Source organism: Nelumbo lutea, chromosome 1 (genome assembly GCF_056320005.1).
Source record: "Nelumbo lutea isolate HS-2025 chromosome 1, American lotus-T2T, whole genome shotgun sequence".
In the NCBI taxonomy this organism is placed as follows: Eukaryota; Viridiplantae; Streptophyta; class Magnoliopsida; order Proteales; family Nelumbonaceae; genus Nelumbo; species Nelumbo lutea.
In genome coordinates, this window is record NC_142684.1 from 76,699,808 (window position 1) to 76,771,896 (window position 72,089).

General features: G+C 36.0%; 2 protein-coding genes and 2 non-coding genes across 5 annotated transcripts; 2 read left to right on the forward strand and 2 right to left on the reverse strand.

Annotated features, from left to right (window-relative positions):
* Window positions 1-11,802: 11,802 nt before the first annotated feature.
* Window positions 11,803-39,467, reverse strand: LOC148875481 (tyrosyl-DNA phosphodiesterase 1-like). 2 transcript variants are annotated; one of them, XR_016105038.1, is made up of 6 exons: window positions 38,699-39,467; window positions 38,124-38,400; window positions 14,952-15,042; window positions 12,594-13,315; window positions 12,166-12,286; window positions 11,803-12,087 (listed from the first exon to the last, which is right to left on the reverse strand). XR_016105038.1 is itself a non-coding variant. In XM_088964789.1 (5 exons), exons 2-5 carry the CDS (start codon window positions 38,147-38,149, stop codon window positions 12,056-12,058), a joined length of 270 nt encoding a protein of 89 aa, XP_088820915.1. In that variant the 5' UTR covers window positions 38,150-38,400; window positions 38,699-39,466; the 3' UTR covers window positions 11,803-12,055. The 2 variants fall into 2 exon arrangements, 1 of the variants encoding a protein (XP_088820915.1); XM_088964789.1 differs by lacking the exon at window positions 12,594-13,315 and having other exon boundaries at window positions 38,699-39,466.
* A 1,544-nt stretch (window positions 39,468-41,011) lies between these two features.
* LOC148875482 (Chaperone DnaJ-domain superfamily protein) lies at window positions 41,012-47,319 on the reverse strand. Its single transcript, XM_088964627.1, has 9 exons — window positions 47,105-47,319; window positions 46,941-47,007; window positions 46,537-46,596; window positions 44,126-44,176; window positions 43,932-44,012; window positions 42,412-42,524; window positions 41,887-42,004; window positions 41,530-41,665; window positions 41,012-41,387 (listed from the first exon to the last, which is right to left on the reverse strand). The coding sequence occupies exons 1-9, from the start codon at window positions 47,317-47,319 to the stop codon at window positions 41,284-41,286; spliced, it is 945 nt and encodes a 314-aa protein (XP_088820753.1). The 3' UTR covers window positions 41,012-41,283.
* Window positions 47,320-53,868: 6,549 nt separating this feature from the next.
* On the forward strand, window positions 53,869-53,975 carry LOC148875483 (small nucleolar RNA R71). Its single transcript, XR_016106381.1, has one exon. It is a non-coding gene; the product is annotated as a small nucleolar RNA R71 (small nucleolar RNA).
* Window positions 53,976-70,116: 16,141 nt separating this feature from the next.
* LOC148875484 (small nucleolar RNA R71) lies at window positions 70,117-70,223 on the forward strand. Its single transcript, XR_016106351.1, has one exon. It is a non-coding gene; the product is annotated as a small nucleolar RNA R71 (small nucleolar RNA).
* The last annotated feature ends 1,866 nt before the right edge of the window (window positions 70,224-72,089 follow it).

The window sequence follows — 72,089 nt, forward strand, 5'->3', positions numbered from 1 at the left end:
GAGGACCTTGAAAATTCTACTTTTGCTATTAGCTCTTCAAGACCTTAGGATTGTCAGGTGGAATTGGTGCATGACTAGCTTGATGCTATCTCTAAACCAAAGCGCTAGAACTTAGAGATGTTGCAATAGTTGTTTTCTAATTAAGTACGTAGTTCGCCTAATCTCCATTCCTCTACAAATTTGTAATCAAGAAGATAAGCTAATATGCATGGGCTTATTCTAAATTGAGGGAGTATATAGTGAAGTGAGCCTATCACCTTGGTCGTCAAGACTCTATAATGAGTCAAAATAACATGAAGACTCAACTGGTGTGGAAGAAAAATTGGCACTTCGAAGTGTTGAGTAAAATAAGATCTTTCATTTGGAGAGTCTACTCCAAGGCATTGGCTATAAAACTAGTGGTTGGTTGAGAAAGAAAATTAGCATGAAAAAGTATTGTCCAAGATGTTTGGACCTAAGTTGAGAGCACCACTCATCTTTTTCTGACTTATAGTTTATTTGGTTCATTAGCCCAGTTGCCTTTAAATCAGCAATACGATCATTTCTCATATTTAATTGACTTGATTGAACCTTGGTTTGTTGAACGAGGAAAATAAGTGGCAAGCACTGATGATTATCATTTATTGCAAAATCTAGCAAACATGAAATGAACTTATTTTCATTGGCATGCACACATAGGAGCCCTCAAGCCCTCCTTGAGAAAAGTTTTTTGGTATGGAATGAAGTCTGTGATTTAATTAAGCAAACTTTCCTTAAGCTTGGGTGTGGTAGGAATCGCTTATCGCTCATTTGGTCAAAGACTAAGATGCGGATCTGTCTTGGATGTTAAGCTTTAGGCTATTTACTAAGATGCGGATCTGTCTTGGATGTTAAGCTTTAGGCTATTAGGTTGAGTTGTTTATATGCAAAGAAGCTAAGCGTTTTAGAGGGTGGAGATTGATTCTAACTCAAAGCAAGCAGTGGACCTGGTGAACTCGATCGAAGTTTCTACTTCATTTCCCCTATTTCCTTGCAAACCAACAGAGTGTTCAGTTCAAAACACACACTTTATGCGACAAATGAACAAACTCACAGGCTGGCTATAGTGGCAAAAGATACCAGGAGCTCTTTTATGTCTCATGCATCTAGACTTTTGCTCTTGGGCCCCATTAGCTTTTTGGGAAGTTATTTATGGTAAGTGTCTCTTGTGAAATATTACCCAAATAAATGTATTTACCTATGTTCTTTTATTTCCAGAGCAAATAAGACAGACTGTTATAGTCATAAAAAAAACCATTATTAAAAGGAGCAATTTTGTCCCATCTAAGTGTTGGAAACTTCCCCCTAAGCCCCTGGTGGAAAAGTTACTTAAATATTTAGGAGATGTGTATTCCTAGAGAAAATGGATTTTCTATAGACCCACATAAATCTGAAAAAAGAACATAAGTATCTTGGTGAATGAGAACCAAAATCACATTGACCAACTTCCCCCCCCCCCCTCCCCCATCCTCAAAATCCGAAAAATGAACAGGCCCTTGGTTTAATCCTTTCTAGCAATTGGTGTATGAGGATATTCTTTCTTTGTGATTGTCTTGCTTTTTTGTCTTTTTTAATAAAATATCTTTAGGCTTAGGTTGAAAAGAGTACAAATACAAATATGCACAGTGTAAATACATGCAGAATAATACAAAATGAAAGGTTTTGCACTGTACATATTTGTATTTGTATTCCTTACAAACTAAGCCTTACCAAAAACATAAAGAAATAAGACAACACCCAATAAGAAAAAAAAAAAAAAGCAAACTGTTACAAATTGAAGGAGCCTGAAGGATTAGGGGCAAAAAGAAAAAGACATGGATCAAAATAGTAAGAAATGCTTTAAGTGCTCGGAACTTAAAATAGATATGACATTAAATAAAACAGAATGACAAATCATGATGATGATGATGACAATGATGATTATGATCATTAGCATACAAAATGACAATACACATGAGAATAGCTACAATAATTATTGATATGTCTCATAAACCAAAATAGACATCGGTTGAAGTAGTAAGAAATGTTTTAAGCACTCATAACTTAAAATGAATATAGCATTAAATAATATGTAATAGTGAAACAGGATTCATGTATCTGACCTGATAAAGCTCACATGATAATATGATTATGATCCTTAGCATAATGCATATGAGAATATAGAAATAATAATTATTGATATTATCATGAACGATAACATGCAAATATAGGAAACTAACAGGGATCCATGCTTGCACGGGATTTGTCAAAAAAAAGTAAAGCAACAAAAATTAATAATTATTATAAAAAATGAAATGCATTGTTATTTAAAATAATTAATTTTTATCTTAATAATTTAAAAAAATAGTAATAAATGATAACATGCAAATAACTATTATAAAAAAGAAATGCATTTTCCATTTTAGTAATTTAAAAAACAATAGTAATGAATAATAATTATTGATATTGTCATAAATGATAACATACAAATATGAATGCCCCGTGTGGCTGTAGTAATATGTGGGAAGTAGATTTTAACACTCTTTAACTCTCACATTGGGGTGATATAATGGAATTTGAAAGTTTGATACCATATTTGATTTTTTTCGGATTATAACGTTGTGGTTAATGAATTCATTATTTTTTATATTTATATAAATATTTTATTCGATGTGTATGAATCAAAGATCAATTAATTAATTTATAATTCTATTTTTTTCTATTTATTTCAAAAGCAACGAGACCTTGATTAAATTTGAAAATTTCATAGGATTATACTCCGATCCAAAACCACTAGATCTAATTAGATTCAAGTTCGGTTTTCAAACCCAGATGTAACTTGATTCGACCTAAATCTGACCCAATAACAGTCTTAACAGTGATTTACATGTAATAAGCAATTAAGCATATGTGTCCTCTTCCCTCTACTAGTTACATCACCTATATTTCTAATTTCTCTTCTGAGTAGAGGTGTAAAATGAACCATGTCGTGTCAGCCTACGGGCCATCTTAGGTCATGCCGTCCTTTCCTATGATAATTTTGGCAATCGGCCTAGCACGGCCCATGATCCATAGGTCTGTGTATGGACCAGACTGGCCCGTGGGACAAACCATAGGCCAGGCCGGGCCGTGGACTGGGCCAAAGCTACTTATTTATAAAAATTGAAAAAAAACTTAAAATTTTAATTTTATATTAATTTTGATGTATAAAATTATTTATATATATAATAGTTAAATAAATTAGTATAATAAAATTGAAAGTAATTGTTTATTTTATTAATATGTTATTATATAAATATAATTTATATAATATATAATATATAATACATATAAATAATATATATGGGTCATGCCAACACGTGAACTGCGAGCAGCACGGCCCGCTCAATCGTGTCGTACCGGCTTGGCCCATGGACCTGAAACCCTAGGCCCAACACGACCCACACGATCATGCTGGGCCTGACATGGCCTATGTGCCGTCGTGTTGGATCGGTCCAAAGTCGGACCAGTCCATGTCGGGCCGTAGGCAGCACGACCTGATTTACACCTCTATTCCTGAGTCCTAACCTCTTAAGGTTATGTTTGGTTTTGTAGAAAATAATAAAAAAATAGAAAGTTGAGGAAAGCAACAAGACTTTTTTCCCCTATAAAACCCAAGGTTTAAAGTATCGGAATTCGGAAACGCAATGTGTATCGAAGAGACAACTTTAAGAGATGTATCAAGCTACGCTTAAGATACGCATGGATACAGACAAAAAATTAAGATGCACATGGATACTCTAAGAAACTCATATAAATCCTAAAAACCTATGTTAATTACAATAAATATGAGTTTTATATCAATATAAATAAGTTATTTAAACATAAAAATACATAATTTAGTGATTTATACAGTGTAAAATATTGAAACATAATTAGAAACCATTGAAAAATGATGAAAGAATTAAAATGTTTGTGTATGCATACATACCATAGTATGCATACATACCATAATGTTTTGCTCAGATGTCCTATTGCGGTGTTTGTTTTTATTTTGGGTAACATTTTGATATAGGTGCTTTATAAAAATTTGAAATTAAAATAAAAAAATATATATTATAAAAGAATACAACTATATAAATTGAATATATTAGAATCCAAAATAAAATTTATAATATTGTATATATGTATAATAATATATAATATAATATATATGTATAATATATAATATATTATGTCATCACAATTTGACCTCGGTTGAACCTCTAACCAATAAACCTTTCCCTTTTCTGGGTTGATGTCTAGGCCAGTTCTCTAAACATTGATATTTTAATAATGAATTTTACCTTTTATTGATAGTCATCCACTAATAAATGAATTTAATTAAGAAATAAAATACAAATTTATATGACAAATACTTGTGGTATGGCATAGTGGCAGACTTGTAATTGTTACAAGCAAATGATTGGAGTTCAAATCCCTTACTTTTGGATTTTTGACTTTTAATAGTTAAGGTAGTGGCATCTCACATGTCAAATTCGAATTTGAACATTGCCTTTAAATGTTATATTTAATTTGTCATCGCAACATTAAATGATAAGAGCGTTACAGTTGTAGAATTGATCCGCTGCAATGCCCTAAAGGCCATGAAAGTTGTAGCCAATCAAATTCTGGGATCATATCAATTGTGACCAACTGACCAGTTAGCAAATACATGTCCCGTATGCACAGAAACAAAACCTTTCTCCCTTGGTTGCCTATATATAAGAGTTGCCCAGACCTCACTAAGCCATCAACTTGAAGGGTGGAGCCGTGTAATACTTCTCTACTCAGATCACCCTTACTAGACAAGTCATTTAGTTGTTGCTGCTGATGGCTTGCTGCAACTCGTGAAATTGCTTATTGCTATAAAGAGATCCTGTTCATGGCATTTCACTAGTGTTGTTTTGAATGGTAAAATGACATAGGTGAAATGCTATGAACAGTGACCTGTTTATAGTATTGATTTCTTTCTGCTCGACTCTTTGCTGCAACTCGTGGATTGCTACAAACATATCATGTTCATGGCAGCTCACCAATCTTTATAAAAAGGCAAGGATGGAATGCCATGAATAGTAATATGTTTGTAACCATGCATTTGGTATAATTGCTCATTCTTTGTTTTTCCATTTATCTTTGTGTTAATTTTAGATTCTACTTTATATATTTAAAAGCACATGTATATGGGTATGGGTGTATATAAATGTGCATATACAATTTTGATGTTGCCAATACCTTACTTTTCAAAGTCCTTCAATTCTTGCTAGTAGGGAGTTCACATCTATATGCTTTAGTGTTTCTTATTGCTTAGGAAAACTTGGAATTGTAGAGTTGTTTCGGAAATCTTTCCAATTCTCTCTTTTTGTCTCTCTCTACATTCTAGAAAATGTAATATATTAATACCAAATTAATACTATATTAATATAGTATATAATATAGTATATTAATACTATATTAATACAATATTAATACTATATTAATACTATATTGATACCATATTAATACCATATTAATATAAGTATTTTAATACCATATTAATACTATATTAATATACTACATGCTTTAGTGTTTTTTATTGCTTAGGACTTTGGAATTGTAGAGTTGTTTTGGACATTTTTCCAGTTTCTCTCTCTCTCTCTCTACATTCCAAAAAATATAAAATCACTGGCTTAAGATGTAACAGTTATTTGTGTTTTCAAAAGCAAAACCACGCTCTAATTAACTCAATTTAGCACATTGTCAATGGGGATCCCTATGTAGAATTATAAGACTTAATTTCCTCTAAGTTCGTCGTTTAAAATGAATTTGTTAAGTTGGTTCAAGGCCTGATGAAGCTACACAATGGTTGTAGCGCATTCCCAATACCCAACCACAGGATTTGATCCTAAGTCACTGCTATACAACCTACCACAGAATCCACCAACTGAACCACATGGGATCATTGTTAGTAAATTTACAAAATTTCTTCTATTAAAAAGTATATTGAGTTTTGTGTTAATGGTTACAATAGAATCCCATGCGTAGTGATGCAAAAATACTGCTAGGTCCACCCCTCAGTCATGCCACATTACAATTAGTTCTATTAATTGTAGAGTTGTTTTGGACATTTTTCCAGTTTCTCTCTCTCTCTCTCTCTACATTCCAAAAAATGTAAAATCACTGGCTTAAGATGTAACAGTTATTTGTGTTTTCAAAAGCAAAACCACGCTCTAATTAACTCAATTTAGCATATTGTCAATGGGGATCCCTATGTAGAATTATAAGACTTAATTTCCTCTAAGTTCGTCGTTTAAAATGAATTTGTTAAGTTGGTTCAAGGCCTGATGAGGCTATACAATGGTTGTAGCGCATTCCCAATACCCAACCCCAGGATTTGATCCTAAGTCACTGCTATACAACCTACCACAGAATCCACCAACTGAACCACATGGGATCATTGTTAGTAAATTTACAAAATTTCTTCTATTAAAAAGTATATTAAGTTTTGTGTTAATGGTTACAATAGAATCCCATGCGTAGTGATGCAAAAATACTGCTAGGTCCACCTCTCAGTCATGCCACATTACAATTAGTTCTATTAATTGTAGGGTGCAAAACCTTGTATTTTGTATTATTTTATATGTATTTGTATTGTATATATTTACATTTATACTTCTTTCAAACTGAGCATTAGGGAAACACTCGGGATTTCCTACTCACATTTTTCTATCCTCTCTACCAACCGTAAATTGGAGCCACACATCTCTATATATTGAACATCTAATTAACTATTGAAGGAGATGAACAGAAGATAGTCTGTGCCCTATTAAATCCCCAGTCAGAGGTTCCTTGATGACTTCTCCCATTTATCATTGATTGCAGGGGTCTTCTGCTTGATTTCTCAAATGTCTTAGTCTCCTTTACCCTAAGGACAGGGAACGAAGTGGCTCATCTCTTAGCCAATCATGGTTGTATTGTTTCAAAATCAGTCACTTGGTCTATCCCTCCAAGTTTTATTCTGCCTATACTAAGATCAGATTTGATTCAATGAATTGCTTTTGGACTTCTTCAAAATAAATAAATAATTTCTTTTGAGCACACGAGTGGGTCATATGATGTATATGGAACATTCTAAGTATTGATAGGGAGAGTAATGGGAAGGAACTTTTAACCTATGTATCAAGACACACTTTAGACATGCTTATATATAGTCTATATGGAGTACACCTCACCAATATTAATATATAGTTAGTAAAGATTAGAAAATTGTTTTAGAATTAATATGCATGTATCTATCTATTTTACTTGAACACGTGCCCTTACACTAGTATTACACTAGTATCTTATGAAACCAATATAAACCTACATAAAAATCCCAATTTTATTTTAAATTGTTAATCTCTTATTTAATTTTCTGGGTGATATAAATATATAGGTCTAATAGAAGATAGAGAAATGAGTAGATTTAGAGAGGAAAGCAAATGGGTAGGCAGGATTCGACCCCAAATGTTCACTACAATCGACAGAAGACCTTACCTTACCAATTAGCCAGTTATTTATAGTATTAATAGGAGTTAATTTGAGAATTAATTGCAGATATTTGAATTTAAATAGGACTACCAAGAGCGTCAATAGGAGTTAACTGGGGGAATTAATTAGGTTTCTTAATAGGAGATAATAGAGCCTAGGAGAGCGGGGAAATTAATTAGAGAGGTTGCCATGTGTGGCTAATACAACCGCAATTTTTCGGTACAGGTGTAATGGCACCAAAGCTGGGCATTTCCAACCATACAATGTGCATACCTTATAGTTAGTCAATGGATGACTTTTGGGTTGGACCCCGCCCAAACCAAAATCATTTTGGATGAATTAAACGGGTTAACAATATAAATTGAATTGGATCAGTTCAGACTTTATGGTCCAAAGTATTTATTGGATGGGATTGCACCTGGTCCATCTATAATGAATTTATATTAGATTGGGTTGGACTGAAGCAATACCAAGTCCACTGATAGAAGATAGGAATATAGGTGTTTATGAATCAGGTTTGAGTTGGAACCAATCTAAATTAAAATGAATCTAAACAGATTGGATGGTCCATACATTAAATTGGACTGGTCCAAAATATTCATTAGATTGGATTGGACCTTGTCCATTTATATTTAAATCACATTGGATTGGATTGGATTGGACCAGATCCAGTCCAATTAACACCCCTAAATATGGGAAACATATGTATAATTTAGAGTAAATGGCAAAAAAAAAAAAATTCAATTAAATGAGCATAACACAGTAAAACCCATTAATCCTTCTCGAATGACGAAGGGGGATATAGCTGCTAGGGTTGAAATGCCATAAATAGTAAAATCCATCACTCTTTTTTCTTTGTTCTCTTTTCAAATGACCCACTGTAGAATGTTCAACCAACCAATTTGAAACTTTATATAGGTTTCCATACCTTTCCTTTCCCTACCATTTCCTTCAAGCCAAACATAGCCTAATTGTCATTTAATGATAATTAGAGAAATGGATACATCTAACCCACCTTTGCACATGAATTCTTATAGTAGGATTAATGATGTAAAAACATGGATTCCATATTTCCTTTGATAGATTGGGAGATTAAAAAAAAAAAAAAAAAACCTTGGATGCTTTTCGTTGATAATATTGGAAAACATTCTCAATGAACATCTAGTGCGAGATATTTTGCAATCCCAACAATGTTTTTTTTTTCCTAGAATAATCTTAAGAAAAGTCTACCAGCCAAGGTTCAAAGTATTGAAAACGCCAAGTATATCGGAAAGGCAATTTTCAGATATGTATTGGGATACGTCTTGGATACGGCGATACACATGTGCATCGGAGAAAAACTAAGATATGCATAGATACGCTTTGAAACACTATAAATACTTTAATAAATCATAAAAATACATCAACAACATTAAATATAAGACCTCAATGAAGTGTATATACATTAAATTAATATATTTTAATTGTTTTATGAAGAAATATATTATATCTAATTATAATTTCATTCAAAATCTTATGCTTAACTATAATTTATAAATTATAATTCTTAAGTTTTAATGTTTTATGGGATGAGAAAAACCCATCTCTCCTATACAACCATAATACATGCATTGGCACAACTTCCATGTGAAAATATAATTAATAATTATTTATTGTTTAAATAATAATTATTTATTATTCATTTCCAAAAACTATACAAATAAATAAACATTATATAATATATTAAAAAAATAGTTATTAAAGAAGAAATTTCCATTATGGATATGATAGATCATCTATAGAATTATAATATATTCAATCATTGTGATCAAATCATAAAATATAATTATTTATTTACTTATTTATTTATTTTTTAATTAAAAAATGATTATTAAAGAAAAATTTTCAATTGGTCTATGGATATGATAGATCATCCATAGAATTATAATATATTCAATCATTGTGATCAAATGATAAAATATAATTAATTAATTATTTATTTTTTAATTCTAAAAAATTAAAAATATTATTAAAGAAAAAATTTCAATTGGTCTATGGATATGATAGATCATCCATAGAATTATAATATATTCAATTGTTATGATCAAATGATAAAATTAATTAATTATTAATTTTTTTTAATTCTAAAAATAATATATATATATATATATATATATATATATATATATATATATATATATATATATATATATATATATATATATATATATATATATATTATGTATATTAAAGAAGAAATTTCAATTGCTCTATGGATATGATAGATAAATCTATAGATCAAAAACATATTTAGTCTTTATACACAAAGAAAAATTTGTGATTTTGAATGTAAGAAATGTAAATCAACAAAAATTTAAACATTCAAGAAAAACAAAAGAAATCACGAGATATTATAAAAGATTGAAAAAATTTACCTATTTTTGCCATATTTTTTCAAAATTTAAAAAATATTTAAAAAAATTAATGATTCACACGTATTTTTGCAAAATTTTGCAAATCTAGCACTATAGGAATGAAGTTTGGAGTTTTAGAGTCATTTAGGGGTGAAAGAATGCTTATTTCGGGGAAAAGAAGCTTGCTTTTCCCCTTTAATTTTTCTTTAGTTTTTGGCCATATCTTTTTCATCGATACGCTACCGATACGCCCTGATACCCTCCAGATACGCCCGATATGCCCTCGATACACATGAAAAGAGACAAAATTTCCGATTTCCATGCATATTCTATATCGGTTTTTAAAAGATAGGATATGATACGCCCCGTATCAGGTGTATCATATCGAAAATTTAAACCTTGCTACTAGTAAAGAAAATTCACTGGCTAATTATTCATGCACACAAATAGCATTTTCCTTTCCACATAGTAGACTGTTAACCCAAGAAAGGGGAGAAAATCCCAACCTCGTGTGTCCTATGTCAAAGACATTAAAACTTGCAAATTGTAAGTTCACCCAAAATCCATAGTTCATAAAGTTGGAATTTGACATCCTGGAAGAATCATCCTAAGCTCACCCCTAGGAATTTGAACCTGCATAAAATTGAACATGTCATGGCTATACTTCAACATAGACATCTTTCTTGTAATCTTCTAATATATTAAAATGCAATGCACCAAGTTGGCACTTTCTTGCAATATGGTTTATTTTGAAAACCACTTATCTCTTTTTTTGGTTTCTTCTCGAAAGTATTTATCTTTTTTTTTAGTTTTTTTGAATTTATTAATTTTAAACTAAACAAAATAACTTAAGTGAGCAATCACCCTCTCTTATTAACTCTATCTATCTATCTATCTCTCTCTCTCTCTCTAGAGAGAGAGAGAGAGATTTGCATTAAACTATAATTATTAGTAAATATTAACTATATTGAAATTGAGATATTCAAGGATATATTATTGCATAAATAAGCTACTTCCATTTAAAATTATAATCCATTTATATTCCATTTGAAAATAATAAAATTAATTAACCATAATAAAAATAATTTAATAAGTTATTTAAATAACCATAATAAAAATATTTTTATTAATATAATAAAAAGAATTTAATTAATAATAGGAATAAGATAAATAAAAAGTGAATATCAATTTAAAATCAATATAAAACTAATATAAAATTATCTAACAATTATTAGTTTTATAATTAAATTTTATTAATTTAAAACCAACTTAAGTTCCACTAAAAACTAAAAATTTATATAAATAATTAAATTTCATATGGAATTTAAATTTAATAAAAACTTAATATACTTAAATAAATTTAATTTTTACTAAATTAAAAAATTAATAAAAGTATTAGTTTTAAATATAATTTAATTATTTTAAAATCAATTTAAATTTCATTTAAAAATAAGGAAATTATAAAATCCTCCTTATGTTTTCTAACAATCCTATGAACCTCTAGTGTTTTACCTTAACAAAAACCCCCCTATTGTTTTGAAAAAACATTAATTTTACTTCACTTCGGCCTTTTTACATTTATCCAAGGAGAGTAAGGAGAATTATTCTTTGAAAGTTGTCTAACAAAATAGATGAGTGGGGGGTAAAGTTGAAACTTTAAATTATGTATTATAATGCATTAACAATGATAAGGGTATTTTGGTAACTTTAGTCTTTGTTACCAAAAAGCCAAGGGAAAGGAGATATTTGCACTTTTTTTCTCAAAACTATAAGGGAGGCCTTTGTTAGGGGCAAAACACAAGTGGTTTATAGAATTGTTATAAAAGGATTTTTTTTATACTTTTACCTAAAAATAATAAAAATAATAATAATAAACCAATAAAAATTAATAAAAAAAATATTTTCCAAAAAAATTAATAAAAATTAGGATTAAGATACAAAAAATTAATACAAATTTATCTAGAGAATAGGACATTAGCCCTCACTAAAGTGAACCTTAGATTGTGATCGGATAAACTAGAGATAACCCTAAGAAATACTTAATTGAACTAAGATTGACACTATTTAATTGGAAATGTCATAGAGCTCCATCTTCAATTTTGCTGATAAATAAAGCCCGTGTATCGCATGGGTCCTGACTAGTATTGCTTGTCCCACGACCAAGGCACATCTGAAAAGTGAAGGGGACAGGAAGGGGTTAGTACACTATCAAAACAAATCAAAGAAGATAAACACAATATGTCTGTACCTTCAGATGAGTATGGCTGTGGAGGGAGTTCATAAGGGACAGGCAACAGAATTATTTCAGATGATGAATTTTTGCTCTGATTTCCTTGCCAACATAGAGTCAGCAATGATTCCCTTATACCCTGAACTCACAAAAGAAATAGAATACGAAGTAAAACATAAAATCTTGTGAACATTTTTAGACCATCTAGAAATTATAATGATGTATAATTCTAGACATAACCTCATTTAAAATGAGGTTGTCATAGCATTTTTCAGAAAGTGATCTATTTATACTTCCTATTATCAAGATGAAAGGATTCTGTTTCGGTTACATATGTTGATTTAAATGCCACGAAGAAGGAAACAAAATGACTATATTCCAATGTAGCAGGCCTCTACATAATCAGCACATAATTAGCACCACAAGGTGAAGGCTATAGCCATTACCTGTGCAGAATCACTATCATCTGTACAAGAAAATCCATAGTGATGAGGGATAATTTGGCACATCAAATTATGTGATGACACGTGGAGTGACAGAACGATATGGTGACACCTCAGTGACCTTGATGACTTCAATGACTCCAGCCACCTCGCGCACCTTGGGTCACCCAGCTAGACCGAGGCTTGAATAGCTCAACTATGTGCACTGATCTGCCGAAGTGCCACATAACCTCTATCCAGAAGCAAAACAGCTGTCTCCGATCTCCTCGGGATCACGGCACCACGTCAACAGAGTTCATCTTATCCCTGTCCAATTCAGACGGACCTGGATAAGCCTTATCAGCTTATGCAGAGTCCGTCTTCAGGTGCGAAACCAACTCCAAACCAGATAGGCCGAGTATCCTGGACACGCATCATAAGGTCCACGGCAACTCACCTATATAAAGGCCTTGCCTCCAGCCTTACAAGGTACGCGCGACTTAGCTCTATCAATACTCTAACAAATAGCTTTCAGCTCTCTCAAAAACCTCCAACTCGCTAACTTAAGCATCAGAGTGCCCACACTGGGTAAAGCACCCCAGACACTCAGACATCCTTTTCTTGCAGCTCAATTAGGCGACCTCACTATCCCGATGTCCGAGTTGTCCTCCAGTAGGGAGCACTAGATCGCACATCATCACATAGCAATGATCTTTACTCAAAGATGGCAAAAATAACACCCCCAGCTGAATTAGTTGACAAAAACATTATTAATACATAGATTTTTATTCAAGATTAAGTGAAATGAGAAAAAGAAAAATAAAATTAGAAGTAAAGAATGGATAGATTGAGCACTTTTTTGGAATACAGTACAGCTTGTACAAGATCCCAAAAGGCTACTTTCAGTCGATGATCTACAAGGTTCCATAGATTTTCCATTGGAATACATGATGCCATTCAGCATCCTTTAATGAAATATGAAATGTAAATATCCTATAAATTTTCAAGATGTTTAGATTAGTGAAAGACATGCTTGGCAGAAAAAGGCTATAGAACATCAAGGGAGAGACTAATGTTTAATCCAAAACTTACAGCAACTGAATTTCATGGCCAAACTGCGAAGGCAATTGGATTTTCCACAAAAAATTGCAGTTAGTGAATATAATTTGTGTTCTAGTGGCACACAAAATTGGCATAGTGGCATTGCCTTCTCAGGTGCATGTAGATATCCTTCAGGCTTCACAAACAGGACACAACGACTTAATTACAAGCTATGAGTTAAAAAACTATTAATGGCACTTGTTTCTTGAATAACTAAATCAGGTATTGAAAGCCTTTTTTTCTCATGTATAATTGATAGCTTTCTTAATCCTTGACAGTACCCATACATTGTCTTCTATTGCTAGGATATGAATGGCAGGATCCAAGACAGGTAACAAGTATCACTTTTGGCAGACCCTTTACAGAAATAAAAAGCTTTGGCAGACACTTACATGCTTGAAGTCACTAACATTTTATAATGTAGAAGAAAAAGCTTATTTCATATCAAGTTTTATCAGATGCCATCATGCCAAAACCAATAGTGTCAAATGAAGTAGTATGTTATATTTCCCAACAAAGTTCTCCTAAATTTTAACTAACAACCAATGGTTTATGTCACTTCTATTGATTTTTTTGTTTTCTTTTTCCATTTATTATATACAATTGGAACAGAAACCTGGCAAAGTATCATGAGAACAAATCGTGTTAATAGAGAGGCTGCTTCTTGGGGAACAAGATGGTTTACATGCAGCAAGCTTTGTGAGGAAGGTGACTCCCGGTGATTGAATGGGGACAATAGGTGCCGGTGGCATTTCAACAGGCATGCCAGGTCCCTATCACAATGATCAACTAGAACCAAGATGGGTCTATTCTCTTGCTAATTTTTATCATCTTGCCAGGCATGTAGCATCTAGATTTGGACTGATCTACTTTTATCAGCTGGTGTAATTGCTGGAATTGTGTTTTATCTTCTCCATTGATACTTTTTCTAGCTCTCTTTTGCATAGTTTTTTGGTTTATCAGAAGGTTGTGCTTTCTACTCATTATTTTCACTTTCCTTTTACCACATTCTTCAATTCAAAGAAGAAAAAAAAAAGCCTTGGTAATACAAGATGCACTCCTATGGTCTCACAACTGAAATTGCTAAATATAGCAGGCACTTTTACATCAATAAATTGATCTACATAGTCATCTGTTTATATAATGATCACCTATAAATTAAACCCAATTGGCACCAACTTTATTCTGGTATGTTGAAACAAAATCAAGGTATCATATAGAAGTAGCACAAAAGCAGATGTTGAAGTTATACTTGGAAATGTATAATTCCAAGAAGCAGACCTCATAAGAATGGATCATCAGTTGGGAATTATTCTTCTGGAGTGCACCCCAAGCAGCTTTTCTGAGATTTGCTGAAGTCAGAAGAAGCCAACTGTTGCAGGACAAGAAGTTAACTTAAAGTTAGGTAGCCAAAATCAGGATGACTTGGATTGACAAATATATAAAGAAGATGATCAACTGCTTAAGGATTAGTGCTCATGCAAGGTTTTGCCCATTATATCGAGTGAATGTCTTTATATGAGGCTTTGCCCGACTGGAACAATATAAACATAAGAATAGGAATTATCCAAAAGGACCAAAAAGGTTTATGAGGAATTGAGAATAAATTCTTAAGTAATTATAACCAAAAGAGATTCAATCAAGATAATGGAAAATCTTGAAATTTAAGTGTTTGCTAACAATTATTTTATCAATAACCATGCATTTGTATTAATTGAGTAGAAGAAAATTTCTCTGGTATCCTAAAATAGATATAAATAAGACAGTACAAAACTGCATCAGCTGACTTAAACATTATTACAGAGCAGAAAAGAACTGTAGCATTGTGCTAATAATGCTTGATAGAAGAAGGATAAGTTGAAAGAAAAAAAGCATCCCCTTGATGGTAGCTTTCTTTGTATGGTCTGCCTATTTGAATAAGATCCTCACTAAGGACAACCTGTCAATTAGAGGAATGGCGACTGATTCAGAAGAATGTGTCTTATGTAACAGGGTGGAAGAATCTATCAATCATTTACTATTGCATTGCAATTTCACACATAACATCTGGCTAAGAGTTCTCAAGATTTTTTTTTCATCAAAGGATGTTGTCCAGCATCTGAGAATACTTTGTGAAAGGCTGGCAGATCAAGGGTTTGAGTACAAAAGGTAAATCCATTTGGCAAATGATTCCAGGAGCAGTGTTCTGGGTTGTATGGCAGGAAAGGAGTTGTCAAGTTGAGGCAGTGTGGCAGAAAGTAGTGGGCAAACTGACCTCATGGTCAGTCAGCTCAGTTCTAATTGGATAGATCAAGTTATAGCTCTCTTTTTGAGTTTGAAAATCTTTTGTAAACACAAAAGGGATAATGGTCTATTTTTTCTCAGTGAATCTCTCTGTTGTACTCCTCTGGTTGTAAAGAGGTTTTTTCTTTTCTAATGAAAATCATACTTCACCTCTTAAAAAAAAATAAGGTTGAAAGAGAAAAACATCCATTTCTTTCCAGCACATTCTGTAATGGCCCAAGACATTTACATCAACTACTTTTTCTCCCAACCAGTGATATTTAAAGCTTCTCAAATGTATACTACTACTTTAGTGTCCACTCTTGGTCTTAAAAGTTTACAAGATGTAAGGTAATGAAGAAAATGAATGTTTTTAGATATAAAATGATGTTTTATCTAATTGATACAAACGATTATCTAAGTTATCAAATCAGGTATTAACCACTAGGAGACTATGTCAAATACCAACTCAGAGTAAAATCTTTTTCCCTGTGAAAACTCGGAATAACAGTTGGTGGAGGTGCAAAGACACTTCAGGAATGGAACCATATAACAATACCATGAGTAAATTTTCATCCAAAGAACTAAAATCAAATCATAAACAGTCCATCAATGCATGCTTTTAGTTCTATGCTAAAATATGCAGGACTGTTCAGACAGATTTAGGCTCAGTTTGGAAGGAGTACAAATACAAATCTGTAGAGTGCAAAACCTTGTATTTTATATTATCTTGTATGTATTTGTACAGTACATATTTGTATTTGTACTCCTTCCAAACTGAGCCTTAATAAAAATCTTAGCCTCCACTAAATTACCAGTGAGAAAACCTGGGAAAATAATGCATGTGGACCTCTAAGACTAAAGGTTCACACCCATAGGCCCAATGTTAAAAAGCCATAAAGTGGGGCCTAAGACCTGTAAGTTTATGCCCATTTTAATATGCCCAACTTGAAAATTATGGCTAGATAACCAACTCATAAAAGGCTCCAAATTTCCAATATATTACTTGTAAGATGTAGGGTCCGTTTGGTTTTCAGGAATAGGGGTCCGGAATCAGAATCGGAATGGTCCATTCTGATTCCAACTGTTTGGTTGGGCAGAATCATCCCATTCCCATTCCTGATGGAATGGCATTTACCCATACGAGGGAATGCCCATTCCCTCACCATCCCTTGGGAATGAGAATCCATTCCAGCCAATTCTGATTCCGATTCCGACTATGAACCAAACGGACCCTTAATTCTACAAAATATTTATGTTATACTTGTTCACGCTAGATTTACAAAGATTAGCCTTCCTACAAAAGTTCTAATGGAGAAAATATTTAGCAATTCTCAGGTGTGTGTGTGTGTATGTGTGTGTGTATATATATATATATGCAGGGGCATAAATGATCTTCTGGGTTTCGAGCAATTGAAATAAACTATTACTTTTTCATGCATATCAGAATCGAAATGCCTACATAATCAGTGCACCACAAACATCAAACCAAATGCAACAACAAAAGCTTCCCAAGGACCTACCAATTTGAATAAGCTACAAGTCAACAAAGCTTTATCATTGAATAAGAAACTACAAGTTGCACTTAGTGTTAGAGTCGGCTGTAAAGGAGTAGTTTGGTCATTTTGTTTTATATTAAGAGTGTGGTGTAATGTCTTTTATATTCTGGTTTAAGTGTTGTGTCCCATAATTAGGGGCATAAATGTCTTTGTGATTTTAATTAGAAACATATAAATAATATCTGGCTGACTAGAGAGAACTTTTCTCTCTAGTTCGAACTGGTCTTTCTCTCCTATTTCTTCTTCTCTTCTCTTTCTTCTCTGCTCTTTTTCTTCGTTATTCTAGGGCTGAAACCAGTACAGATCTGAACTGTAACATGGTATCAGAGCAATTATAATCAGTTCAGATCTTCCTAGAATTTTTGCATCACCCTTTATCCTAGTTTTCTATAGATATCTCATCGATCACTTGGAGATTTGCATAAGGGATGAAAAGGAGTGATCATTTTTTTTTTTGGAGGTTGAAAGCTCAGTTGGTAGTGTGGAGCGGTTAGTAAGGTGTGTAACTGCACTGCTAAGTATTTACCAGATGGTAGTGTCAAGCAGTTTAAAGCTTAGTTGGTTGCCATAGGTTATTCGTAGATGTATGGTATCGACTATACAAAAACCTTCTCTCCAGTTGCCAAGATTGGCTTAGTTTGTGTTTTGATTTCCCTCGCTGCTATGTATCATTGGCCTTTGTTTTAGTTTGACATTGAGAATGCATTTTTACATGGTGATCTTCTTGAGGAAGTATATATGGAGCAACCACCAAGGTTTGTTGCTCATGGGGAGGATGGTAAAGTGTGTTGACTGAAGAAGGCTATTTATGGGCTTAAATAGTTTCCTCGTGCATGGTTTGGTAGATTCGGTGAAGTGAAAAAATTTGGCATGAAACAGTGTTAGGTTGACCATTCAATATTCAACTATGATTCAGGTGTTGGGAAGATCTTATTGGTGGTATATGTAGATGATATAGTTATTATCGACAATGACAGGTTTGGGATTGATAGGTTGAAGATCTTTTTGCACTATCACTTCCAGACAAAAGAACCTTGGTAAATTAAAATATTTTTTGGGGATAAAGGTAGCAAGGTCCAAGTATGGTATTAACCTGTGTTAAAGGAAATATGTTCTTGATCTATTAGAGGAGATAGGATTGTTGGGTGCTAAAACCAGCTAAAACACCCATGGAACCGAATATCAAGCTAAGTAGTGATACAAGTGAAGAGTTTGAAGACCCTAGAAGGTACAAGAGGTTGGTAGGTAAGTTGAACTACCTAACCATTACTCGGCCAGATATTTGCAGTTAGTGTGGTGAGTCAGTTTATGCAGAATCCCCAGATTCCACAATGGGATGTAGTTTTAAGGATTGTACGATACTTGAAGGAAGCTCTAGGTCATGGGTTGTTATATAAAAGTAGAGGAAGTCTTGAGATAGAGGGATAAAGTGATGCTAATTGGGCTCATTCCATATTTGGCAGGAGGTCCACTATAGGGTATTGTACCTTTCTTGGGGGCAATTTGGTGACATGGAAGAGCAACAAACAAACAATGGTTGCAAGAAGCAATGCAAAAGCTAAATATAGAGCAATGGCACACACAGCATGTGAACTAGTGTGGTTGTAGAATCTCTTAGAGGAGATGGGATACTTGATTGAGACTCCTATGGATCTATATAATGACAACCAAGCTGCAGTCCACATTTCTTCCGGTCCAATTTTTCATGAGAGAACAAGCATAGAAATTAATTGTCACTTTGTGAGAGAGAAGGTGCTCAGTGGAGTGATAAGTACTGCATATGTAAACACAGGAAGTCAATGGGCAAACTTGTTTACCAAAGGGTTGAGTCGGGGAAGAGTGGATTACATATGTGACAAGTTGGGACTATATGACATATACTACCAACTTGAGGGGGAGTGCTAGAGTCGGTTGTAAAGGAGCAGTGTGGTCATTTTATTTATGTTAAAGGTGTGATGTAAAATATGCTATGTCCTGGGTTAAGTAATGTGTCCCAAACATAAATAAGGGCACAATAGTCTTTATGCTTGAGATTAGAAAACTATAAATAAGAACCTGGCTGACTAGACAGTGAGAGTTCTCTAGTTCGAACCAGTCTTTCTTTCTATTCCTTCTCTTTTCTTCCTTCTAATCTTTCACTCTTATTTATTTTTCTTCATTATTCTGAAACTAAAAGCTACACAGATCTGAACTTTATCACTATCAACCCTTGGTCCATGGTATTGCACATTGAAAAACATTAAATAGAAAATTTAGGAGGCGTTCTCTAACATGAATGTTTTTGTTTTCAATTGTTTTTGGAATCGCCACATCAGCAAAAAAACAAAAACATGTTCTTGAACTCTGTTTTTTATTTTGATCAATAACTCAGATTTTTATTTTGATCAATAACTCTGTTTTTGTTTTTAAAAGAAAAAAACAAGTTGGTTTTGTTTCAAAAAACAGTACATGTTTTTGGAACAAAAAAAAATTGGTTCGTAAAACAAAAACAAGTTTTTAGTATAGAAATTATATGATTTATGGAACATGAAGTCGAATAATCAGATGAAAACATGTTTTTGAAATCAGATTCAATAACATGTTTTTTGTTTTAGTTTTGGAAACAGAAAACAAACACACAACCAAGAATGTGTTTTTTGTGTTTTTGTTTTAGGAAACAATCTGTTTTCAAACCATATGGTTTTGATTTGTTTTTGGAACTGGCAACAAGAACAACAATTCACATTGTAGAACTTCCCCTTAATTGGGTGGCTATAAGATCCAGACTCTGCTAGACCTACAAGGAAACTTTGAAGAAAGTTCATATGGCTAACCTCTAATATGTTTGTAAGAATTCAGTGGCAAAGAATGTCAGCTAACGAGTTAGCAGATTTTTAGCTAAGAAAGGGGTTTTTAGGGAATCTATTTTTTGGGCTCAAATGTCTCAAAGAACCATTCAACCTAAAAGCTTAAGCTGTTAGGTGAGGTCCTTGAATAAGTTGATATCCTCTAACACGCCCCCTCACATGAAAGCCTATTGGGCTTGAAGTGTGAACGAGCATAGGCCCACCCATACCTTGTGCTGAAACTTATTTAATTATAATGGGGGTAACGAGGATTGAACACTAGACCACTTGGTCAAAATGGCGCTAATCCATCTCAAAGAACCATTCAACCTAAAAGCTTAAGCTGTTAGGTGAGGTCCTTGAATAGGTTTGTTAGAGTTAGCCGAATAAGGGTAGATTAGTCATCTCACCTTGGTTAAGTTATGAGCTTATGTGGCAGTCTTATTAGAGGTTCTCTGTCCCATACTTAAGTAGGGGCAGCTTAGTCCTTGTACATTTAATTAGAAACCTAATCACTATTAAGAGGTCGACTGATAGGGTTTAACTATCAAGTTCGACAGTTCTTTCATCTTCTTCTTCTTCTCTTCTCTTTCTTCTTCTCCTTACTAGTTCGGACTACTGTAGCTACAGTAGCTACAGTAAAAACATGGTATCAGAGCGTGACAACTTCAGTTCGTGACAACTTCAGTTTGTGCTTCAGTTCTCTCCTTTTCTTCTCTGGGCTGTCAATGGAGAAAAGTGGTTCGTCCCAGGCCTGAAACATCACAGCTCTTTTATTCTAGTGCACAGAACCTTCTTTCCTAAGAAAACAACTTCAGCAGTGAATGGTTGACTGAAGCTCTCAAACGAAGGTTGGTTATCTCTCCTCTGTGTGCTGTTGGTATTTTTGGGTTGAAAATCTTCAAGAACTTGAGAGGACTGATCAGAACCTAGAGAACTAGGTTGGTTGTTGCCCTGGTTCTTGGAAAAATTCCAAGAACAGGCTGTATTTACAGTGACGAAATGGTGTAAGGGCTGCTACTATAGGTGGCCGAATGGTGCAAGGTGTAATGCAATGGTACTAGTTGAGTTTTTTGTTGGTCTTGTGGTGCCCTCTTAAAAGCATTAAAGCAGGTCTGTATTGTGTGTGACAGCTATGGCTGTGTGGTGGTGCTTGTAATGCACAAACTCTTGACAGCAGTAGTGGTGTGACAGCTAGTTGAGTTTTTGTTGAGTAGTTGTAAGAGAACTTGCATGTGGTTAGTAAGTGCTGAATTAATGTCGGTGTAGTCTGTGTTTTTTTTTGTGAAATCAGTAGTGGTGTGGATAAGAACAAAGGCGCGTGTATCTATCATTGTGTTTAGGGACTGCTGTAGGTTCTGGAACATCAAACTCTTGACAGCAGCACTTAGTTGGTGATCGGGAATTCAGATTAGAGGCAGCATTGAAAGAGTATCATGGCAGCAATGGGAGATGGATGTAGTGATCAGAAACCTAGTGTGGTGGTTTCCTCTGCTTATCTAGGTGTACAGATGACCTCAATTAAACTGAATGGTGAGAACTATGTTCCATGGGCCAAGTCGGTGGAAGTTTTTCTCAAGGCAAAGAGAAAAGTGAAGCATGTGAAAAAAGATAAACCACCGGCTGACTCTCAAATTGTTACCCTTGCCAATGGTTCCTCCTCTCCCATCTATGGTGTTGGCAATGTTGACATGGCTTCTCTTTCTTTATCATCTGTTCTATATGTCCCTAAGTTTCCATTCAATCTTACGTCTGTTAGTAAATTAACCAAGACTCTTAACTGCTCTGTTACTTTTTTCCCTTCCTCTTGTGTTTTTCAGGATCTCAAGACGGGGAAGAAGATTGGTGGGGGGCATGAAACTGGTGGATTGTATTACCTTGACGGTGGTGGATCATCAGTTGCACTTCAGACTTCACTCACTCCTCTACAGTGGCATTGTCGACTGGGACATCCTTCTCTCAAGGCACTCAAGATACTAGTTCTGTCTTTGAGTCATTTGTCAGTGTTACAGTGTGAGTCATGTCAGTTTGGGAAACATCGCCGTGTTTCCTTCAGTCCTAGAGTTGAAAGTCGTATGTTGAGTCCTTTTGCTTTGGTTCATTCAGATGTTTGGGGCCCGATCAAAATAGAGTCTTATAATGGTTACAAGTATTTTGTCACTTTTATTGATGATTGTTCAAGAATGACATGGATTTATTTAATGAAAGAAAGGAGTGAATTATTTTCTATTTTTCAAAAATTCCATGCTGAAATACGTACACAATTTGGTGTTCCAATCAAAGTTCTTCGTTCAGATAATGGTTGTGAATATTTTCTAACTTCCTTTCAACAGTATTTAGAACAACATGGCATCATTTATCAAACTTCTTGTGCATCCACTCCTCAACAAAATGGGGTGGCTGAACGGAAGAACCGTCATCTCCTTGAAACAGCTCGGTCTATTCTTCATCATATGAGTGTTCCTAAACGGTTTTGGAGTGATGCTGTACTTACTGCGTGTTTCCTCATTAATCGGATGCCCTCCTTTATTCTTCATGGTCGGTCTCCCTTCTCTATCTTGTTTCCCACCTTGTCTCCCTTTCCATTAACACCTCGTATCTTTGGCTGTGTGTGCTTTGTTCACAATCTGAGTCCTAGAATAGACAAGTTGGATGCACACTCCATTAAGTGTGTCTTTCTTGGCTACTCTCGGACTCAAAAAGGGTACAAGTGTTACAATCCCATTACTCGGAAGTGCTATGTCTGTCCTGATGTCACCTTTTTTGAGTTTGTTCCCTTCTTCTCAGGAACTGAAGCATCTTCGTCTCCACCTTTACTTCCTCTTCCTCTTCCGGTCAGTGATCCCGTTCCGGGTGTTCCTGTTGGAGTTGACTCGTCATCTCATCCAGTGCAGATCCCTACTGAACGACCACCAATTCGGCAAGTGTATACACGTCGAACGACATCGGCCCCTCCTCCAGCTTCTACCTTGTCCGCGGATCCTGTCGATGCTCCTATTGCTGAACCTTCAAGACTTGACCTACCCATTGCCTTACGGAAAGGTAAACGTAGTTCTACTCTCCATCCCATTTCCAATTTTGTTTTAGTATCTCGCCTTTCCGCCTCACATCGCCAGTTTGTTTCACTATTGTCATCTATTTCCATACCTAACAATGTCCAAGAGGCTCTTAGTTCACCTGGGTGGAGGCAGGCAATGGAGGAGGAACTCTCTGCTCTTCAGCATACTCACACGTGGGAGCTCACTACTCTTCCCCCTGGTAAGCATGTTGTGGGTTGTAAATGGGTGTATACTGTTAAATACTTTCCAGATGGTAGTGTGGAGCGTCTGAAAGCCAGACTTGTTGCTAAAGGGTATTCACAGTTGTATGGAGTGGACCATATGGAGACCTTCTCTCCAATGGCTAAGATTAGCTCTGTCCGTGTGTTAATTTCCCTGGTAGTTATGTATGATTGGCCCTTATTTCAACTTGACATAAAAAATGCCTTCCTTCATGGTGACCTTATAGAGGAGGTATATATAGAGCAACCACCTGGGTTTGTTGCTCAGGGGGAGGCTGGTAAGGTGTGCAAACTGAAAAAGGCAATTTATGGGTTGAAACAATCGCCTCGTGCTTGGTTCGGGAAGTTTAGTGAAGTGGTGAAGAATTTTGGAATGAAACAATGCCAGGTTGATGACTCAGTGTTTAGCTATGACTCAAAAGTTGGAAAGATTTTATTAGTGGTCTATGTGGATGATATTGTCATAATTGGCAGTGACAAATTGGGGATCGACAAACTCAAGGTCTTTCTGCAAAATCATTTTCAAACAAAAGACCTTGGGACATTGAAGTATTTCTTGGGTATAGAAGTTGCTAGATCAAGACAAGGTGTAAACCTGTGCCAAAGAAAATATGTTCTCGATCTATTGGACGAAACAGGACTGTTAGGTGCAAAACCGACTGAGACTCCTATGGAACCAAATGTTAAGTTGAGCGGTGATACAGGGGAAATATTTGATGATCCTGAAAGGTATAGACGACTAGTGGGGAAGCTGAACTATTTGACTATCACGAGACCAGACATCTCCTTTGCAGTCAGTGTGGTGAGCCAATTTATGCAGAACCCTCGTATATCTCACTAGGATGCGGTTCTTAGAATTGTAAGATATTTGAAGGGAGCTCCAGGCCGTGGAGTATTGTATAAACCAGGAGGAAAACTTGAAGTAGTTGGGTACACGGATGCAGATTGGGCGGGCTCTGTGTTTGATAGAAGATCTACTACAGGTTACTACACATTTCTTGGAGGAAATCTTGTGACGTGGAAGAGTAAAAAGCAGACGGTTGTGGCTAGAAGCAGTGCTGAAGCCGAGTAAAGAGCCATGGCACACACTACATGTGAATTAGTGTGGTTGAGGAATCTCCTACAAGAAATCGGGTTCCACATGGATAAACCTATGAAGTTGTGTTGTGACAATCAAGCTGCGCTCCATATCTCATCCAACCCTGTTTTTCATGAGAGAACAAAGCACATAGAGATTGACTGCCACTTTGTGAGGGAGAAGGTTCTTATTGTAGAGATAAGCACAGAACATGTAAGCTCAGGTGATCAGTGGGCAGATTTGTTTACAAAATCCTTAAGCTCAGGGAGAGTGAACTATATATGTAACAAGCTGGGATTATATGATATATATTCTCCAGCTTGAGGGGGAGTGTTAGAGTTAGCCGAATAAGGGTAGATTAGTCATCTCACCTTGGTTAAGTTATGAGCTTATGTGGCAGTCTTATTAGAGGTTCTCTGTCCCATACTTAAGTAGGGGCAGTTTAGTCCTTGTACATTTAATTAGAAGCCTAATCACTATTAAGAGGTCGACTGATAGGGTTTAGCTATCAAATTCGACAGTTCTTTCATATTCTTCTTCTTCTCTTCTCTTTCTTCTTCTTCTCCTTACTGGTTCGGACTACTGTAGCTACAGTAAAAACAAGGTTGATATTCTCTAACAAAATATAAGCTGATTTGTGCCTGAAGCTGCATCTCACGCCTCCCTTTGGGATGCCTTTCCATACACATTTTGGTTAATTCTTAATAAAATATTCCTTTACCTATCAAAAAAAAGAGGAAGACTTCAAAGAGACCACTTCTATTTATCAACATATCTCGTGTTTCTGATATATTTTTTGTGAGAAAAAGTAAAGTATATAGCATTTAAGATAGATCCTAAAAAAAAAAAAAAAAAAAAAACCTACAAGGGGAAGAAAACCTCCAAAAAGATCTGTTCAGTGAGAAGCTGTACACAGAACCTATCTGTGCAAATTTTTGTACCAGAGATTAAAACAACAGATCTATCCTTCAACCTCACTAACAATTCTTTTGGTAAACAAATTACAAAAAAAAAAAAAATGTTTGAATATCTCTCCTGTTGATACCCAGGGGAACAGAAGAGATGCAGCAGTTCTAAGGATTTCATCATCCCATCTTGCTGTATTTTCAAAAATTCTCAAATCTATACTACATACTAAAATGCAGTTGTACACGTCAGGTTCCTCATATCGTTTTCCAACCCTTTTAGAATTTTGTGATTTTTCTTTAGACTTTTAAAATAAAAAAATTATATATGGGGTTATGTAAGTTAAACCACAATCAATTCAGTTAAAGTTAAAAAACTGAATGTAACATGAACATCTTTTTAACACCAGCCCATGCATCGCACAGGTCTCTTCTAGTTTCTCTTAGAATTCAAACCATCTTCCCCTTCCTGTTTAAACCACCCAAGGGCCATCAATCAAAAGCCTCCATAACTATTCAAGGAAACACCCAGTCAATATCCAGACACCTAAGAAAGAAAAAACAGGTCTTGGAGATTGTGGAGCAGTGGAGAAAAATGTTATCAGTGGATTCCATGGGATGATTGCAGAATGCACAGACTAGAAGAGATAAATTCATCCCACTTTTAATGAGGTATTTCTTTGTAGAACATTTGTTCAAGTCTGCAGTCAATACAAAGAATATGACTTGAGGCTGAGGGGACTTTAGGATGCCAGTCAATATTGGCGGGGAAGCCACTGCTATCCACATTTGCCAGCCTCTTGATACCTGGTTTAAGTTAGCAGTGAGGTCACTTAACTTTTCCCACTTTCAGCGCCTGCTGTCTACTCCATCAACCCTTGGGTTGGAATTTTGGAATTTTAGGATTAAAGCTACAATTGGTCTTCAAATCAAACAGATTTCTATGAAATTTTCATGTGTCTAAATTTATTTTTTATTGAATAGATCATAGTACTGTCAGTCCCTTATCTCCTTATCTTCTGCCATTACATTCAGATTTGGAAAAAGCTCTCTTAATGGTCTCCTATCAAACCAAGCATCCTGCCATAACCTGATTTTGGAACCATCTCCAATCTTGTAGGTGATGCTGGAGATGAAAAAATCAAAAGAATTCTCAATCCCTCTCCAAACTGAGCATCCATATGCAGGTAAAGACTTGTCAGGGTCCCATCCCCCATTACTCAGCCCAATTTTTGTCTCTATTAAGGATCTCCAACTGCTTTCTGTTTAAGAGTTGAAATGCCAAAACATTTGCTAAGAATTACCTTGTTGAACTGCCTAATTTTCATATTCCATGCACCCCTATCCTTGGGCTTGCACACAGAAGTTACTCTAATACCCCTACTTAAACTAAAACACAAATTAAAAAAGATAAAAGATAAATAAGACCCAGCCGCCCCAACTATAAAAGGAAATAAAAAACATAATAAGATAAATAAGTGTGGGGCTGGAACCACACACACTATTAACTATCTCTACACTCCCCCCTCAAGTTGGGAGTAGATGTTTGTCATTCCCAACTTGTGTAAATTTGTCTCCAACTTGTTCTTTGTGACTGCTTTAGTGAGGAGATCAGCTAACTGCATGTCTAAGGAAATGTAAAGCACACTTCTTGAGATGCAACTCGCTCTCGGATAAAATGTATGTCCACCTCGATATGCTTAATCTTGTCATGCTGTATTGGGTTGTGGGCAATATTAATTGCGGCTTGATTATCGCAATACAGCATCAGAGGCTTCTCATAATCAATTTCCACCTCACTAAGCAAGGATTTCAGCCATAACACTTCTGCAACACCATTGGCCATAGATCTGTATTCAGCTTCTGCACTGGAACGAGCAACAACATTATGTTTCTTGCTTCTCCATGAAACAAGATTTGCCCCCACAAATGCACAATACCCAGAGGTAGACCGCCTACCATCAACACATCCAGCCCAATCCGCATCTGTATATACTTCTATTTTCATGTGACCACTATTCTTGAAGAGTATACCTCTCCTTAGGCATCTCTTCAAGTAGGCAAGTATATGAAATATTTGGCCGAGTTAGGCCGAAATAAAGAAGTTTTCCAATGAACCTTTGGTACATAGCCCTGTCCTCAAGAAGTTCTCCACTTTCTACACTTATTTTATAGTTAAGCTCAATAGGTGTGTTAGCAGGTTTCACTCCTAACTTTCCAGTTTCCTCCAATAAGTCAAGAACATACTTCTTCTGAGAGATAAAAATGCCATTCTTAGATCGAACTACCTCAATTCCCAAGAAATAGTGCAATTCTCCTAAGTCCTTCACTTCAAATTCCTTGTGAAGATGTTGTTTAAGAGATTCAGTCTCACTAATATCACTCCCTGTTATCACAATGTCATACACATAGACAGCAAGTATGGTCAATGAAAAACCTTTCTTAAAGAAGAGAGTGTGATCTGACTAAGCCTGTATGTAGCCGAATTTATCCAAAGCCGGTCTAAACCATCAAACCAAGCTCTCGGAGATTTTTTCAGCCCATATAAAGCCTTCTTCAGTAGGCAAACTTTCTTTCCTACTTCTGTGCTATAAAAACCAGGGGGTAACTCCATGTATACCTCTTCTTGCAAGTCTCCATTGAGGAAAGCATTCTTAACATCCAGCTGAAATAATGGCCCTGAGAAGTTTACAGCAATGGATAGTAGGACTCTGATAGTGTTCATCTTTACAACAGGTGCAAAGGTTTCCATATAGTCTATGCCATAAGTTTGTGTGAATCCCTTTGCAACCAATCTGACTTTATACCTCTCTACAATACTATTAGCATTATATTTCACAGTAAACACCCATCTGCATCCAACAGGTTTCTTTCCTTCAGGCTGATTAACTAGTTCCCATGTGTTGTTCTTAACAAGACCATCCATCTCTGCTTTCGTTGCTTCTTTTCACTCAGGTATCAATAGAGCTTCTTGCACTTTTCTAGGTATAGGAATAGTAGCAATTGATGTCAGGTAAAATCTATAGGATTCTGAGAGACAATCATAGGAAAGGAACTTGGAGATACAATGGGCAGTGGATGAGGTGCAACAACCTTCCCTTTACGAATTGCAATTGGAAGATCAAGGTCATCTGATGGTAGAGGCCGAGGATCAACGGTGTCAAGTAAAGTATCTGTAATAGTGGTCTCAACAGTGGGAGCAGTGGTAGTGTCTGAATCTGGGGCTGTAGACTGGATTGATGCTGAGGATGGGAATCAACCTGCCTCCACCACTGTCTGTGATACACTCTCAACTCTCTACACGTTTGACAACCCTCTTCACAACACTCCCCCTCAGTACAAGTAAAGGAACCTTTGGGGCTAAAACTAAAATCTCTTCCTCACTATTCTCCCCCTAAGGAGAAGCCCTATGATAGTAGGGCATATCCTCAAAAAAAGTGACATCCATGGACACAAAATGTTTCCCTGAAACAGGCTCATAGCAGTAATATGCTTTTTGATTTTGTGCATACCTAAGGAAAATACATTTGGTAGCTTTGGGATCAAACTTGGAGCGATGAGGTCTAAGGATTTGAACAAAACAAATACACCCAAAAGTTTTGAGGGGAATAGTAAACAGGTCCTTATCTGGATATAGAAGGCTGAATGGTGTTTGCATGTTTAGAACCCGTGAAGGAATCCTGTTAATAAGGTAAACAGTTGTACGGATTGCATCCCCTTAGAAGCGTATGAGAACATTAGAGTTGAGCATGATGCATCTGGCTACCTTTAAGATATATCTGTCCTTTCTCTCAGCAACCCCATTCTACTGAGGTGTACAAGGACAAGTGCCTTTGGTGAATGAATGAGCCCATGATCAAGGAGATATGATGCCAAGGGTTTTGCAAAATATTCTTTCGCATTATCGGATCTAAGAATTTTGATCTTGATTTCAAACTGGGTTAGAACCATCTGATGGAAAGACTGGGTCAAAGAAGGAACCTCATGTTGAGAGTGCATAAGGTAAACCCATAAGAAGCAGGTATAATCATCAACAAATAACAAGAAATATCTATACCCCCCCATGGTGGGAGTATGATATGGCCTCCAAACATCGGTATGCACAATTTCAAAAGGAAGGTTGCTTCTTTTATTACTCAAAAGGATAAGTTGATCTACTGTGTTTTGCAAGTTCACAACTTTCACACTCCAAACTAGACACTTGGACTGACTCAAATAATTTTGGAAACAGACTCTTCAAAGACCCAAAAGACAAATGACCTAATCAGTTATGCCAAAGCATAATCTTACTCGAACAATTTCCCTACTTCACTCTGCTTCCCCTATGGATGTGCAAGCAGGTAAACTCCATTCATCTCACGGCCAATCCCAATCATCTTCTTCGTTTCCAGATCCTGAAAAACACACCAATCAGGAAAAAAAGGTTATTAAATAGTTTTGATTTTTACTAATACTACTAATTGAAAGTAAGTTAGCACTAAGCTTAGGAACATGCAAAACTAAGGATAGGGAAATGGCATCAGACAATCTGATGTCTCCCTTGCCAAAAATTGACACAAGGGAGCCATCAGCAATAGAAACTTTGTCTCTCCCAGAGGATAAACAATAAGTGGAAAACAAAGTAGATAAGCTGGCCATATGGTCTAAAGCACCTAAATCTATTACCCAGAATGGTCTAGTGTTACCTGGGACAGAAGCATGACATGTTGTAGCTCTTGTACCTGTATGAGCAAGGGCTTAAATAGGATGAGCAGGTGTGGTAGCTGAAGACTGAGATGTGGATCCAGAAATACCAGTTTCATTCTCTAACTGTGTCAGTGCAGCCCGAAGAGCTGCTAAAGCATCCAAGGATGTGGTCCTTGTGCTGGAAGAAGATGCTGTTGAGGGCCCGGGAATAGGATCTCGTCATGGGTCGGTCCACGGGGAAAACCTCCTGTTTTCCCTTGTTCCTTCCTGCTCTTGATGAACCTATCTTGGCGCCTCTAGTGATTTGTTCAAGAGATCACCAACTCTCCTAACTCACTTCTTAAACTGAATATTCGATATCTCATTCAATAATGGGGTCTCCTTAAATAGAAGATTACAAGAGTCCTAATCAAAGGGAGTCTCCTTGCTGAATAGGGAGACTTCCAGTTCTATCTTGCTAAGGATAAGATAAGCTAATCCTAATCTGATAAGCTACTAACAAGATAAGATAAGAGATAAGAACAATAAGATAGGAACAAGCAAATGAGCTAATCTAATCTAGATAAGGCTGCTGTTGCCGAATTGGGTAGAATGAGTATCACTGAATCATTGTTGTTGCAGGCGGTGGGTCATGTGCTTGTTGCTACTGGCGGCGATGGTACGTCTTCCCAAGGAAGGCGTCCATAACATTACTCCCCTCCTGGACTACGAGCTTGTCCTCAAGCTCGAACTCTGGATATGTGGCTTGGAACTCCGCCAATGGGATCCATGTGGCTTCTGTTGATGGTAAATTACACCATTCCACCAAGACTTCAAGGGTTCCACGATTGAAACAAGAGCGGGTGACAACTTTAGGTTGGGGGACCAGCTTGCCATCTTTCAAGGGTGGCAGGGAGGGAACTTGGTCTGGGGGAACACCCGTAAATGGCTTCAGCAAGGAGATGTGGAAGACATCATGAATCTGGCTGGTCTCAGGCAATTCCAGCTGGTAGGCCACACTGCCAATCCGTCTTAGAACCTTGTAGGGCCCATAAAACTTAGGGGCCAGCTTCGGGGCAGCCTTGTGGCGCAAGGAACGTTGCCGGTAGGGCTGGAGCTTCAACCAAACAAATTGTCCTAGGTCAAATGACAGTTCCCGGTGGTGCTTGTCATAGTGAAGCTTCATGTAGAATTGGGCCTACTATATGTGCCTGTAACTGCATGGTCTGAGAAGTTTTAATGTCGGTGATCGCATGGAGAGATCTCTGGCTCGAATGTGACTAGTTCTTCTTCCTCCTCCTCTTGTTCATCGATGATGAGGCAAAAAAGCTTCTTGCATCTATGTCCTGCCAAGTAGAGGTCATCACAGTTGAAACATTGGCCTCTTGCTCGGTGTTCTGCCATTTCTGCCCTGGTTAAACGCTTAATGGGTGGAGCGGCCATGTTGCTACCTATACTTGTCATTGGTCTAGAGGCGGTGGTGGTGGGAGATTTCAGTTCTCGGCTGGTAGCAGAAGAGGGGGTTGTTGCTACTGATCTTGGGGGTACCCATGAGTTTGGTGGCCGACCCACATTAAAAATTCCGCGGCTGAGCTGTAGTTTACGCTTGAACGCGCTGGCTAAGTTCATGGCTATGACCAAATTTGGGGGATTCTGCATCTCGACATCCACCCGCAGGGGTTCTGATAGCCCTGCCATGAACATATCCACTTGTAGATCGGGTCGCACGGAGGATGCCCTCGCGAGGAGGGTTTGGAACTATCGCTGATATTCAGCCACTATGTCGGTCTGTTTAAGGTTAATCAGCTCACCCAGTGGGTTGCTGGTCAGTGGGAGTCCGAACCTAAGAAGGCAATAGGACTTAAACTGGGACCAACTGAGCCCGGGTTCTTCTTGCTCTAACTGATAAAACCAAAGTTGTGCTTCATTTGTTAAGTGAAAGGCGGTTAGACTTACTTATCCCGGTCATCTGTCCGTTGGTTCCGAAAAATTTGCTTGCAGCGATACAGCCAGCCTAAGGGGTCTCCGTTGCCGTTGTACGACGGGAATTCCAGCCTGCTGTACTTGGGGACGACTGCGGTTCTTTGGCTAATGGACTGCTGCTCGTCGGAAGACTCTAGCAGATCTGGTCGGTGGCCATTGGCGGTTGTCCCTCCTTCAGAGTTCTCTTCCCTAGAAAGGAATAGCTCCATCAGGCATCGCAGCTCCCTCACTTCTTTGATCTCACGGACTTCGGAGATGGTCTCCACGAGTTGGTGCTCGAGGTCGTGGACCCTGGATGGTAGCTGATCCAGATCACCCATGACGCCTTGCTCTGATACCAAGTTGTTGAGGGCCCGGGAATAGGATCTCGTCATGGGTCGGTCCACGGGGAAAACCTCCTGTTTTTTCTTGTTCCTTCCTGCTCTTGATGAACCTATCTTGGCGCCTCTAGTGATTTGTTCAAGAGATCACCAACTCTCCTAACTCACTTCTTAAACTGAATATTCGATATCTCATTCAATAATGGGGTCTCCTTAAATAGGAGATTACAAGAGTCCTAATCAAAGGGAGTCTCCTTGCCAAATAGGGAGACTTCCAGTTCTATCTTGCCAAGGATAAGATAAGCTACTAACAAGATAAGATAAGAGATAAGAACAAGCAAATGAGCTAATCTAATCTAGATAAGGTTGTTGTTTCCGAATTGGGTAGGATGAGTATCACTGAATCATTGCTGCTGCTGGCGGTGGGTCAGGTGCCTGTTGCTGCCGGCGACGATGGTACGTCATCCAAAGGAAGGCGTCCATAACAGATGCACTATCAGTAGTAGTTGCTACATTAGCACTCCCCTTCATGTTTCTAAGTCTAGCTGGCATTAGGTGAGGATGCGACTTCCAACAGGTGTCCCTAATGTGTTTGGGCTTCTTGTAATGATCACAAAAAATATCTCTTTTGTCTTCCTTCTTGAATTTTCTTTCCTTCTCCCCTCTAACCTTAGATTTTGTTGCTGCCAAGGCTGCTTCTGAGCTGATAAGATAGCATAACCTTCCTCCTACTCTCTTCACGGTGGACTAATGAGTAGGCTTGAGATAAAGTCACACTCTCCCTAGTGAGAAGTTGTTGTCTTATAATGTCAAATTTTGAGTTTAGACCAGCTAAGAACTCAATCTCTATTTGTTTCAATCAGTTTTCTATATGTTGTTGCATCCCTCTGACTTTCCCATTCAATAGTTTCCAAGTGATCAATTTCATGCCAAAGGGATTTCAGAATAGCAAAATACACTGAGACTGGCTTCTCTCCTTGCTTGAGGTTATTCACTTCACACTTCAGCTCATAAGCCCTAGCAACATTGAGTGGTTGGGAGTTGCATAGAATTACATAGCCAAGTTATCACCAAGTAGTTCTCTTGAACCCATTTCGGATGTGATGTATCTTTCTTTACTGGCTTCTATGTATCCCTGGTCACATAGCCTAATTTACCTCTACCTCCAATAGCCATCATTTCTGATTGGACCCACTCCAAGTAATTGGTTCCATCAAACCTAACAGTGGTAATCTGAAATGAGTTTTCAGTCATGTTACCAGTCCCAAAAAATCCTTCCCCTTGTGTTTTTAACTCACTTCCAAACTTCTCCATTCTAAGAGAGCACTAATAAGCCAAAAAACTCCAAGAAGAATACCTAAAAAGGATATTTTTTTTGCAACACTTAAAAATTTAGAGAAGACAATCCAGAATTTAATCTCAGCAAGAAAAGAAAGAAAACTCCAAGAACTTAATCTCAGCCGACAGATCTTTTGCAATCACAGTCAGAAGTCAATTCCTTAGTAGACAAACCTGGACTGTAATCAGTCCAATATTCACAATCAGATTTTTCTCAGCCGCACCCTCCAAAAAAGGTTCAAGATCAGATTTTTTCTTCAGCCGCACCCTCCAAATAGGTCTCAGTAAAAAACTGATCATAGGGTTAAGAATAAACCCTAGAAAACTTAGATTTTCTCAGCCACACCTTCTAGATAAGTCCTACTTATCTCTTATTGCTGCTGGCCTCAAGAAGAGATAAAAAACTAATCTTGATCAATAAACTGATTGTAGAGATGAAAACTTACCCAGACTCTGATCTCCACCTTTAATCTTAATAAAAAAAACTAATCTTGATCCCTTTAACCTTCTCTGATTCTTCCTGATTACCAGAAACACTCTCCAATTTTCGGACAGCTGCTAAAAAACCTCTTGTAACCTCCAAGAATCAGCCGAAAGAAAGCTTCTTTCTAATCTTCCAACCCTAGATAATTCTCATGTGATCGGCTGGGTTAGACTCACATGAGAAGCCCTAGATCTTGCTCCGATACCAACTTGAAATAAATAGAACACAGCAGTGGTCTGATGTAATTTAGGAAAAGAAAAGAAACACAGGCTTCGAAGAGAAGAAGAGAGAAGAAGAAGAAGAGGAGAAAGGAAGAAGAGGTTCGGTTCAATGATACTGCTGCCCCATAAGATATTATTTATATATATTAATCTCCTTACAAGAGTAGGAATTACTCTAATACCCCTACTTAAACTAAAACACAAATTAAAAAAGATAAAAGACAAATAAGGCCCAGCCGCCCCAACTATAAAAGGAAATAAATAACATAATAAGATAAATAAGTGTGGGACTGGAACCACACACACTATTAACCATCTCTACATTTCCTTTTGATTTGCAAAAGTTTTATAGCCATCTTTGCTGGGATAGCGAATAGTGAGAGACAATAAGATGGGAGATTTGCCAAAGTGCCCTTTATAAGAGTCACTTTTCCACCCTTTCAAAGGTATTTGGTCTTCCAAAAAGCTATCCTTTTTTGAGAAAAGTTAACTGATTTCATTTAACAAAAAGAGGGGTACACAAGAGGGTGTACAAGGAGAAAAAGAAAGAAAAACAGGGATCAGACCCCTGAGAATTACACAGGGGGGATCTTATCACAGTACAGAACTTCCAAAAGAGCACCTAATTTTGCTAACCCATCTGCAAAAGCATTGAGCTCCCTTGGGATCCAGTGCAGGTTTGCATTTGAAGCTGCCAATAAATCCCTTGCTTCTGCTAGGTAGTGACTGAGTCTCCACGGTCCAGCCTCCTGTCTTCCTAGCCACTTTATGGTGTTATCTGAATCTCCCTTCCAAAAGGCTATCTTTCTTTCCTCTGACTCAATCACCAGATCCCATATTGCAATGGATGTATATTTTTTTCCCAGTGGCAACCCCAAATATTTTGTAGAAAGACAAGCAATTCACACCCCAACACCTCAGCCAATTCCTCTATCCTTTCCACTTTTTTTTTTTGATAATTGAGGAGGGTGTGAGGTGCAAACACACCCTTATATTATAGTGCAGAACTAGAAAATTACAACACAGCCCAGTAAAGATTTTCCCTTGAAGCCCCTTGTTAAGCTAAGAAATCTGCCATTGAATTAGCCGACCTCTCATCCATTGTACTCTAGTTGTCATATTCCTTGTCAGCCACTTAACCTTCTTTAGAAGAACCCTACAGTCCAAGTGACAAAATCCGGATTCAGCAACCACCCCACGACAACCTTAGAATCTCCCTCTATAATTAAGCTGTCCACACCGAGTTGATTTGGAATCTGAATTCCTTGTACAGCAGCTAGCACTTAGGCGATTGTAGAATCTCTTATTCCCACTGAACCTGGGAGCAAAGATAAAATGTTGCCTTCTTCATTTCTCAAGATCCCACCTATACCTGACAGCCCTGGATTACCTTGGCTGCTTCCATCAAAATTCAACTTTATAAACCCTTCCAAAGGTGAAGACCGTGCTACAGTGACCGGTGACCCTGTTTCTTCCAGTAGAACTGTTAGCCACTACTGACCAATTCCTCCAGAGATCATCAATGATAAAAGATTGAAAAGAATTTAAAGTTCTCAGCCAATGTATTACTCTTATTAAAATACACTTCTCTAGTTCTCTAAAAGCTCTATCCTCTCCATTTTCCCTACTGAAATAATGGAGCTGTTTTTTAGATTTATGTTTAAACCTGAAACATCTCAGACCACTGCAAAACCTAAAGAAGATTTAGCAATTATTATAGAGATCAAGATGCTTCTAAAAAGAAGATAATATCATCAAATTTAAGAAGATTCCTACCTTCTGTTTTACCCTAAAACCTTCAATATAGCCCCCTTCAGCCACCTTGTTTAATAATTGTTGGAGAGCTTCTGTGACACAAATAAAAAGGAGAGGAGAGAGGGGATCTGCCTGTCTCAATCCTTTGTGGCTTTTAAGGAAACCTGTTCAACCTCTATTTATAGATACGGAGAGTTCCAGAATAGATTCACATAATTTCATCCAGCATCTCCATTTCCAGCCAAAATTTTCTGTACCTAACAAGTAGTTAGTAATTGCCAATTTATATGATCATATGTCTTCTTCAAGCCCATCTTGGTCTATATACACATTTATGGGGCTTAATGACCGATCTATAATAGACTCCTCCAATATAGCCCCCTTCAGCCACCTTGTTTAATAATTGTTGGAGAGCTTCTGTGACACAAATAAAAAGGAGAGGAGAGAGGGGATCTGCCTGTCTCAATCCTTTGTGGCTTTTAAGGAAACCTGTTCAACCTCTATTGATAGGTAAGGAGAGTTCCAGAATAGATTCACATAATTTCATCCAGCATCTCCATTTCCAGCCAAAATTTTCTGTACCTAACAAGTAGTTAGTAATTGCCAATTTATATGATCATATGTCTTCTTCAAGCCCATCTTGGTCTATATACACATTTATGGGGCTTAATGACCGATCTATAATAGACTCCTCCAATGAATTTTGGATCAATAAAACAATTCAAAAATACTTAAGATAGTAGCTGATTTGAAACTAAACTCCAGGGGGAAAACTCTCTAGCAACTGATCTATACTGGCTTAGACTTAATGGAGATTAAAATTCAACATAAGAAAACTATAAAGTGACACAAACAATATTAGGACTCTGAGGAAAACAATTAGAAGGTAAAGTCCTACTTTCATTTAAGCTAGGATAACAAAAATACTTATATTAGCCAATATAACCTGGGTAAATATAAAATAATATTCCATCTCAGAGACATATGTTTGTCTATACTTTAGCTATAACTCCTTCCCAACATGTCCAAACTACATTATTTTGGTTTTAAGCTCATAAAATATGCAATCAAATGACTTTTTTTTAACAATCTCAAAATCAAGGTTACAAATACATTTAGCAAAATGTAGCCACAGATAGGGGAAGTCAATCAAAACTTTTATTGGTCACTGAAACATCTAGTTGAATTTAATAATGCATCAATGTGTCTATCAAAATATAGTGCATCAAGGTGATCAATCCCTCATCCATGCAACAGCCATTCATAATCTATATTAGCAGATAAACAAATGGAGTTGTTTTGTAGAAATTATATAGGTGTTACCAATATCAGGATTCAGAATGTAGAAACTAATTTATTCCCTTTTATATTAAGCCGTTATCAGTACATTGTGATCAAACACTAGCCTTGCCAAATGGATCCACTTATTATCTGATTAATATAAATGAAGAATTTATTAACAGAAATTCCTTTGGCACATGTCTATTTATGTTCAACAAAGTTGGCACCAAATAACTCCCAAAAAATTTCCTCAATCAGTTTCTTGGAAAAGACAATAATTTGGGGGAAGAATAGTTACAAGTTATTCAAGACATTTATTTCCCAGATCCTGTCAATCTAATTTTTATCTATTTCAGAACATCTTTCGGACCACGAATTCTTTGTGTGTACTGTTTGTACTGCTTGCTCGTGGCACTTGTTAACTTGCTCATAAGATAGCATCCAAGATAACCAAATGAAGGACCAAAGTAATAGTAGCTGAAGAGTAAAGAAGAAACCTGTGAAGGTCTTGGCAAGGCTTCATCTTCAGAAATTTGTCGCTTCCTCTTCAGAGTTAATCTCTCATCTTCACTAACATCTTTTCCTTTGGATGAAGACCTTTTCAAGTGTCTCGGATGAAGATATATGCCTTTGAACAGGCAAAAATTTATACTTAAAAACATAATGCCCAGGAATCAGCTCAAGAATATCACCATTGGCAATCCTAATCTTATCTTCAGAACATAGCTTCTTCCTCCGATCGCTAGTATTAATGACAATTGGATTCTGTCCCTCCTGCAAATCCATTAAAGAGACTCAACTAAAGACTCAAATTCATCAGAACATATGCATAAGCCAATCTCAACTCAACTCAGCCTTAATCCCAAAGAAAATGCACGAGCCCATACATATTTTTTCAAATGCCCACCATCCCAATAAACCACGCAGTTCAATCAGACGTATCAGATAGACGGTAAACGAATTTCCAAAAAGTGTAAAAAGCTAACAATTTGACACAATTGCAAACAAATTTCATTCATTGAAGGGAACGAGCAGATGGCAAATGTTTCACAGAAATTAAAAAACTACATACCACAGTTACATCGGCGGAACCATCAGCCGAAGTATCGGGAATAATTTGCTTACGACTCATTCTTTTGTCAGAAACGGAGATATCATTGCGACCAACAACGCTGGTTCCTTTGAAAATTGGTACTTTCTGGATGAACCATCTTCCCCCAGATTGTTAGTAAGCGGAACAAGAAATCCAATGTTCACCAAAACCCGTTTAAACAAAAAAGCAACTATTTAATTTAATATCATAAACTCAAAACATATTAGACTATATCGAAGAACGAACAATCACGACTTCAAAGCACCCGAAACTCGGCCATTAACGAAAGTTTGCTCGCGTGAGCTCTGATGGAATCAGAGGAACCCCGAACCCACTTTTCAGGCAGACATGAACCTTAATGGAGTGGAGAAGGGTTTAAGAGCTCTACTGAGACCAGCTGACGCCTGACGCTGCTTTGCTTATGGAATACGGGAAAAGGCGGGATATGGTGTACTAGTGGTGAAACTGGATGCGTGGTTCCTGGAAAACGGAACAGACGTTCATCTATCGCGTGAATTCGCATATGGATCAAAATGGCTCATCCATCGGTTGGTTCGCCATTTCCACTCTGATGAGCTTACATTGTAGCCATGGCCAAGTTCGTAGTCCCAACGCAGGGTCCCAATACCATTGCAGCCGTGAATTAGGAAACATCTCCCTTGTCCATCGACACAGGGTTCCAACACCATTGCAGCCGTGCATTACGAACCTCTCCCTTTGTCATGAGGACGAATATCAGATAAATCGGATATGAATACGGATATTGATACGTTTTAAAAACGTATGGATATGAAAGATATAGAAATGCTTGAATATACTAATGAAATAAATACACTAATACACGAAATAGGTAATAAGTTATATTAAGAGAAATATTACAATAAACAATACTAGGACTCTGAAAATTCAAACATTGTACAATAATTATCACTTTCAATTTTATAATTATAATTTTCAATTTTTATTAATTTAGTATTTTATTTAAATAACAATATGTGTTCATTTTTAACATATAATTTTTTTTATTTTACACAGAATTGTAAAATAAAGCAAATAAATTATTTAAGGTAGATAAAATAAATTATATTTAATTTTTAGCTTTTATTAAATCTTTTGGAAAAATTAAATCTTAAATTATTCATTTTGATTTTTATAATTATAATTTTCTGTTTTCCATTAATTTTATTGGGAAATTTTATTTATTTATTTAATATTTTTATATAATAACTATTTTTCAAATAATAACTATGTTTTTATTTTTAACATATAATTATGTGTAAAATAAAACATATAAATCATCTAAGGTAGATGAAATGTATTATTTTTATAATTTTTAGTTTTAATTAATTTTTTTGGAGAAATTAAATCTTAAATTATTTACTTCAGTTTTCATAATACTATTTTTTAACTTGTATTAAAGATGAAAAACAATCCAAAAGTACTCAATGTACAATTTTGTCAAACTAGGCACGGATACGCCTTCGTATCGGTGTGTATCAGACCGTATCCACTAATACAGTATAATATGACCCGATACAAAAACATATCATACCCAATATGCACGACTCGTAGGAGTCATAACATATCATGTAACCATGATCATGGATACAGATAAGATACGCTCCGTATCGAGAGTATCGTATCGATACTTAATCCTTAGATGTTATCGATGTATTATGTACAGCTGCAAGCCTGCAATTGCTGCGGGGGCGCCCGGTTGCATGCAAATCCAACGTACTACCAGTGACAGATCGTAAATGGGCTTGAATTTGCGAGGCCCGTTTACAATTGATGTTTGGAGTTTTAAACTTCGGAAAATTTGCTTCTAGTCTCTTTTTTATTGTTTTCTCGATAGATAATTTGTTTCTAGTCTCGCTAGATGAGGCGGAAACCAGTAGTAGATTATCGTTTGTAGAGTGTTTATTGTAGCAAGGTTTGCTTTCAACCAACCCACCAGACCCATCAACCCGTTTATGAAAATTAAATGGGTTGGGTTCAACCCAAACCCACCATAACCCAGGGGTAGCCCATCGCCAAACCCATAAGCCCCAACCTTGGTGAATGCAGCATTTGATCCCACTTTTCGGCCATAACCACCCAGAGACCTTACCAACTGAGCTTGTTGCCACCTTCAAGTAGAAGTTCAACCTTAGAGCTGCTGGCACAAATGTAAACAATATTTTGTATCTACTTTAATCAAACAAAATCTTTACCATATAATGCCAATACTGCCCAAATATTTTTAATCTTTAAATCTAATCACTGAGTTAAGTCAGAGAAGTACAATGAAAATTTTTCAAAATTTGAGTGTCCATTCATATCCTATTCCCATTTTGCCAAAATGTATGTTTTTCGTCTTTTTACCCTTTTTACCTTTACTTGTCCACATACATAGCATGTGCCCTTACACTAGTTTAGTTTGTCAAATTTGAACAAGAATTCAGCCCTTACACTAGTTTAGTTTGTTAAAATTGACCAAGATTCAAGAAATAACTTAAGTAGATGGATGAAGAGTGATGCAAAAGGACAATTGACTCTAGCAGCGTAGCTTCAAACAAAACCAGCTATCTCCTTCGTTTTGATTCCTTACGCAGCTCAGCCAAATAATGCTCCAGGTTTGACTTCTCCCATAATCGTCTTCGGACAAGATCATCCTTTGCTGTTTCATCTAATAAACAACAGTCTATGTATCAGGTAGATTAAAAGAAACCCAGGTCGGTGATAAACTGACCCGGGTATCCGGGTAGGGAAAATGCCTGATGCACGCCAAAATTATTGGCTTAATAGTGTATATTAAGTTATTCAGTTACCAATATTTTTCCATGCATCAACATGAATTCTGAGAGATCTCCTTGTCAAGTAGCAGGCATCATCCCAAGCATAAGGAGCTTTTTTCACTTGGTATCTCCAGAACCACCACCCACTCCATAGCAAAAGCTGCTTGGACTAGCAAAAACAAGTTACTCCTATGAAGTTGAGATAGATGCAATATAATCAACTAATAATAAGCACATCTTGCACTAGAAATTGAAAGATGAACAGGAAAAACAACAAAATAGAACCCATCATATTTCCTGCCAAGTCATGTACATATAAGTTTGCTTGATGCTTGCCTTCAAAAAAAAAAGTTTACTTGATGCTGTTGCTTAATCGAATTGGAGTTCTACCTTGCCAACAGTGTAAGGTAAGAGTAAAAACCGGACAGCAACAAGTTCCCACATGGAGGGTTTTTCAGCTCCCTTTATCTGTAGCTCAAGTTCCTTACTTAGTTCCTCTTCCATCTTTCTGACATGAACAAATGGATCATCAAATGTTAATTTTGGAATGGACTGCTCATACTAGAGAAACCAAGAAAATAATTGAAAATTTAAGAATGTAAAAGAAAAAAAACAATACATAATAGGTTAATGCTTCAATCAATTGCTAAAATGGCTGAATTGAATGACTAATTGCTCATTAGCCAACCCTATATAGTTGGGGTAAGGCTTGGATGATGATAAATAAAATATTTGAGTGCATGGTAATCAACCCAACTTCAGTTTCAGCCATCAAGAGCTCATAACCTCCTCAGTAACTTATTCACTAAAAGTGAAACCAATAAGCCACATCAGTTATTATCAAATGGCCCCTACAACTAGTATTGCCACCTTGACAAAAAATAGTAAAATGAAAAGATTAAAAAGAAACCATACTTGTCCATCTGTTTCTGACCCTTTTTCTTGTTTATTACCCCACCACTGCGTTCAAGCTCCAGTGCCCTGAGTCTGTTCTTATAAGCTGGTGTCTTCTTGACCATACTTACAGCCTGCAACAAGCACAAAGAAATGAATTTTAAGAACTAAAAACAAGAAAATCTGAAACTTCATATAACTGAACATTTTAGACTCAGTTTGGAAGGAGTGCAAATACAAATACATAGAGTGCAAAAGCTTGTATTTTGTATTATTTTTTATGCATCCGTACTGTACATATTTGTATTTGTACTCTTTCCAAACTGAGCCTTAGGAGAAAATAATCGATTATTCCCAAAGAGAGAGAAACTATTAAAAAGTTTAAGTTAATAACTTACATGCCCCACCAAAACTTTTCAAAATTTTATCCCTTTAGCAAAATGTCACTTCAAATAAGAGATACACGAAGTAGGAACAGCTACATATTTATCCCTTTACCAAAATTTTAGGGATTTTGTTATTCTAAACATTTTCGCCACAACTTAGTTTTTTACTACTGTGCCAAGAAGAGAAAAGGGAAAAAAGAAAAAGAAAGCTTACCAAACCAATTAATTATGGTAAAACTACAATTTAAGCCAACTTTAAACACAACAAATGTACACATGGATTATACATATAACCAATTAAAATATGCATATATATAAATTTCAATATATTTAATCTTATAAAACATAAAATATATTTATATTTAATACTATAAATACACATTTCAAAACAAAGCACCCTATATTTTGATAGTGTATTTTGTTATTGTACAATCCTGTCTCAAATAGGAATTAGGTTTTAAAAAATTTTCTTTTTCTTACATATATTATATTGAGTGTCCCAAGGTGGAATATTTAAGGATATTCAGTAGTAATTGAAATTTTCCGTGCTATTTGATAATGTCAAAAGAAAATCTACAAAAAAAGACGATAATGGTACTATGGTATTTATCCATAAAATTTTGTATACAGATAACACACAGAGGAAAACAATGAAGCAACAATAAAGGATTTCTATTGTATTAAGAACTGTCAAGTTTGTGCTTGGGTTCAAATCTTCACATCCTAAATGTATATTTGTCAAAAAAAAGAACTATGAAGTTTATAAATTTTTCCGGTTCCACTCCTCCTTAGTAGGAAAAGATCCATCAAAATGATCCATAAAGGCATGTTATAGATATTGAGAATTCATAGATATCAATGACAAAGCAACACCCCCACCCCCCACTCCCTACAAAAAAAAAAAAAATTTAATTAAATTTGTAGAACAATAAAGGTAATGTTTTCAAAGAAGCATAATGCAAGAAATTACAAAACCATAAAACTTCCAGATCATAGGAAAATAGGAAATGGTTTGATAAACAGGTTCTGGACACAAGACTGGTACCGCTCTTAACAAAGTAACCAAGCTAACTTCATTGTGAAGCACCAGTCCTACACTATGCCTCATTTAAACATTAATATCATGCTTCGGTCAGATATCATGTTCCTTTGTACCTGTTTATACGTTGTCCACTGATTGAGATACTGAAACGCTGAAAGAACCAAAAGAAGGCCCACCAGGACAGCACGAGGATCCTGCAAATGAGAAAGAGATAGAGAGGCTAAACAATGTTCCTTAAAAATGTAAAGCTTCATCTTTCTATCATTGGAAGTGATATCTATGTATCATAAGAAGAAAAAAAACTCACCGTTTTGTGTCCATAATATGCCTGATAATAACGAGCAGTATTGTAAAATACCTGAAACATAAGAAAAGATGGTTACTTCAATATGTTAAGCAATTCTGACACAACAAGGTACCAAAGCCAATGCCTTGTACTGTATGAATGCTTCTAGAGTACAATGGTTTGTCTTTTCCAATTTTACCATGCTTATTCTTTTAACTTCATTTTCTTTTCTTTGATTAAGGGAAAAGGAAGTACAAGGGGGCCCTATACAAAGTGACAAGAATTGACAACAGATCACCCAAAACAACACCCTAGGCCAGAATAGAAAGGTACAAAACTTCAAACTTATTTCTCTTACCAACAGATGTATTTTATTTATATAGAATGGACTATAAGAAATTCCATAAATATTAAAACAAAGATCACTTCATTTTGCAATAAACAAGCATTAAAAGACTCTATATACTTACCCTAAAAGACCAAGAGTAAGAGCATGGCATCATCATATTGAACAGGATAATCATATACATATTAATGTTCTTGAATTTGATAATAAAAACTCAACCATGTTTCTATTTTAGCATCTTTATGCATATCAGGGCATTAACAATAAAATTTAACATTATTTATATTGTTCTGACATCAAGACCTGTAACCTCCAAACACTGTCATATCAAGGTAAATATTTATGTTCTCAATCCTAAGGGCCTAGAACCACATAGATGCATTTAGTTATTTGCTTGTAGGTTTCTCAACCACAGTTTCTGAACATAGTTAAAAAGGTTGTGCTATAAAAGTTTCATAGAAAGCCAAATGTTCGTGGTGCTCATGAAGCTCAAGAAGTGAATAAAAATAAGTTGGAATTGATCTTCTTCCATGATGCTATTTAGGGAAATAAAAATGCAAAACAAGCCTTTCAGCAGGTTGTGCTGTAAGGTTCCATTGCAAGCCAAATTTTCATGGTGCAAAAAATCCCAAGAAGTGAAAAAAAAAAAAGGTTAGAAGTTGGAATGAATCTTCATTCATGATGCTATTCAAGGAAATAAAAATGCAAAACAGATATGGCTTAAATAGAACTAACAGAACATCCAATTGTTCTCATTCCCCAAGGAAGATAGTTACATCATGTATATGCTAAATCTCTTTCAGATGGAACATATTTATTAGATAGATTCATTTAGATGCAAGAAGCCAGGTAGTGGTGATTATCCATATAAATTCAATGGAACTGCAAAAATGAAAGGCAGCACATATCCCTGTCAAAGTGTCTGAGCATACCACAAAAGTTCCAGGCTTCCAGCCCGGAGTTGAGGCCTTATGGTGGACAACAGTTTAGTGAACACTCAAACCAATAAAATATGCATGAGAACATACAGAATACAAGCCAAATGCAGCACACAATGTGCATATTACCTCTAAGTTTCGTGCTTCCAAAAAAACATTCTCATTAACCCAGTCTAATTCAGGCTTGGATGGGATGACTTAAGAAAATGGAACGACTTCGGAAAAAAAAAAAAGAAAAATCAAATACCCGGATATGATGGTTCATGAAGGCCATTTTATTTATTTTAAGTATCAGGAAGCAACAACAAAGATGAAAAATACTGGTTCCGAGAGTATCACTCTGCTTAGGGTGTTTAATTTCCTGATGATGAAGGATTTTCAGAGAAGAATAAAGTGATCCACAGCATATATTATTTCAAAATAAGCATGCATGTTAACCTTAATTTGCACCACTAACACATTAAATTTCAGTAAGCAATCTTTTAGTTTCTTCTACCTTTGAGCTGCCTTGGTTATAAAATACAACCAACCAGTTAATGAAATTTTTTTTTGAATTTCCTAATGCTCAGACATTTCAGAGAAAAAAAAATCCTAGTGCTCAGAAGCGAGTAACCAAAGAAAGGAATACTGCAGAGTACAGCCCACAAACCAAACTGACTAAATTTTTAAATGGATAAAATAGAATTTCTAAATGGACAGAGGGTACATGATTAAAATCTGTTGATGTCTGCCTGTCTCTTATCCAACCCTAAGGATTGAGAGGCAGGTTAGTCCTACCATTGCACTTTCATTTTGATCAGTAGAGTTTCATGACTATTGCTGATCAATCAAATAAAAAATGAATTACTAGTTTTTACTTAATCAAAAGCAACATAATATGACCCTAGCATGGCTAGTCATTCTAAATACGCATTAAAGAATTGAACAATTTAGTGTTTCCTGCGTGGTTTCTTCATTGTCCACATTATATTTAGGCTCTCCAAGGTCTAGAAATGAACACTAACTATGAAAAGACAGGTCTTGAATACAGAGTGGTTCACTGTAAATTTGTAGCTAAGGCAATTGCATTGAAGCAGAGGTTTTAGTTACTTATAAATATTTAATAAAAAAATATTCCCCATTACAATAAGAAGCCTATCTAATTATACCTCTTCCGGATGTGCAATTGCATAATCGTACTGCTCCCGTGTGGCTTCATCCTTCAGAATCTGCAATGAGAAATATAATTCTTTTAATAAGTAAGGCCAACAAAGAAAATCAAGTAATCGATTTTGTATCCATATGAAAAGCCTAACAGAGACTTCAAAGTCTAAGCACCCTAAATATTACGAATATAAATGAATTTAACTAATCTGAAGGTCCAGATACGGGAAAAACATTATAATCAAAAGATAAATAAATAAATTTTTTCTCTTACATTAGTTTTGTAAATACTATATAATAAAAATTAAAGAATCCTATATTCAACATGTCAAGCACATAAGTTAGAGGAACTCCGGTGCTGAAAAATACAAAAGACAACAATTTAACACTAACAAGATAGCATTAATACCTCATAAGCATTTGCAATTTTAACAAACAGCTTTCTCGATTCCGGATCTGGATTTTTATCGGGATGACTGATAAAGTTAAAAGAAAATTAAGAATAAGCAACAGAAAACGAATAATAAAGAAATGCCTGAAAACTAAACAATGACAATTAAATTCAAAACTTACTATTTCAATGAGAGCTTGTAGTAAGCTTTCTTGATCTCCGAAGCATTTGCGCTCTGCGAGACACTGGAGAAAACACGGAACACGGAATAGTAGATCGTAAAAGGAAGAAAAACCAAAGGGTAAAACCGAGAGGGCCAGCACGGCCCGCCACGCAAAGAGCAGGCCGAGCCGGGCCGTGGCTCCCTCTCTTGGAGGGTCAGCTCGGCACCGCTCATGGCCCGAGCCTGCGAGCTGTAGGTTGTCATGGGCATGGGTTGGGCATTGGGCCTAGGCCTAATTGGGCCAGAAAGGCTTAGATTTTTTTTTTTTTGTTTTTTTTGGCATTTCGACTTTTTTTATTTTTTTTAAGTAAAACTAAAGTATTTAACTTTTTTTGGAAACAAATTGAAAAAAATAAAAAAAAATCTAACAAATAAATGAAAAAAAAGTACTTACCAAAATACAAATTGGAACAAAAAATAGGAATTTTATTTCAAATAAAATATAAACAATACAAATTGAAAATAAAAAACTACATTGTTGAAAAAAAATAACAAATAATTTAAATAAATTTGAAAAAACTACTCCATCTCCTTGACTTCAATCATTTGCTTCATCAAGTGTAGTCAGGGGCAGATTCAAGTCGAGCCGAACCGAATACTTGATTATTCAAGCTCGGCTTGCAGGAATAGTATTAGGCTCAAACTCAATTTGAGCTAGAGACTTGAGCTTGAGCTTGGCTTGGTTCATAGCTCACAAGTTCGAACTCAACTTGGCTTGAGCTCAACTTTAAGCCAAGTTTTTTTTGAAAAATAAAAATTATATATATAAAATTATTTATTTTTATTTTTTAGACAAAAATTTAATAATTATAAAAATTATTTACTATTATACATACATATATGTATGTATGTATGTATGTTTATATATTTATATATATATATATATATATATATATTGATCAATAACAACATATTTCATTAAATAGGAATAAGCTTACAAAGAAGAAGAGCTAAAGTATCTTAACTCCCCAGAAGTTGGGTAGGCACCCAAACTGAAATAACAACAATTACAACTGAGCCTAGAAACCAGAAACCCTATTCACCCCTTGCCTGCCTAGCTAATCCATCAGCAAAGGAGTTTGCATTTCTCTTTACCCAAGTACAATGAACTTCCATATTCTTGATCAACCATTTGAATTTTCTCTTTTCATTGTTGTAGCTCCAAAGCTTAAAAGTGTCTTCTTTTAGCCAGTTCATTGCAACCATAGAATCTCCCTCTGTAATCAGTTTCTTGACATTTAGGTCTTTAGCCCTTTGTACACCTTCCAAAGTTGCTAATACCTCAGCCCTCAAAGAGTCTCCCACTCCAATTGGGCCAGAGAACATAGCTATTACATTCCCTTTCTCATCTCTTAGCACCCCCTCCCCCAATACCCGAGGGCCTTGGATTCCCCATGCTACTGGCATCAAAATTTAGTTTGATAAACCAAGAGGTGGAGGGTTCCATGTGGGATTCGGGGTCTTCTTAATTGAGACTAAACTTGCAATTTCTTTCCATTTTCTTAACATATCATCCATTGAAAAATCTATGAACTCGTCCATTGTTTTCAACTAGTGTATTACCCTTATATTTTTAGTATATATATATAATAAAATTGATTTATTTAATACTAGGCTCACAAGCCTCATGAACTAAGCTTCATTGGGCTTGAGCTCAGCTCAATTAGAAAATGAGCCCTATATTTGGGCTCAAATTCGGCTCGAAGCTTGATTTAGACCAAGTTGAGTCAAGATTTTCATAAGCTGAACTCGAATTGCTCGTAAAAGGCTTGGCTCGTGGCCACCCCTAGGTGTAGTAGTGTCATCCCCTCCTTTGTCTTGTAATTTATCCTCAACATCCAACAAATCTTTAAAGTAGATGTCTTTTTCTTGTTATTCATGGAAGAGGAAATGTTTGCCCAATTGACCAATACCACGGTACCACCCTTGCTACTGAAGCTAAAGTCAATCCTACATTTTTTACAAACAACTCTTTTGCCCTTTCCCTCAACCTCCTCTATTTTAAATGTTTTCTAAATCGGTCTAGTGAACTCACTATTGGGGAATTAGTTTTAGGAGGAGGAGCCGACCACTTTTTTAATTCTAAAAAAAATAAAAATCAATTTAATTGAATTTACCTGAATGATTGGATTTCCGGTTCAAAATCTCAATTTGATTTCAAAGGTTGAAGCCTCAAAGGTCAAAGCCTCCTAAATTGCTAAGTGTATAACACTATGATAGTATGACTGTATGAGATGAGAAATTGAGAGAGTATGAGAATTAAGAAGGGAATTTCTGAATTGAAGTGATGAGAATGGTGGAGGATATGGCTATTTATAGGAATTGAAAATAATTCAATTGTCCAAAATACTCTAAACACTAGCTACTTTTTAATTGTTGGGAAGAGTATCTTAGTCATTATAAAGTCATTTATCACTTTACCCAAATGCCCGCAAAATCCAAAACTAACTGATATATTATAGGATATAGTTGTTAGAGGGGCATTATTGACATTTTCTTTCCCCCAATGCCAAAATATATAAATACCCCTTATATAGCTATTTATAGGCTTATAGTTGTTGATTGAGGGGTATTTCTATAAAACCCCCCTAAAAAGCTAAAACTGCCTATTTGGAGAGTCTCATAAGGGCCCTAAGTAGGCCCCCAATGGGCCATGGCTAGTTTTCTCGAAGACTACACTCGACCCATTGCAAGTTATGCTGTGTTGCGGGTTAGGTCGTGCTTGCACATGGGTCATGGGTGGCATGACATGCACAACCATACCATTTCATGCTAGCCCATGGACCTAAAATCTCCAACCTAGCACGACCCACATGATTGGGCCATGCCTAGCATGGCCTGGGTGTAGGGATGGCAATTTCCCTCATAAAATCAAGGCATCGCCTTGCCCCGCCCTGCCCCAAACGAGGAGGGTTTTCCCCAACCCTAAGCAAGGACGGGGCGGGGACAGGGAAAATAATTTTTCCCCAAATCGAGTACGAGGCGAGGATGGGTTTTGTATATAATTCCCCGAACCCAAAGGTAAATTAGTAAAATATCTCTAGGTTTAATATTGATATTTAAAATATTTCTAAGTTTTCCCTAAATTTTTAAAATCCTAGGATCCCATAATTTTGAAGGAAGAATGACTGATCGGTCCAGATCAGAATTTTCTAGGCTCATTGTACAGGGGGATGAATCCTGACCGTAAATTGATGCCAAATCCACGGGGAGGATGTGGTTTATAGGGGAGGACTACTAGTAAACTATGGGGGACTGTCATTCAGAATTCTGCATTGGATTAGAAAGTACTTAACCCCTATTTTGAATAACATGGATCCATTGATTTGTTGTTGGATTATGGTATTAATTTTCTTCAACTTTTCACGAATGATTAACCATTTAATTGCCCCATCTTTTCTAAGATCATAAGAAGCAATGAATAATTCTTTAAAAAAGAAAGATCAACCATCTAGGTGCTCGTTTTGCTTGGGATTGAGAACAGAATAAATTTGAGGGGCAGTTGTCACTATGATGCAATGAAAACCGAGAGCAGGAGGCCAACGATGATTTAGGAGCCTAAATGTTGAACTAATAAGTGTGAGGAGGACAAAACCGATATGAGGAAATTGTGAGAAATCACTGGGAATCTGAGTTTGTGCTTCCAAGGTTCAAGATAAAAATGGAGGGGACGCCACTAATCCAAAGATTGGAAGGTCAGGAACTGAAGAGCCTGTCTTGAATGGTTTTACATCGGTTGGACCTTCAGGTAATATGTGATTGGCTTTAGAGGAAGAGATGGTCTCTTGGTTGAATTATTCCTTGGATGATTCTCTGCAAGATGATTATTGATCATAGTTCTTTTTTTCGGAGTTAACTAGAAGCAAAGCAAGAGTGCTCGTCTCTCTCCCAACGAGAACAATGACGACCAATACCCTTGATTGTCAGCTTTCTTGCAGACAACGACAACCAAAAACCTCACTGACATCTTTAGAGGATGTCCACAGCATTTCCAGCATTGTCTCACTTTCAATAAGGAATCAAAAGTTTCACTTTGAAAATTTAAAGAAAAATGATGGGAAAATTAGTCTTTTTAATCCTTTCATTAACCGACACTGATAGTCAAGAAGATTTAATTCAATTATTAGAAACAATACCAAGGGTACTTTAAGACAATACTGAAATAGTAGGGGTATATTTAGTCAATTTCTTAAACCTTAGGGGTAGTTTAAGAAATTTAACCTATTAAAAAAATATAATAATAATAATAATAATAATTTCACTTATTAATGTACTAATAATAAAAACATTATTTCACTTATATAAATTAATAATTCTAAAATATAATTTTTAGAAAAAAATGATATTTATTAATAATAGTTTTAAAATATTTTTCTATATCTATTATATATTTATATATACTAAAATTAATATTTATTGTATTTTTATTATAAATATATTTTCAATAATTATCTATATTCTATTTCTGTTTTGTTGTTTAATAGTAAATTTTGAATAATTATTGGAGATTAAACTATTATTTAACATTTTGAAATTTATTTTATTGTACCTATTAGATTTATTATAATTTTTAGAAATTTCTTTTTAATGATTGTATTTTTTCTATAAATTTTCAATAATTATTGGAGATTAAACTATCATTATACTATTAATTTAGCTGAAATTAATTTTCAATAAAAAACTATCATGTTTTGCTGTTCAATTTTCGCTTAACAAATCATTTTCTTTTTTGGTGACAAATCAATAATTCAACCTTTGGGTCAAATGTGTTAATCCTTGATATCATAATTAAATAAAAAAATTAAAAAAGATAAAATCATAAAAGTTATGAACAAAAATAGGTTATAAATATAAAAAAATTGTAAAATGATTTGGACACATTGTTGCTATAATCATGATCATCTAATAGTGTGAGATTTTCTAGTAAAAATAAAATATTTTGATAGAAATTACAAAGTTTGGTATATGGATTTTATGGACTGCTAGAGTTGATTCAAAATGTCTCTTATCCTGATGGATGATCTAGATTTGCAACAATGTTCCTCATTGTAGTTGAAGTAAGTGCATACATCCTCCTACCTAATTGTTGTGGCCATTGCAGTTTATTGTAGAAAAGATTGGAAACACATATTCACAAGCTCATGGGAATGTTAAAGTGGTGTAACAACTAACATTCTTTTATCATCCAACTTTTTATTTTTTATTTCAAAAATAATTTCCTAAACACACCCTTCTCTTTGTCCTTTGAATATCGAGAAAAGAGATTGTCTGGCAATAAAGATCACTAGAATATTAGCTACTTTAGTGGCAAAAAGAGTACAAGAGTAACAAAACTATGCTATTATCACTTCGATGGTGACATTGGGACTTAAATGGTGAAAAGAGCACAATTGTTTGGGTCAGGCTGAGCTGGTCCTGAGAGACATGTGGCCACTCAGTCATCGCCTGGTCAGCCTAGCCACGTCAGCATAGCTCGGCCACGTTGGGATAGCTCGGCCGAGCTACGCTACTATTGTGGCCCCCCATCTTATCCCCTCAGTCATGTCAGCTACGCATCATGCGGATAAACACAACAACAGATAAGAGGAGAGAGGAAGATAAGTCCATCGGGGAATAGGACTTAGCCTGAGGACCTCGGTGATAAACCTCATCCCGACAACCCCAGAAGCCCAATCCGACCAAGATACGAATCTTCGGCTATAAAGAGGCACTCCCCACTCAAGGTAAGGGATTCCAACTTCTAACACCCATACTATTACTCTACTCGAACCAGCATCCTTATAGCTCGGCCCGGCCATCCATCACCTCCTACTGACTTAAGCGTTGGAGTACCTACCCAGGGATAAATCTTCGGGCCTCTGACTTCTCCTTTCTTGATCATAGGTCTTGAAGCGCGGCCTCATCCTTATAGCTCAGTACTGCCCCGTTGGCTAGGACTATCTAGTTGCTCTCCTCAATTCGTGTACTATTGTGTCCGGAGCACATCGTTAAACACTTTGGAACACTAATTTAAATATTTATAATTTTTTTTCCATTTCTCAAACAACTACTAATGCAGTAAAGTGATGAGAACAGGTCGTATCCACAAGGAAGCAAGGGAAAAATAATTACGTACTTAGATCCGAGAGAAGAAAATGTAAGTGAGAGTTGTAGAAATATAAAATTAATTAATTAAAAATGGAATTCATTAAAACTAAACTCGAATAGTACTGAGAATAATAAGTGCATAAAACCAAATAAATAACATAGACAAATAAATAAAAGGAACAAAATAAAAACGTTTGAGAATCCGATCAAAGGTGGAAACTGGACTACAATAGGATAGTCATCAACTTGGTGGGCCGAGCTGGCACAAATGGAACATACTTCGGGATAAGAGGTAGATGGGCCCTATTGCTGGTTAAGAGTGAAAAACTGGTCGAGTTTTTGGACTAGAAGGTCTACCCTATCCAACTTTCTAGAAATGGCATTCAAGTCCATTTTTGCCTCGGGCTCTATATTATTTCTGACCTCATAGAGCCATGCCCTCTTCGAGAGTCCCACCGACCTTTCATAGGAATACAATGACGCATTATTGATAGAATTCTCACTCAGGGTTTTGAAAAGATTATAATCTTCATCCTCCTCTTGCTCATAAATGCCCCCTCACACGAAACATCTACCATTTGCTTGTATTGATTTGTTAGGCCTTCATTGAAGGCTTGCACAATTTGCCACTAGGATAGGCCATGGTGTGGGCATTTTCTCATTAACTCTTTCATCATCTCCCAGGCCTCATGAATTTGTTCACCCAGTGTTTGGGTGAATCCCGTGATAGCTCTCCTCATGGTATTGGTTATGCCTATAGGATAGAACTTTCTAACGAAATCTTGTTGCATTTCTGCCCAAGTCCTAATAGGTCTCCCTATAGTCCCTAACCAATGCTTAGCCTTATCCTTCAAGGAGAAGAGAAAAATAGTCAATCTAAGGGCATCATCATTGAAATTCTGAATCCTTATGACTGAACATATTTTCAGAAACTCGTCTATGTGCTTGTATGGGTCCTCACTTGGGTTCCAATAGAAGGATGGGAACATCTGGATTGTACTTGACTTAATTTCATACTGTAAGGCCTGAGTATTCCTTCAACTTTCTAGGTTGGGCATCATTGATTCCGGCCATTTGATTTCATTGTTGATGATGGAGGTATCTCTCTATTTCAGGTATAGGTTCTACAGTTTCTCTCCTCAAAGACCTCCTTCCCAACATACAATACAAAAGTCCCTTTTCTTCTTATTTGAATTTAAAAGTTTGAGTTTAATTTCAAATGTGGATTTTGCAATTTGGATTCTGAAATTTAAACACAACTTTTGAAACTTTCTCTTATTTTTTTTGAAATTTAAATTCAAACTCAGCCTTTGAAATTTAAATTCCTAAAATCTAAATTCAAGTTAGAATTTTTAAAATTTTTTTCTTCTTTTTCTTTTTTTTTTAAAGGCAAACAAATCAACCACACAACCTAAGGGCTGACCTAGGGTTTCCTAAACAAGTGGTTCAACCAATGTGAATCCTTTCAAGTTCACTTGGAATTACACCACTTCCTTTGGTTAGTCAGGTAAGAGGTGGGGATGTGGGAGGCTCCCCTTGCTCTCATAAGGACCTAATTAAGTAACCACAAAACTCGCTTAGGCTTAGCCATTTAATTTCTTTCCTTAGACACCAACCACCAATTATGGAAGGTAATCACAATCTTTCCTAAAATTTAATACACCTTTGAACCAAATGCGAGGCTTACCTAAAGGATCTTGCTATCCAAATTTTAAATTAGGGTTAACCACACGTGAAGGGTGGTGATTTTTGGGCCAAGGAAGGGTGATGAAATCCCCACCTTATCTTATTTAGGTTGGATGCCCCTAAATGGATTAATGGAAAAGCAAAATAAACACAACAACTGCAACTAATTACAATGCATGAACAAGTATTTCTAATATGCAATTTAGCAATATGACATAAAAGAATAAAATAAACTAAGCAAGAGAAGCAATTAAAATAAAAAGAAACCTAGCACATTCATAACTAACAAAATAATTTCAGCAATTAAATAATCCTATATGATGCATGCTCTAAAACATATCAAATCCTAGATGTTGGAATATAAATGCAAAAATATAAAAATATTAATTATTTTTTAATATTTATAATTTTTTTAATTTTTAATTTTTTTTAAATTCAAAATTTTAAATTTTAATTTCAAATTTTGAAATTCAAATTCAAATTCGAAATAAAATTTAAATTCAATTTCAAATTAAAAAATTTAAACAATTTCCTATTTAACGATTAATTATTCAATTAAATAACTAAAAAGAAAGAATTAAATAAGGCAACAAATAATTATAACAAATAGAAAATAAAAGAATTAACTATGCTAAAAAGATTAACAACTACCAAAATAAATTTTAATAAGAAAATTGATGTTCTAAAAATTAAACCAAAAATAAAATAAACAAAAGAAAATTGTGCAGCAATAAATAAAATAAAATAAAATAGAATTTTTTTTTCTTTTTCTATCTAAAATAAAAGAAAAACACAAACCTAATAAGATAGAAGTTCAAACAAGAAATCAAAACAAAGAAAGAAAAATAGATCTAGAAACAAAACAGAAGAAAAATAATACTAAAAAAAATAAATTGGATCTAAAAAAATTTATTAAAAATTAAAAAATCATTATTCTACCAAAAAAAAGAGTTCAAAAATAAAAATCAAAAATCAAAAATAAAATAGGACTACACCTAAAACGCAATCCAATTAATCTTCTCTTCTCTTCCATCCCGTAGTCCTGTAGAATCAAAGAGAAATAAGAATTAAACTGAGATAATGGATCAAGTAATAAAACAAAAAAGAAAAAAATAATGAAACAGATTCGGAAAGAAAATAAAAAATTTTCTCCGTGCTTCCCCAGCAATGGCGCCAAAAACTTGATGTGTCCGAAGCGCATCGTTAAACACTTTGAAATACCAATTTAAACATTTGTAAAATTTTTCTGTATCTCATACAACTACTAACACAGTAAAATGATGAGAACGGGTTGTATCCACAAGGAAGCAAGGGAAAAATAATTACGTACTTAGATCCGGGAGAAGAGAATGCAAGTGGGAGTTGTAGAAATATAAAAGTAATTAATTAAAAATGGAATTCATTAAAACTAAATTCGAACAGTACTAAGAATAATAAGTGCATAACACTAAATAAATAAGAGAGACAAATAATAAAAGGTACGAAATAAAAATATCTGAGAATCCGATCAAAGGTAGCAGTCTCCGGATCTCTCCTTCGACCCTTGAACTTCTCAAGCTAGGCCTTCCGTCTTACCTGGCCGAATTCCAGATCTGCAGAAAATAAAACGAAGTTCAAATGGAATGAAAATAAATTGTAGAAAGTAAATAACGAAACTGGAATTGAAAGAACGGAAATTAAAACTAAAATAAAGTAAAAGTGGTTGGGATCCAATTCTAGAGGTGGCAATAGTAGTGTTGGTGAACTGCAAGTAGGAACCCCTCCTCTTGCTAGGGCATCCACCTCTTCCTCTACCCTAAAACTTCTCAAGATCAGCCTTCCGTCTTACCTGGGTGAATTGACCAACCCCTTCTCTAGGGCCCCTGAGATCATTTTTATAGAGAATGGTGGATATAACTAAAATTAGAGAGAAATAGGGGGGTGAAAGTTGGGTTTTAGCAAAAATATGGGTGCCCTAGGGTTTAGAATGAAGGGTTAGGATGGTTCTAGGGTGATCCTAAGGCTGAGAAGAAAAGGTGAGGGCACCCAATATTATGTAAGGCTGGGATTTAATGGCTAAAAGTTGAATGGTGAAAATTAAATGTTAGGTGGCTCCCTAGGGTTAGAATGCTAAAAAGAGAGTGCATTATAATGGATGGTGGAGATTAGAAGGGATGGAAGGTGAGGATTTAGCAGTTAGGGGCAACTAGGGTTTGTTAAGGATGAAAGGAATGAGTTAGAAGGCGCCCTAGGGTTTGCTAAGGAGAGGGGAGCATGCTAATACAGTAGGAGGGGCACCAAAGTGGGTTTAGCAACTAGGAGGCGCCCTCTTGCTTTTAGTTTTTCACAAAGACACCCCCTCTCTCACCTAGACTTCACACCAACTTCCCAAAATCTACATTTCAACTATGAAAACTTCCCAATTTTGCACAAAATTTGCATAAAGACCCTTAGAGGTCACAACATTGAAATTAACTAGGAAAAGGACACAATTTGACTACTTTAAGGCTGAAAATACCCTCGAATTGATGCCCTTAAAGCATCAAAATGTAGGGTTATCATGCACTACCTCGGATTAAGCAACATCAGATTGGCACCGTTTGTGGAAAATGCACAAAAAGCCTTTCTCGAAAATCATTCCTTCCTCACTACGCAATTAAGAAAGCGATCAAGATGCCCAAAAACCAACCCGAACGATCAACTGGCCGATCTCCATCTCGGGAATCTTGACATCACAACACTCCGCATCAAGAAATTCCATAGCCTCCAGTCGCGGTTGATCTTGTGCAGTTCCAAGCAATGCAAGAGAAGGTTGATAAGATCTTTGAGATGATGTAGACACTAGGACCCGTGGCACCGCCCAACCGGGTTGTCCCCCCTCACGCCCTGACTCATACAAAGGATGATCCTCATCCCGAGGACCCCAAAATGTGTTAGTCGGAAGAAGGGGAGTGCAATTCAAGTGTGAGAAGCAAGACATAGCAAGAAGGTCCGCCTCCACGGCCCATTCTCACGAGTCTGACAACCGTAGTAGGACACACCAAACCACGTGGATCCTTGCCAAAGAAAGGTTCGGTAGGCAAACACCACCTCACATGGTCTCCATCGTTGAGTCCAGCTCAGTGAAAGACCACTCTACATGGCTCAAGAAGGAGAAATCTGCGTGTACTGCGGTCTTGGATAGCAGGGATGCAGAAATTTGAGACATTCGACAATGCTTGGAAGAATTGAAGTGCAGCCAAGGCTAGAGAAGCACGATGCCAGTTATAGATCAACCTGTGTAGCCAGCTGCGCCAACCGCCAAGGAACCACCATTCACCCAGGAGATTGTGGACGAGGTGCCTCCCACAGGGTGGCAGGCACCTCAACTCGACAAGTACGATAGGAATAGTGATCCCGTCAATCATATTGAGGCACTGAAGGCTCAACTGATGTTGCACGGATCCTCTAAAGGCCTGATGTGCAAAGCCCTAGTGGCCACCCTTACAGGACCAGCCCTAACTTTGTATTCCTCTTTGCCCCCACATTCCATATCGTCATGGGAGTAGTTGGAAACCTAGTTCCATGCATAGCTCACAGCGAGCCAAAAGCACTGGAAGACCTCGGCCAACCTAATGCAAGTATGATAGAGGAAAGCAAAACCCCTCAAACTACCTGGCGAGATTCAACAAAGAAGCACTACAGGTCAGAAACCTGAACCAATCTGTGGCTATCACTGCTATTCAACACGGCCTTTTCCCTTCGCCATTCAACTTTTCCATCATCAAGAACCCCCCACAAACCCTAGATGCACTGATGAGCATGTCGTTTACTACTTTGGAATACCAGTTTTAATATTTATAAAAAAATTATGTTTCTCAAACAACTACTGATGCAGTAAAGTGATGTGAATAAGTCGTATGCATAGGGAAGTGAGGGAAAAATTAATATGTACTCAAATCCGGATAACAAAACACAAGAGGGAGTTGCAAAAATATAAAAATTAATTAATTAAACTGAAAAAATATATAATTCAAACAGTACTGGAAGTTGAAAGTGCAGAAACATAAATAAATACAGAAATAAATAAATGAAAGAAATGAAATAAAAATCTGTAATCCAATCAGAGGTAGCAATCTCTGGATCTCTCCTTTGACCCTCGAACTTCTCGAGCTAGGCCTTCCGTCTTACCTAGCCGAATTCCAGATCTGTAGAAAAGAAAACGAAGATCAAACAACATGAAAATAAATTACAAAAAGGAAATAACAAAATTGGAATTGAAAGAACAAATATTAAAACTAAAATAAAGAAAAAGTGGTTGGGATCCGATTCTAGAGGTGGCAATAGTGGTGTTGGTGAACTGCAATAGGAACCCCTCATCTTGCTTGGGTGTCCTCTTTCTCTACACTTGAACTTTTCAAGATTAGCCTTTTGTCTTATCTAGGGGGCAAAATTCAAACCTTTCTTAGGAGCCCTTGGGTCCTTTTTATAGAGAAGGGTGGATACAACTAGGATTGGAGAGAAAGAGAGGGTGGCAGCTGGGTTTTAGCAAAAATATGGGTGCCCCAAGGTTTAGAATGAAGGGTTAGGATGGTTCTAGGGTGATCTTAAGACTGAGAAGAAAAGGAAAAAACACCCAATATTATGTAAGGCTGAGATTTAATAGATAAGGGTTGAACAATAAAGATTAGAAGTTAGGTGGCTCATAGGGTTAGAATGCTAAAAAGAGAGTGGCGTAGAATGGATGGTGGAGATTAGAAGGGATGGAAGCTGAGAATTTAGCAGCTAGGGGTGGCTAGGGTTTGTTAAGAGTGAAAAGAATGGGTTAAAAGGCGCCCTAGGGTTCACTAAAACGTGGGGAGCATGCTAATACAGTAAGAGGGGCGCCAAACTAGGTTTAACAACTAGGAGACACTCTCCCGCTTTCAATTCTTTACAAAAACACCCCATTTCTCAGCTGGTCTTCACACTAGCTTCCCAAAAACTACACTTCAGCCTAGAAAACTTCCCAGTTTTCTACATAATTTGCACATAGACCCTCAAAGGTCATATAATTGATTTTAACTAGGAAAATGGTACACTTTGACTATTCTAAGTCCAAAAATACCCATGAATTTATGCCCTTAAGGCATCAAAATGCAGGGTTATCACACCCCCAACTTAAACATTGCTAGTCCCTTAGCAATGCAACCTTAAAATTACACTGAGTATATAAATCTTTCCCATTACAAAGTCATCCCTAACAGAATTAATCAAGCATCCTGATTCCAACATTCTTAAACTCTGTATAGATCGGTATGGGGCTTTAGGGGTAAAACTATCTTATTTTGAATATTACAGAAATATGTTTTAAAAATCTTATTTACCATTCCATTTGTAGACTGTCTTGATAAAATGAAATTGATTTAAAATAGACAGGTATTTTTCTTATCATTTTTTACAGCGGATTTCTACCCTTGAACTTTTTTTTTTGTTACTTTTCATCGTTTTACATGAACCCCGACACTTGCCTTAGGTGAAGAGACCTAGTTACTAAGTGTTAGGTAAGTATCTTTGGCATTCCTTTTTCTAGTTGATGCAAATCTCAACACTTGACTTAAGTGAAGAGACCCGATTACTAAGTCTAGGGTATCCGTTGACCCTTTTTTTGCAGAAATGTTCAGGGTAGTCCACTGTCTCTTAACAATTTGAAGAATTTTTGTCTAATTTCTTAATCTTTCTCTTCTTATCTTGACAGGAGAAAACTTGGGAGTATTTTTCAATTTCTAAGTGGTTTCGACAATATTCAAACAAGACCAACTTTGACTCCTATCACTTGCTACCAATTTCTACAGAATCTGATATTCTTTTATCAGTTTCCTTAACTTTTTTCTCTTTGGAAATTTCTTTTAATGGAAAAAAATAATTTTTTTAGTAAAATTTTAATTCTACATATTTTAAAGCTTAGCTTCTCATTTTTTTTAAGTTTTTCTCTCTCTTTCCTCACCCCCAACTTAAATGCTATTGTCTCTAATGGCATGACTAGAATGATGCAAAAAGGATTTAGGCCAAAGGGAACAATGAATAGGGTTTTCTTGAGGGGTTCAAGGTCTACCACCTCGTCTCGAATCAAGAAAAGAAAAAAAATTCCTAACACTATAGAGAAAAATCAATTGAAAATTACATTGGGTTGCTTCCCAACCAGCGCTAAGTTTAACATCTTTAGTCGGACACATTCACGCACTACTCCCATGTATACTCCCTGACTCACTTTCATCTTCTGACAGACAGGGTTCAGATTGGGTAACCACAGGGTAGGCAGGGCATCTAAAAGATCATCCACTATATCCACATTGCACTCATCTTCCCCTAGGTTTGGATACTTAGAGGCACTAAAAATGTTTAACCGGACTTTCTGCTTCCCTAATGAAATGTCCATTTTTCCCAATTTATAGTTGATATTTGTAGGTTGTTGCTAGAAATTGACATCTTAAAATTATCAGGATGTGGTTTAGTTCCTCGGTTAGGGTCATGTTTGGGATGATGAAATCCACTAGGAAGTGACAACCCTCTACCTTGATAATGACATCCTTAATTACACTTCGAGGTGTCTTGATTGAGCAATCAGCAAGTTGCAGAATTACCAGGGTAGGTTTTAACTCGCCGATCCTAAACCTATCATAAATGGACGGAAGCATATTTACACTGACCCCAAGATCCAATCGAGCTCGATCAAAGGTGATTCTAGAGATGACACAACTTATGAGAGGAGCATCACGATCTTTCATTTTTCGGGGAAGTTGGTCTAGGAGAATTGCACTAACATCTGCCAAGAGCAACATTTTTTTTTGGAGCTGGTCGTGGCTTCATCATTTGAGTACACAACTCTTCTAAAAACTTGGTATAGGCCAGGATATTTTGGATCGCGTCAATTAGGGGGAAGTTAATATGGACTTCCTTGCTCTCCTCGTTACGGGTCTCTTTCTTCTTTTGCACCGGCTCGTTTGTGACTGTAGTTGGAAAGGCGACTACAGGTTGGATCACTAAAGGTTATTCTTCTAAAGTTTCATTTCCTTCTTCTTCTCCCCCCAACTTAGGGTCTTCTTGTCCTTTTCACTAATTCTCTTTTTCTCACACGGGTTCTCTAAAGTCCTCCCACTCCTTAAGGTTGTAATAGCCTTGGTATTTCCAGGCTGAGGGTTCATAGGAAGTGGTTGAACTTGTTGTGGGGGAAAACCCGGTGGCTGATTTCTAGGACTCACAACCGGTTAACTTGGTAATTGCCCTACTCCTCTCCTCTTCTTGGCTTTACCTAGCTGTCCTATTCGGATTTCTAATCTATCGATGGACTGTTGCTGATTTAGGATAAGCTGTTGAAGCTTCATGAATTGGTCATCGATAGTACGGGTTTGAGGAGGTTGTGGGTAAGCTTGATATGGTTGAATCAGTTTGTTCCTAGGGTACACCTGTTGGAATGAACTCTGCACTTGTGTCCTTTGAAAACTTTAGGCCATTGAGTTAGATGGGTGGTATTGCTGTTGGAACTATTTATAGGTTTGGCATGGTTGAGCCGTTTGAGTCCCAAGGTAATCATTGTACTCCCAACGAGTCTGAGCTTCAGACCATTGAGAGTGCATATCTAGCAGGGGGTTTCTTAGAGTTGGGCATTATAATTGTAGTTGGGTTGGTTTTTCCACCCAGGGTTATATGGACTAGAGATTGGGTTAGCATTGGGTTGGAAAAATCTATTGGCCGCATGTACTTGGTTTGGAATAACTGGTTGACATGGGCCCACCGCAGGACACTGGCTGACATGATGGACTGGGCTTGCACAGATGGAACATGATGGATAGGCTGACAAGGTTGGGTATGAGCCATTTTGTTGATGATATGCAAGGACTTGGTCAATTCTATGGGCCATCCGATTAATCCTGTCTAGTTGTCGAGACACATGGTTCCAATCTATCTGTGGCTCAGGTTGGAAGTAGTTTTTCATTCCACAAACTTCGACCATTGAATTCATTTTTTTAACCCCCCTTTTTTTGAAATTTAAATTTAAATTTTAAAATTTAAATTATGTAATTTAAACTCAAATTTGTATTTTTAACTTTTTTATTTAAAGTTTGAAATTTAAATTCAAATTCTGATTTTTAAATTTAATTTCCTGAAATTTAAATTCAAACTTGATTTTTTATATTTTTTTAAATTCAAAATTTAAATTCAAATTCAGATTTTGAAATTTAAATTCCTGAATTTTAAATTCAAATTCAAATTTTTAATTTTTTTTAAATGCAAGCAAATCAACCACATGACCTAGGGGCTAACCTAGGGTTTCCTAAACTAGTGGTTCAACTAATGTGAATCCTCTTAGGTTCACCTGGAATTGCACCACTACCTTTGGTTAGCCAGGTAAGAGGTGGGGATATGAGAGGCTCCCCTTGCTCTCGCAATTTTATTTCTTTAATATTTTTTTGAAATTTGAAATTTAAATTTCAAAATTTAAAATTCAAATTCAAAATCAAATTCAAATTCAAATTCAGATTCAAATTTAAATTTAAATTTATATTTATATTCAAATTCAAAATTTAAACTCAAATTAAAAAATTTAAACACTTTCCTATTTAACGATTAATTATTCAATTAAATAATTAAAAGAAAATAAATTAAATAAAGAAACAAATAATAAGTGCAAACAGAAAATAAAACAACAATTAATTGTGCTAAACAGAATTAAAAACTACCAAAAATAAATTTTAACAAATTAATTGCTAATCTAAAAATTAAACTTAAAATAAAATAATCAAAAAGAAAATTATGCAAGAAATAGATAAAATAAAAGAAAAAATACAAATCGAAAAAAAATAAACCAAAAATAAAATAAACAAAAGAAAAAATATGCTGAAAATTTTATTTATATTTTTTGTTTTTTTAATAAAAGAAAAACACAAATCTAAAAATTAATACAAAAATAAATTTAACGAAGGAAAAATATGCTGCAAAAATAAATAAAATAAAATAAACAAAATTTTTTTATTTCTTTTTTTTGTTTTTTTATTTTTTATCTAAAATAAAAGAAAAATGAATCTAAAATTTAAACAAAAAATAAAGTAAAATAAAATAAACAAATGAAAATTATGCTACAAAAATAAATAAAATAAAATAAAATAAAATAAAATAAAATAAACAATTTTATTGTTTTTTTAATCAGAGATAGAAGAAAAACACAAACCTAATAAAGGAAAAAATCAAACAAGTAATTAAAATAAAGAAAGAAGAATAAATCTAGAAACAAAATGGAAGAAAGATAATACTAAAAAAAATCAGATCTAGGAAAAAAATTAATTCAAAAATTCAAAAATTGAAAAATCACTATTCTACCAAAATAGGGTTTTGAAAATTAAAAATAAAATGGGGAAACTACACCTAAAATACAATCCGATTTTTCTTCTCTTCTCTTCTCTCCCGTAGTCCCGCAATGCTTTGGTACCCCACCTTTCACTATTCTGTCATGTAGAATCAAAGAGATACAAGAATTAAACTGAGATAACAGATCAAGTAATAAAACTAAAATAAAATAATAATGAAATAGATCCGGATATTTTTAAATTTTTTTCCATTTCTCAAACAACTACTAATGCAGTAAAGTGATGAGAACGGGTCATATCCATAGGGAAAAGAGGGAAAAATTAATATGTACTCAAATCTAGATAAGAGAACACAAGAGGGAGTTGTAGAAATACAAAAAATAATTAATTAAACTAAAAAAATATAGAATTTGAATAGTACTAAAAGTTGAAAGTGCAGAAACATAAATAAATACAAAAATAAATAAATGAAAAAAATGAAATACAAATTTGTAATCCGATCAAAGTTAGCAGTCTCCGGATCTCTCCTTTGACCCTGGAACTTCTCGAGTTAGGCCTTCCATCTTACCTGGCCGAATTCCAGATCTATAGAAAAGAAAATGAAGATCAAATGGCTTGAAAGTAAATTGCAAAAAGGAAATAACAAAACTAGAATTGAAAGAACAAAAATTAAAACTAAAATAAAGCAGAAGTGGTTGGGATCCGATTCTAGAGGTGACAGTAGTGGTGTTGGTGAACTGCAAGTAGGAACCTCTCCTCTTGCCTGGGTGTCTTCCTCTTCCTCTACCCTTGAACTCCTCAAGAACAACCTTTTGTCTTACCTTGTGGCAGAGTCCAACCCTTTCTCAGGAGCCCTTGCGTCCTTTTTATAGAGAAGGGTGGATACAACTAGGATTAGAAAGAAAGAGGGGGGTGGCAGTTGGATTTTAGCAAAAATATGGGTGCCCTAGGGTTTAGAATGAACGGTTAGGATGGTTCTAGGGTGATCCTATGGCTAAGAAGAAAAGGAGAAAGCACCCAATATTATGTAAGGTTGAGATTTAATGGCTAAAGGTTGAATGGTGAAGATTAAAAGTTAGGTGGCTCCTAGGGTTAGAATGCTAAAAAGAGTGCCCTAGAATGGATGGGGGGATTAGAAGGGATGGAAGGTGAGGATTTAGTAGTTAGGAGTGGCTCGGTTTTGTTAAGAGTGAAAAGAATGGGTTAAAAAGCACCCTAGGGTTTGCTAAAATGTGGGGAGAATGCTAATACAGTAGGAGGGGGCGCTAAACTGGGTTTAGCAGCTAGGCGGCGCAATCCTGCTTTAAGTTCTTTACAAAAACATCCCCTCTCTTAGCTGGACTTCACATCAGCTTCCTAAAAGCTGCATTTTATCCATGAAAACTTTCTAATTTCTACATAATTTGCACAGAGATCCTTAGAGGTAACATAATTGATTTTAACTAGGAAACAGGTGCACTTTGACCACTCTAAGTTCGAAAATACCCCTGAATTGATGCCCTTAAGGCATCAAAATGCAGGGTTATAAAGGCACAAGCACAATTGCGAGACAAGGAAGAAAGGCCCGATAAAAAGATGAGAGACACAGAGGAGCAGAAGTCAGACAGATCAGATCGGGACCATAAGGGGCAGGGTCGCCAATCCGATCACAAACCGCGGACACCGCCACCAACCTATTGGAACATCACACCACTGAATACACTGCGGTCTGAAGCTCTGGTGCAAATCTGTGACTGCAGTTACCTCCGCTGGCTTGAGAAGATGCAAACACAAGGCAACAATAGGAACCACGACAAGTACTACGAATTCCATAGGGACCACGATCATGACATGGAGAATTGTTTTGACCTACACAACCACATCAAAGACCTAATAAGGTGGGGGTACATTAGCGGGTTCGTCGACAAAAGTGAGAAGCCAGCACAGGATGAACAATGTGTGGAGAATGCTCGGCCACTGTCCCAAGCTCCTCCTATCGGTATGAATCATGTGATATCAGAAGGGATTGCCATAGGGGGAGATAGTAGCTCGGGGCGCAAGAAGTATGCGCAGTTATGCAAAATCGTCAATCGGGGACACAAGGTACCCCCACCTGATTAGGTTGTTCTGCTGATGTGCTCTTTGAGGATGCATTCGAGAAGCTTGGGATTGACAAAGAGCATCTCACCTCTGTCAACACTCCCCTAATGGGCTTCTCTAGGGAGTTCCTTTTGCCCACTAGAAGGATAACCCTTCCCCTCCTGATTGGAGATGGTGACACCATTGCAACGACCACGGTGGACTTCATTGTGGTTCGTTTCCCCTCATCATAAAACACCATCCTCGCCATGAAGTTCCCCACCAAATACGACATAGGGGTAGCACATGGAGACCAAAGAATTGTACGGTAGTGCTACTTGCTCTCTTACCGAGAACCATGCTCGGTCATGAAATTGTTGATGGTAAAATCTTATGATTTGTGGGATGAGGTGAGAACACAGTGAGTCCAATCTATCAAAGACCTCATCTAGGTGCCGCCCAATGAAAAAGTACCTAAGAGGACGGTTTAAGTAGGCTCTCTAGTGTCTCCGGAAGCACATCGTTAAACACCCTAGAACACTAGTTTACACATTTATAATTTTTACCATTTCTCAAACAACTACTAACATAGTAAATGGGTGATAATGGGTCTATCCACGGGGAAGCAAGTGAAAAATTAGTATATACTTAGATATGGACAAGAGAATGCAATCGGGAATGGCAGAAAAAATGAATTTAAACAAAAGACAATAAATTAAAATCAGAATTTAATAAAGTATGGGAATCAACAAAGGAAATAAAAAAATGATCTAGAATCTGGATCTAGTGGCGGTAGCTATAGATCGGCCAAACAATTTGTAGAAAACCCTCCTAACAAGAACCGGCCGTTTGTCCTTTCTACAATCCTCGAACCCCTCGAGACACCTTATCTTGAACTGAATGAATTTAGATATACAAAATAGAGAAATGAACAAGAACTAAATCTAAAAGATTGTAGAAATAAAAATAATAGAAAAAATAAAGAAAAGAAGAGAATGGCTGATCAGATTTAGTGGTGGTAGTTGTAGAATGGTTGAATAACTTGCAAGAACCCCTCTTGGCAAGATCTGGGTGTCCTCCCCTTCTACAACCCTTGAACTCCTCAAGAAACCTTAGCCTTGTTAACTGGGTAAATTGACCAACCCCTTCTACAAGGCCCCTGGACCCTTTTTATAGAGAATGGTGGACACAACTAAAAATAGGGAGAAAGATGGGGGTAGCAACTAGGATTTAGCAAAGTTAAGGATGCCCTAGGGTTTCTAATGGATGGCTAAGATGGTTTTGGAGTGATCCTATGGCTGAAAATGGAAGTAGAGGGCACCCAATATTATGTAGGGCTGAGAATTGAGTGCTAAAAAATGGAGGGTGTAGATTATAACATCTAGGGTTGAAGGGTTAAGATTAAAAAAATATGTGGTGCCCTATATTGAATGGTTGGGATATAGGATGGAGGGAGTGGCTGAGATTTAATGGTGAGGAGCTGAATGGTGAGGATTAGCAGAATAGGTGGCACCCTAGGGTTTAAAAGTTATAAAGGAAAGCCCTATAATGAGTGGTTGAGATAAAAAGAGGTGGAGGGTGGAGATTAAACACCTAGGGGTGGCTAGGGTTTGCTAAGAGTGAAAAGATTAGGTTAAAAAGACTCCTTAAGTTTGCTAAGGAGAGGGGAGCATGGTAATACAATAGGATGGGTGCCAACTGGGTTTAACAGATAGGAGGCGCCATCCAGTTCTCAATTCTTTACAAAAGCACCCCCTCTCAGCTGGTTTCACACTAGCTTCCCAAAAACTACACTTTAGCCTAAAAAGCTTCCTAGTTTTCTACATAATTTGCACAGAGACCCTCAAAAGTCACATAATTGATTTTAATTAGGAAAATGATACACATTGACTATTCTAAGTCCAAAAATACCCATGAATTTATGCTCTTAAGGCATCAAAATGCAGGGTTATCACACCCCCAACTTAAACATTACTACTCCCTTAGCAATGCAACCTTAAAATTACACTGAGTATATAGATCTTTCCCATTACAAGGTCATCCCTAACAGAATTAATCAAGCATCCTGATTCCAACATTCTTAAACTTTGTAGAGATCGGTATTGGGCTTTAGGGGTAAAACTGTCTTATTTTGAATATTACCGAAACATTGCTTAAAAATCTTATTTAACCTTCCATTTGCAAACTGTCTTGATAAGATGAGATTGATTTTAAAATCAAACAAGTATTTTTTTTATTATTTCTGATAGCGGATTTCTACCCCTGAACTTATTTTTATTGTTGCCTTTTACCGTTTTACGTGAATCTCGACACTTGACTTAGGTGAAGAGGCCCAGTTAGTAAGTGTTAGGTAAGTGTCTTTGTCATTCCCTTTTCCATTTGGCACGAATTTCGACACTTAGGTGAAAAAAACAGTTACTAAGTCTAAGGTGTCCATTGACCTTTTATTCTCTCTCACTCTCTCTCTCTCTCTCTCTCTCTCTCTCTCTTTTTGCAACACTATTCAGGGTAATCTACTAACTCTTAACAATTTGAAGAATTTTGTCTAATTTCTCAATATTTCTCTTCCTATCTTGATAAGGGCAAACTTGGGAGTATTTTCTAATTTTTAAATGGTTTCGACAACATTCAAACAAGACCAATTTTTTACTCCTATCACTTGCTACCAATTTCTGTAGAATTCAATATTCATTTATAAGTTTCCTTAACTTTTTCTCTTTGGGAATATCTTTTAATGGAAAATTTTAAAATTTTTAATGAAATTTTAATTCTCCATCTTTAAAGGCTTAGCTTTACAATTTTTTTTTTCAATTTTTCTCTCTCTTTCGTCACCCCCAACTTAAATGCTATTGTCCCTAATGGCAAGACTAGAATGATGCAAATATGATTTGGGCCAAAGGGAACAATGAGTAGGGTTCTCCTGAGGGGTTCAAGGTATGCCACCGGTTCTTCCAAAATTCTCCCACTCCTTAGAGTTGTTATAGCTTTAGCATTTTCAAATTGGGGATTCTGAGGAGGTGGTTGAATTTGTTGAGAAAAACCCGGTAGTTGATTCCTAGGCTTTGCAATCGGTTGACTCGGTAGTTGCCCCACTACCCTCCTTGCATTAGCTTCAACTAGCTGCATAAATTGATCGCCTACTGATTGGGATTGAGGGGGTTGTGGGTAGCCCTAATATGGTTGGGCCGGTTGACTCCTAGGGTACAACTGCTGGAACTGGTTTTGTACTATTGGCCTCTAAAACTATTGGGCCATGGAGTTAGATGGATGCTAATGGGACTGTACATTGGGTTGATGTTTCATCCAAGAAAAGATAGGATGATTTCTCCACCCATGGTTAAAAGTATTAAAATATGGATCATTATTGGGCCTTGAGAAACTCTGGGCCGTCTGAACTTGTTCTTGGATAAAAGGTGGAAACTAGACCACAGTAGGACAGTCATCAACCTAGTGAGCCGGGCTAGCACAAATGAAACATACTTTGGGATAAGAGGTAGATGGGCCTTATTGCTAGTTAAGAGTGAAAAACTGGTTGAGTTTTTGGACTAGAAGGTCTACCCTATCCAACTTTCTAGAAATGGCATTCAAGTCCATTTTTGCCTCGGGCTCTATATTATTTCTGACCTCATAAAGCCCTACCCTCTTTGAGGGTCCCACTGACCTTTAATAGGAATACAACAATACATTATTGATAGAATTCTCACTCAAGGTTTTGAAAAGATTATAATCTTCATCCTCGCTCTTGCTCATAAATGCCCCCTCACACGATGCATCTACCATCTACTTGTATTGATCTATTGGGCCTTCATAGAAGGCCTGCACAATTTGCCATTGGGATAGGCCATGGTGTGGGCATTTTCTCATTAACTCTTTCATCCTCTCGTAAGCTTCATGAATTTGTTCACCCAGTGTTTGGGTGAATCTCGTGATAGCTCTTCTCATGGTATTGGTTCTGCCTATAGGATAGAACTTTCTAAGGAATTCTTGTTGCATTTCTGCCCAAGTCCTAATGTGTCTCCCTATAGTCCGTAACCAATTCTTAGCCTTATCCTTCAAGGAGAAGGGGAAAATAGTCAATCTAAGGGCATCATCCTTGAAATTCTAAATCCTTACAGTTGAACATATTTCCAAAAATTCTTCTATGTTCTTGTATGGGTCCTCACTTGGGTTCCTATAGAAGGATGGGAGCATCTGGATTGTACTTGACTTAATTTCATATTGTAAGGCCTGAGTATCAAGTAACTGGATGCAGGATGAAGGGTTGTATTGTGTTGGAGTGAAGTATTCCTTTAACTTTCTAGGTTGGGCATCATTGATTCCAACCAATTGATTTCGGTGTTGATGATGGAGTTATCTCTCTATTTTAGGTATAGGTTCTATAGTTCTCTCCTTAGAGATCTCCTTCCCAACATACAACACAAAATTCCCTTTTCTTCTTATAAAAATTTTGAGTTTAATTTCAAATGTGGATTTTGAAATTTAAACTTAACTTTTGAAACTTTCTCTTTTTTTTTTTGAAATTTAAATTCAAACTCAGCCCTTGAAATTTAAATTACTAAAATCTAAATTCAAGTTAGAATTTTTAATTTTTTTTTTAAAGGCAAGCAAATCAACCACACGACCTAGGGTTTCTTAAACTAGTGGTTCAACCAATGTGAATCCTTTTAGGTTCACTTGGAATTACACCACTTCCTTTGGTTAGCCAGGTAAGAGGTGGGGATGTGGGAGGCTCCCCTTGCTCTCGCAAGGACCTAATTAGGTAACCACAAAACCCACTTAAGCTTAGCCGTTAAACCTCTTTCCTTAGACACCAACCACCGGTTATGGAAAATAATTTCAAGCTCTCCTAAAATTCAACACACCTTTGAGCCAAATGTGAGGCTTCCCAAAAGGATTTTTCTATCCAAATTTTAAATTAGGGTTAGGCTGAACCGCATGTGAATGGTGGTGATTTTTGGGCCAAGGAAGGGTGATGAAATCCCCACCTTATCTTCTTTAGGTTGGATTCCTTTAAATGAATTAACAGAAACACATAATAAGCACAACAAGGTGCAACTAACTACAAAGCATTAACAATTATTTCTAAAATGTAATTTAGCAATTAAACATAAAAAGAATAAAGCAAACAACTAAGCAAAATGAACAATTAAAATAATAAAGAGAACACCTAACACATTCAAAACTAATAATAATAATTTCAACAAATAAATAAACCTATATGATGCATGCTCTAAATATCAAACCCTAAATAATGGAATGAAAATGCAAGAGAAATATTCAAGAATTTTTTTCTCGATTTATAAATAAATATATATATATATATATATATATATATATATATATATATTTAATTCAAAATTAAAAATTTTGGGAGTTTAAATTCAAATTCAGATTTTGAAATTTAAATTCTTGAAATTTATATTTGAATTTTTTTTTTTCAATTTTCAATTTTTTATTTAATTTAAATTCAAAATTTTAAATTTGAAATTTTGAAATTCAAATTCAAATTCAAATTCAGATTCGATTTTAAATTTAAATTTAAATTCAAATTTGAAATTTAAACTCCAATTCAAAAAGTTCAACAATTTTCTATTAAGTAATTAGTTATACAATTAAACAAATAAAAGAAAGGAAATTAAATAAAGCAACAAATAATAATTGCAAACAAAAAAATAAAACAACAATTAATTGTGCTAAACAGAATTAACAAGTATCAAAAATAAATTCTTACAAACTAATTGCTAATTTAAAAATAAAATGATAAAAAATAAAATTATGCAAGAAATAGATAAAACAAAAGAAAAAAATACA

Coding starts and splice junctions, on each gene's coding strand:
- LOC148875482 (XM_088964627.1), bottom strand. CDS start 47,319: ATGAGCGGTGCCGAGCTGACCCTCCAAGAGAGGGAGCCACGGCCCGGC. Junction 44,177..46,536: donor CAATTGCACATCCGGAAGAG/GTATAATTAGAT, acceptor CTTATGTTTCAG/GTATTTTACAATACTGCTCG. Junction 42,525..43,931: donor AGTGGACAACGTATAAACAG/GTACAAAGGAAC, acceptor TGCTTGTTGCAG/GCTGTAAGTATGGTCAAGAA.
- LOC148875481 (XM_088964789.1), bottom strand. CDS start 38,149: ATGAAGCCTTGCCAAGACCTTCACAG. Junction 15,043..38,123: donor CCTTGCCAAGACCTTCACAG/GTTTCTTCTTTA, acceptor GTCCTGCAACAG/TTGGCTTCTTCTGACTTCAG. Junction 12,088..12,165: donor ACAGCCATACTCATCTGAAG/GTACAGACATAT, acceptor TTCACTTTTCAG/ATGTGCCTTGGTCGTGGGAC.